General features: G+C 35.3%; 4 protein-coding genes and 1 long non-coding RNA gene across 13 annotated transcripts; 2 read left to right on the top strand and 3 right to left on the bottom strand.

The window, feature by feature from the left end:
- Positions 1-20,901: 20,901 nt before the first annotated feature.
- On the bottom strand, positions 20,902-32,674 carry LOC104094475 (uncharacterized). Its single transcript, XM_070181939.1, has 10 exons — positions 31,959-32,674; positions 28,680-28,757; positions 27,557-27,598; positions 27,364-27,469; positions 24,542-24,606; positions 23,058-23,096; positions 22,874-22,978; positions 22,677-22,764; positions 22,314-22,360; positions 20,902-21,369 (listed from the first exon to the last, which is right to left on the bottom strand). The coding sequence occupies exons 1-10, from the start codon at positions 32,538-32,540 to the stop codon at positions 21,289-21,291; spliced, it is 1,233 nt and encodes a 410-aa protein (XP_070038040.1). The 5' UTR covers positions 32,541-32,674; the 3' UTR covers positions 20,902-21,288.
- Positions 32,675-35,424: 2,750 nt separating this feature from the next.
- On the bottom strand, positions 35,425-44,018 carry LOC104097981 (sec1 family domain-containing protein MIP3). 2 transcript variants are annotated; one of them, XM_009604615.4, is made up of 7 exons: positions 43,773-44,018; positions 41,563-41,706; positions 40,632-40,781; positions 38,783-39,292; positions 36,445-37,986; positions 36,306-36,374; positions 35,425-35,796 (listed from the first exon to the last, which is right to left on the bottom strand). In XM_009604615.4, exons 1-7 carry the CDS (start codon positions 43,818-43,820, stop codon positions 35,668-35,670), a joined length of 2,592 nt encoding a protein of 863 aa, XP_009602910.1. In that variant the 5' UTR covers positions 43,821-44,018; the 3' UTR covers positions 35,425-35,667. The 2 variants fall into 2 exon arrangements, with proteins under 2 accessions (XP_009602910.1, XP_009602911.1); XM_009604616.4 differs by having other exon boundaries at positions 41,563-41,663.
- A 5,573-nt stretch (positions 44,019-49,591) lies between these two features.
- On the top strand, positions 49,592-57,965 carry LOC104097982 (plant cysteine oxidase 4). Of its 2 annotated transcripts, none has more exons than XM_009604618.4 (6): positions 49,592-49,767; positions 50,854-51,180; positions 56,041-56,186; positions 56,310-56,457; positions 57,351-57,557; positions 57,643-57,965. In XM_009604618.4, exons 2-6 carry the CDS (start codon positions 51,081-51,083, stop codon positions 57,759-57,761), a joined length of 720 nt encoding a protein of 239 aa, XP_009602913.1. In that variant the 5' UTR covers positions 49,592-49,767; positions 50,854-51,080; the 3' UTR covers positions 57,762-57,965. The 2 variants fall into 2 exon arrangements, with proteins under 2 accessions (XP_009602913.1, XP_009602912.1); XM_009604617.4 differs by having other exon boundaries at positions 50,851-51,180.
- On the top strand, positions 51,187-55,269 carry LOC138896750 (uncharacterized). Its single transcript, XR_011410156.1, has 2 exons — positions 51,187-51,341; positions 51,467-55,269. It is a non-coding gene; the product is annotated as an uncharacterized lncRNA (long non-coding RNA).
- A 785-nt stretch (positions 57,966-58,750) lies between the features above and the next one.
- LOC104097983 (uncharacterized) lies at positions 58,751-63,665 on the bottom strand. Of its 7 annotated transcripts, none has more exons than XM_033656568.2 (4): positions 63,501-63,664; positions 63,313-63,395; positions 63,080-63,230; positions 58,751-61,088 (listed from the first exon to the last, which is right to left on the bottom strand). In XM_033656568.2, exon 4 carries the CDS (start codon positions 61,062-61,064, stop codon positions 59,250-59,252), a length of 1,815 nt encoding a protein of 604 aa, XP_033512459.1. In that variant the 5' UTR covers positions 61,065-61,088; positions 63,080-63,230; positions 63,313-63,395; positions 63,501-63,664; the 3' UTR covers positions 58,751-59,249. The 7 variants fall into 7 exon arrangements, with proteins under 7 accessions (XP_033512459.1, XP_033512460.1, XP_009602915.1 ...); XM_033656569.2 differs by having other exon boundaries at positions 63,313-63,357; XM_009604620.4 differs by lacking the exon at positions 63,080-63,230 and having other exon boundaries at positions 63,501-63,665.
- Between the last annotated feature and the right edge of the window lie 8,424 nt (positions 63,666-72,089).

Raw genomic sequence — 72,089 nt, 5'->3', positions numbered from 1 at the left:
GTTCAGCCTGTCCGTCAGTCTGCGAATGGAATGCAGTGCTGAGATTTACTTGTGTGCCTAAACCCTTCTGAAAAGACCTCCAAAAGTTAGCCGTAAATTGAGCTCCTCGGTCTGATATAATAGATACCGGCACACCATGAAGCCTAACAATCTCCTTGATATAAAACTTCGCATAATCTTCAGCAGTGTAAGTTGTCTTAACTGGCAGAAAATGGGCAGATTTTGTAAGTCGATCAACTATCACCCAGATGGAGTCAAACTTATGATAAGAGCGAGGTAATCCAATAATGAAGTCCATATTAATCACCTCCCATTTCCAGGTCGGAATCTCTATATTCTGAATCAATCCACTAGGTTTCTGATGCTCGATCTTTACTTGTTGACAATTAGGACACTGGGCTACAAATTCTGCAATAGACTTCTTCATGTTATCCCACCAATACTGCTCCTTAATGTCATGATACATCTTTGTCGAGCCAGGATGGATAGAATATCGGGACTGGTGAATCTCAATCATAATCTTCTCTTGCAACCCTGCCACACTAGGTACACATAATCGACCCTGGTATCTCAGTGTCCCATCTCCTCCGATCTTGAAAGCTGTAATCTTACACTGCTGAATTCCCTCTCTCAATCTTACTAAGGTAGGATCTTCATATTGCCGTGCTTTTACCTCGGCTACCAAAGATGATTCTGCTGTATTCTGTACAGTAACACCTCTGTCATCAGAGTCCAACAATCTGATTCTCATATTGGCCAGCTGGTGAAGCTCTTTGGTCAACCCTTGTCTACCTGCCTCAATATGTATTAAGCTTCCCATTGACTTACGGCTGAGAGCGTCTGCCACAACATTAGCTTTACCGGGATGGTACAATATCTCGACATCGTAGTCTTTCAGTAATTCAAGCCACCTACGCTGCCTCAAATTCAACTCCTTCTGCTTGAAGATGTATTGTAAACTCTTGTGATCTGTGTAGATGTCAACATGGACGCCGTATAAGTAGTGCCGCCATATCTTCAAAGCATATATTACTGCAGCCAATTCCAAATCATGAGTCAGGTAATTCTTTTCATGCTTCTTCAATTGTCTTGATGCATAAGCAATCACCTTCCCATGTTGCATCAATACGCACCCCAAACCTATACCTGAGGCATCACAATATACCACATAACCTTCTGTTCCTTCTGGGAGAGTGAGCACTGGCGCGGATGTCAATCGATTCTTTAGCTCCTGAAAACTATGTTCACAAGCATCAGACCACTGGAACTTGGTAGCTTTCTGTGTTAACTTAGTCAATGGTGCTGATATAGAGGAAAACCCTTCTACAAACCGCCTATAATATCCTGCTAGCCCCAGGAAGCTGCGGACTTCTGACGGTGTTGTAGGTCTCGGCCAATTCTTCACTGCATCGATCTTCTGAGTGTCGACACTAATACCCTCATCAGATATCACATGGCCAAGGAATGATACTAAGTTCAGCCAGAATTCACATTTAGAGAGCTTAGCATATAACTTATGATCCTGAAGGGTCTGTAATACTATCCGCAAGTGGCCCGCATGTTCTGCCTCCGAACGAGAATACACCAGAATGTCATCAATGAATACGATCACGAACACATCAAGATAGGGCCTGAATACACTATTCATGAGATCCATAAAAGCTGCTGGGGCATTTGTTAGCCCGAACGACATCACCAAGAACTCAAAATGCCCATATCTTGTCCGGAAGGCCGTCTTTGGAATATCCTTCTCCTTAACCCTCACCTGATGATACCCTGAACGCAAGTCAATCTTGGAGAAATACTTGGCACCCTGGAGTTGGTCAAACAGGTCATCAATTCTTGGAAGTGGATACTTGTTCTTTATTGTAAACTTATTCAACTGTCGATAATCGATACACATCCTTAACGACCCATCTTTCTTCCGCACGAACAAGACTGGCGCACCCCAAGGTGAAGTGCTAGGCCTAATGAAACCCTTATCCAGCAAGTCCTTCAACTGTGCCTTCAACTCTCGCAACTCTGCCGGGGCCATCCTGTATGGAGGGATAGAGATCGGTTGAGTGTCAGGCAATGCATCAATGCTAAACTCAATCTCCCTTTCAGGAGGAAGGCCTGGGAGTTCATCTGGGAAAACATCTGGAAATTCATTGACCACGGGGATTAATTGTAGAGTAGGCGGCTTCGCCTCCGCATCCCTAACGCGAACAAGATGATAAATGTAACCTTTTGAGATCATCTTCCTTGCCTTAAGATAGGAAATAAACCTACCTTTCGGCGTAGCAATGTTCCCCTTCCATTCAATGGCGGGTTCACAAGGAAACTGAAACCTAACCATCTTCGTACGACAGTCAACATTTGCATAGCATGAGGCCAACCAGTCCATTCCCATTATCACATCGAAATCAACCATTTCTAACTCAAATAAATTTGCCGAGGTTTGACGACTACAAATCATCACAGTGCAACCTTTATATACCCTTCTAGCAATCACAGAATCTCCTATCGGAGTGGATACCGCAAGTAGTTTACTTATCAATTCAGGTTCAATGCCAAACTTATTAGCCACAAAGGGTGTAACATATGATAAGGTAGATCCTGGATCAATTAGTGCATATACATCATAAGAAAACACAGACAATATACCTGTAACAACATCCGGAGATGACTCGAGATCTTGTCGACCTACTAGAGCATAGGTTCGATTTTGAGCACCACTCAAACTCGGCACTGAACCTCTACCTCTACCACGACCTGTCGACTGTTGAAAACCTTGTGCTGGAGGTCGAACTGATAAGGAAGAACCAGACACAGATCCAGTCGGTTGAGCCATACCACCGCCTCCTCTGTTAGGACAATCCTGCATCATATGGCCACACTGTCCGCAAGAATAGCACGCATCGGAACCTCGACGGCACAGTCCAAAGTGGGCCTTGCCGCACTGATCACAACGAGGTGTTGGGGGTCTCGTCTGACTAGTATCTCTATGAAATTGTGAGCCTGATGCCCTCAAACTCTGACCTGAACCAAAATAGGTAAATCGATCATACCGAGGCCTCTGAAACTTTGGAGGAGCACTAGCTACAGGTGGCGCCGAACTCCTCGAAGATTGGGGCCTGATACTGCCTCTGAACTCATCAGAATACCCTGCAAATCTCGCCCTCTTATGCTGGCCCCTATCCTGCTCCCTATCTGCCCTTTGCTGGTGCTTACGATCCTCTAGGGTCTGGGCATAAGCATGAATACGGGAAATATCCATGCCCTCTACCAAGGAGGCTGTTGTGCACTCATTTATCAGATGTGGTCCCAACCCGTTCATGAACAGATGCACCCTATCACTCATCTCGGCCACCATATGGGGAGCATACCTTGCTAAAGAATCAAACTGTATACTATACTCTCGTACACTCATATTACCCTGTCGAAGGTTCAAGAACTTATCAGCTCTAGCTAGTCGTATCTCAACTGGCAAGTAGTGATGAAGAAAGGCCTCTAAAAATTCCTTCCACATGGCTGGAGGAGCGTTCGGACCCCTAGATCTCTCCCAAATATCATACCAGAAAACCGCTAAATCCTGTAACCGATAAGAATCCAACTCTACTGCCTCCGTATCACTAGCATGCATAACCCGCAATGTACGATGAATCTGATCAATAAATGTTTGTGGGTCCTCCTTGGGGTCTGATCCGGTAAACACTGGAGGGTCTAGATTAATAAAATCACGAACTCTCGCACTAACTGGTTTATCAGCAGCACCGGTATTCTGCCTCTGAGCCTGAGCAGCTACCAAGCTAGTCAACAATTGCACCGCACTGCGCATATCGTGGTCTGTAGTGCTAGACGGAGGAACTGGATGTACTGGGTGCCTCCTAATATCCTCTGGAGGAGACGGAGAGGTATGAGACGGCATCTCACTCTGAGCCTCACTTTGGCCTGCTCTGGCTGGAGGCACCTGAATGTTACCCTCTCCCACAGCTGTATCAAGCCGTTTACTAATTGCTTGCTTCCTAGTCGAAGGCATCGCTGAAAGAAAACAAGGTGAATATTAGATATGAACACTTACTACTCAACTCTACGCACGATCTAGATTCAGGAAGAAGGTAACAACCCTAGATGTCACGTAGCCTCCTGATTATAAATGTGGCGCGCTACACATCCATAATCAAAACTCTACTAGACACGGCTCATAGACATCCCCTAGGACAGACTTGCTCTGATACCAAGTTTGTCACGACCCAACTGGAGGGTCATGACTAGCACCCGGGCCATACTTGCCGAGCACCAACGTACATTTTATCTAACCTTCCTTATTATCTTTAAGGGCCGACAAGATCAATATAAATAGTAGACATGGATCATGAACATCCAACAATGAAAGATAATGTCATGAACATACATAACATGGGACGACAAGACTGTCAAGAAACTATATATAAGGTACGAGCTACCATGATGCCATGAAAGACTATACAACAAAAATCAGCCGACAAGGCATTCTAAACCATACATAAGTCGACACCTGTCTATGAGCCTCTAAAGGAACATAAGTGCTACAACATTGCCGGAACAGGGCCCCGACATACCCATAATGTCTATAACAAAAATGCATACCAAGACCATGGCAAGTCCGGAGAAGGGATCTCGCCAATAACCGCTGAACTGGACAGCCTACTGTGGTGGGGGAGCTACGTCTACCTGTCTATCAGGACCTACAGCACGACATGCAGCGTCCACAAATAAAAAGGACATCAGTACGAATAAAGTACTGAGTATGTGAGGCAAGAAAGCATAAGTAAGAACAGTAATGTAAACAGGGATAGAGAATATACAACCTGTGACATCTGGGTACCTCTGAGGGCTACTAACATGAAATACATGATACATACATATATATACATAAACTTTTAAAACATACGCCTTTGTGGGCATCACCATCATCATATCATACCCGGCCATAATAGGCTCGGTAAAACGTACCCGGCCATCATAGGGCTCGGTAGAATCGTACCCGACCACGTGGAGCTCGGTAAAACCCAACTGATCAGTGGTTGCATAATAGGTGCCATACCCGGCCGACTATAGCGCGGCTCGGTAGAGTAAAATAGATACATATATATGATGCATGCTGGACTCATTGGAATCACATTTTGAACCTTTCGGAGTGACGTAAGGTCGGTATCCTTCGTACATGTTATTAGGATTAACTCTTCATCAAGAATCTTATAAGAATAAGGAACTACCAACAACATTGATAATATAAGAATAAGAGAAGTAACATCAATATCAATCGTTTCATAAGAAGGGCAGCAATGTAAGTACTGCTAGCTTCTAAGAGTAGAGTATCTTTGGGAGCTCGTTCATTACATTATGTACAATCGGAGTCGTGCAAAAGAATGAAGGGGATAGCCTCACATACCTTGTATATACTGACCAACCTCAAGCTATGCAAATGTCACGACTCCTTAGTCTACAATAAGACAAATGGCACTATCATTATCGTTTAAGCGTCGTAACTATTATGTATCGACCACAACCTATTTTACGATGAAACGGACAGAACCTCCCCTATTTATATGACTTCCCACAAGTCAATACAATCACCAAACAGCCCAAACAACATCATTAATAATCATATTGAGCCTCCAAAATAGTCCACCAACCAACAACATTACTACCAAGCCTTTCGATATATATTTCACAAGTTCTAGCTTCAACGACTTAGCTGCAACTTGGATAATCTTAAATATATATAGAGTAAGAGGTTCCTTACCTTTAAACAGAAAGAACAACTCCAATTTGACCTTAATTTTCCACGAAATATCCCTTCAATTCTGCCACAAGAACAAAGAAGCGAAACTAGCAATTAATTCGGGTTTTTCAGCACTAGAATTACTTTAGAAGACTTGAAATCACCTAGGGTTGATATTAAAAACTTGAAGGTGTATTTACAGGACATAAAACACTTAAAACAACCTCCCACACGAGCTGGAACAACACAAAAATCAGCAACACCAAGAAGAACAAGAAACTTACTAGCGCCACGGGATTCCCGACATTTGATTTGTGTTGTTTGCCCTTTGTTTGGGTCTTGGATCATGAGAGAACCTTGAAAGACTATTTTTAGGGTTATAAGGTCTGAATATACTGAAAAATAATGACTTAAAACGGGGTTGAGGTATCATATATATGTCCATATGTCTTAAACCGCCTTTGTGGGCCCCATAGAGAGCAGCTTGGCGCACTCTCGCAAAAACGCGAATATCTCTCTATTCCGAGATCGTATCGACGAACGGTTTAATGCGTTGGAAACTAGACTCATAGATCTTCAATTTTATAGGTAGATCACCCCATAATTCCAAGCACATTGGGATAAAAATGCAGTAACATTTGACCTAAAGTTTAAGTAAAATTATAAACCTAAGTTGCGACAACTTTTATCGACTTTTGTTTCATAACTCGCTTGACTTCAAGACTTATGATGCGGATATTATATGATTCAAATACATTAAAACAAGACCTCTTGGGACAATTAATCACCTCTAGTGTTACCCGAAAATACGGGTTACAACATCCTTGATTCGTTTAACTTCAAATACTTGTTAACCACTCTTATACACCCTTGTATCGTTTAAGACCAATAGGATTAACTTCTTATCATCTCAAAGATAATCTCTTCTTGGATTTACGTCGACTAACTTACGGCATGATCTATGGTATGCGAATTTGGGTTGTAACAGATACTTACTGAGTACACGTTGTTTACGTACTCATACTACACTTGCTGCACTTTTTGTGCAGGATCTGAGATGGGTGCTAGTGGAGGACCTATCATCACATAACCACGCCATCCCGAGGCATAGTGGTGAGCTGCCTTTCTGAGTCGTTCTGCAGCTACCAGTGTCTCTTCTTATATTTACATTCTATCTATTTCATTTCAGATAGTATTTGGAGTTTTGTATAATCTACTAGATGCTCATGCACTTGTGACACCGGGTCTTGGCACACACATTGATAGAATTTGGTATTTTATGATTTTCTTGGATTAAAAGTTTAATCAATATATGTTTGATTTATCAGTTGGCTTGCCTAGCTGTAGTGTTGGGCGCCATCACGACCTATAGGTGAAATTGGGTCGTGATAGTGGGGCTCTCCCACTTAGCTTTAAGCTACAATTACAAAATTCTAGAATCCATCGAGATTCCTTCTTCATTGTTGACATGATCCTGCACACGCAACTCGCCAAATTTTCTCGAAATCCTTCTATTAACCTTTAATAAACACTCCGAACCACTAGCCACATTTACATATTAAATCTCTTACCGGGTAGCCAGTAAAATTCTTCGCAGAAGCTTCGTCAACACCACGCGACCGCTAACCTGCTCACAGGAGATAACCCACCTGTGAAAATTACATGCCGACATATTCCAACGTTGTTGCACTGGGTGCAATTACTACGAAATCAGTAGATCATCTTGAGTTCAAGCTCATTCACCAGCTGCACCAGTCTGTTCACTCCTCATGGACGTCAACTAAAGGTGCGACAATACATTCCAATCCAAAATCATGTTGTATCCTTCTTCATATCAAGCAACTCCCTCCTGTTGTATCCTTCTTCATATCAAGCAACTCCCTCATTTTGTATCCAATCTCCCTCGATATAGCAGCTATTATTACAACTTAAGTCTGTAGACCTAGTCACTATCCATTCTACATCCCAAATCACTCCAAACTTTCCTCAAGACGTGTAATCATCCTACCACGTAACCCATATGCTATCTTGCCACTCTCCCACTTTGGTCAACCATCTCCTTTAAGCAACTACTCAACTTATGTTTTCTTACACTTGGCCTTCTCGAAACCTAACCACCACAAGAGACCTTCCACATGTCCTTCCTCATCCTTCGCTGCCCAGTTGTTGCCTTAACTAAAACTCATTCTCTATAGCACTCGAACTAATGGGTCGTTACCAGCTTTAAACCTTTCCGAGGATCATCCTTCTCGAGCCATCAATACTAGGAACATTGCTTCGACCCTGAACCATTGTACACCGTGATCTCTAACAACTGTTTCCCCTATACCAATTCCTAACACCCCACCGTGAAGGCGAGTTGAAGAAAACTATAACACCGGCAAACCTTAACGCAATTAACAAGGCGATGTCACCGTATCAAAATTGAGAACTCTACCACGCTCGAAAATATCAGGCTTCATTACTCCATCAACCTCAAACCTGAACATTCATAGTCCGATTGCCTTTTCTCTGCTTGAAATAAAACATGGAACCATTGAATCATGTACTAGGAAAAATGTACTTTCAAGTCGTTTACTGCCCTGACACATAGATAGGAATTCTACCATTACATAAACACTGTGCGATAACAACACATAAATCGTCATAACAATCAATGTCAAATGTCAAATCTCAAAAACTTAGGTAGTATTGATACTGAATTGAAACGATAGATCGGCCTTCCGTAAGGCGACGACAATAGCCCAATTAATTACTCAGGGAGAAACATCTTGCATTACACATGTAGTACCATTAAAAATTTCCTCGATCCCCAATTTATAATAAGCGCTTCACGTCGCATGAGATTGAATAGGAAGGAAATGTAGGCATAAGCACCAAAGAAAATCGAATCGCACGATGAGGAATCAAAAAGGAAAGTATTCCTAACAACCCTGTAGCCTCTCGAAGATAAGCACAGACGTCTCTGTACCGATCCTCAAGACTATACTAGACTTGCTCATGACTCATGAGACCTAAGTGAACGTAGTGCTCTCATGCCATGTTATCACAACCCAATTTCACCTATAGGTCGTGATGGGACCGGACACCGCTGTCAGGCAAGCCAACAATACATGCTTAGCTTAATTACCCATTTTAGTATTTTTGAAATTAAAATTTCGCCAATGAAATAATAAAGATAAAACTCATTGAGTAAATGATAAATACTTTTAGCAACTAAATTTCTAAACAATTCACAACCATTCCCTAAACCCAGTGTCACAAGTGCATGAGCATCTAGTAGATTATACAAAATCTCAAATACTATCTGAAATAAAAATAGACAGAATAATAAAAAAATATATAAGGAGAGACACTGGTAGCTGCAGAACAGCTCAGAAAGACAGCTCGCCATTATGCCCCTAAATAACGTGAGTATAAGACGATAGGTTCTCCACTAGTACTTGCCTCAGGTCCTGCACAAAAAAGTGCAGCAAGTGTAGCATGAGTACGTAAACAACGTGTACCCAGTAAGTATCAAGCCTAATCTCGAAGTGGTAGAGACGAGATGGCCGACTTTGACACTCACTAAGGGACAACAATAATAAATGGAATAAGTTATGATTATTCAAATCAGCATGATTCACAGAGTTAACAATAATTTATTCAATTAGCAGAAATAATAAAAATCCTTCAAATGCAACAATTTCCAATCTATTAATTAAATCCTTCAATTTCAATAAAACTTTCAATTTATCAAATAGCTTTACAAGTTGCAATTCAATTTCAATAAATTTTCAATTTATCAAATAGTTTTACAAGCTGCAATAAACTGTCCAAGTATCGTGTAATTATTATTATTATCAAGCACGATTTCTGTCGAGGTCGTCCGGCCCGATCCTGAGTGTCGTGTACATTGCCGAGGGACGTGCGGCACGATCCATAGATGCATCTATCTTGTCGAGGCGTTCGGCCCGCTCCACAAGAAAGAAGGATATTTTCTTATATACCTCCGAAAAGAGAGTATATTCATTATAAGATAAATTCGGGAGAATGAACAATTCTTTTTAACAATTAATTAATTTAAACAGAAAATTCAAGAATATGAGATTTCCATTCTTTAATATTTTTATCTAACAATTCACAACATATATATAAATATATCAAATAATTTAATTAAGTAAAGACTACCATTTACACAAGTAATTCATGTTTTTGAGTCCTAAACTACCCGGACTTTAGCATTAATAGTAGCTACGCACGGACTCTCGTCACCTCGTGCGTACGTAGCCCCCACAATTAGCAATAATTATTTAATTTAATCACCTATGGGGTAATTTCTCCCTCACAAGATTAGACAAGAGACTTACCTCGTCTTGCTCCAATTTAATCCACTAGTAGGCCTTTTCCTCGATTTTCAACTTCTACATTCGATGTCGAAACCTATCAAATCAAGTTCGATTGATCTCAAATTTTGCACACAAGTCATAAATGACATAACGGAGCTATAAAAATTTTTGAAACTGGATTCCGACTCCGATAACAAAAAGTCAACTCCCCGGTCAAACTTCCAAACTTAAATTCCTATTTTAGCCATTTCAAGCCTAATTTAACTACAGACTTCCAAAAAATAATTCTGAGCACGTTCCTAAGTCCAAAATCACCATACAGAGCTATTGGAATCGTTAAAATTTATTCCGGGGTCATTTTCTCACGATGTTGACCGAAGTCAAATTTGGCCTTTTAAAGCCAACTTAAGGAACCAAGTGTTCTGATTTCAACCCAAACACTTCCAAATCCCGAACCAACCATCCCCGCAAGTCATAAATCATTAAAAGTACATACAAAAAATTTTATTTTAGGGAACGGGGTTCTAAAAGTCAAAATGACCGGTTGAGTCATTACATAAGTCCCACTTTTGATCCGTTAACCATCCGTAACTCACCTGAGGCCTTCGGGACCTCAACCCAATACACCAACAAGTCCTAAAATATCATACGAACTTATTTGAAATCTCAAATCACATCAAACAATGCTAAAATCACAATTCACACCCTAATTCAAGCTTAATGAAACTTAAGCATTTCCAACTTCTACATTCAATGTCGAAACCTATCAAAACAAGTCCAATTGACCTCAAATTTTGCACACAATTCATAAATGACATAACAGAGCTGTAAAAATTTTCAGAACTAGATTCTGACCCCGATATCAAAAAGTCAACTCCCAGTCAAACTTCCAAACTTAAATTCCTATTTTAGCCATTTCAAGCCTAATTTCACTACGGACTTCCAAATAAAATTTTGATCACGCTCCTAAGTCCAAAATCACCATACAGAGTTGTTGGAATCATCAAAATTCTATTCCGCGGTCGTTTGCACACAATTCGACATCCGGTCACTATTTGAACTTAAACTTTTAATGTTTCAACAAAATTCCATATCTCGGGCTAAGGAACTCGGAATTTAATTTCGGGCATACGCCCAAGTCCCAAATCACGATACGGACCTACCGGAACTGTCAAAATACTGATCCGAGTCTGTTTGCTCAAAATGTTGACCAAAGTCAACTCATTTGAGTTTTAAAGCTCTAATTCACATTTTAATCTATTTTTCACATAAAAACTTTCCGGAAAATTTTACGGATTGTGCATGCAAGTCGAGGAATAATAAATAGTGATTTTCGAAGTCTTAGAACACATAATTAATTATTAAATTTAAAGATGACATTTTGGGTCATCACAATATTATTATTCTGGACTTTATCTTTAATTTGTTAAAGATTTCCTTAACAATATGCTCTGTGCAACACTCTTTGGTTCGACAAATTTCACTTCAATTGTAATATGAAATATGATTAGCTGCATGCAGTACTCAAACTAAATTTAGTAATACCTTCACTCATTAGACGAATCTACTAATTTGGTACATGTCACACGAAATTTCACAAGGATACAATCCATTCCGAATAAATATATCAAATAACCTAATCTCAATTATTGAAATAAATCAGCTAAATTGAATAACAAACGACACTAAAAAAACACACGCTACTAACTATAAACATGTCATCAAACTAAACAATAATCTTTTGTTTTCATAATATGCAAGATATATAGAAAATAAAAGAGTTTAATTTTGAAATATAAATAGCTAGACGTACCTTAAAATCTTTATAAGGACTTCAATTTTAAATCAATATAATACTATTATCAGTCTTAAAATATGCTTTGCATGAGCAAATTAAAGGCTTTAGCAAACTCGCAATAACATTAATTTCCTAACTTATCAACACCTATTTTGCTTCCTTTGGAGATGCTCTTAATCAAGAATCCGTCAAAAAGTATAAATTAGCTAGGACTTTCGTGGGGAAAAACCCTAGGGGAAAAGACAAAAACAACAAACCTAGTTTAAATAAGGAATTGTTTATAAGAGCTAAAATTTAATTTGATTTTAGAGTCTTAAATGTTAGAATATTTTACATAGAGTGACTTAATAACCATAATTGTAGTTTATTTATAACTCCTAAATATTAGAAAAATTATAAATTAAAATTTTATCCAATGTAAAATTTATTTTTGAAGGTTAAAAAGGCGGACGATATTTCGCTAAGAGTCTTCGTACTTTTAATATAGTATAGATAACTTTACTTATATGATCAATTTTGAAAATGATTGAATTGGATTCTTTCATTAATTAATTAATTTAAATACTTAATTATTTGACCTCAATTTAAGGGACTATTTATTTTTCGTTGACTCAAATTTAATATTTAGGTATCCCATGTTTGAATATTAGCAGTAGCATGGAAAGAATTAAAATTATGTTTATTTTCAATTAAGAAAGTAATTCATATAAAGTAATTACACTTTTAGTTTATTTTAAAGTACTAACTATTAAAACTTCCCAAAATAGAAAGAATTTAATAAATAATTTAGTGGACTGTAAAGTCCTAAACATTAAAAAATTAATATAAAAGTTATTGTATTTATGATAAATACTCTAACTCATGTTCTTTATTAGGAAACCATAAAAATATTTAAAAGTCACTCTCTAACATTGTCTCAACGCACTGAAGCTGGAGACACAATTCTTAACCTCAAATAATTTGGGACTCACAATATTCGATAATAAAAATTGAAAGTTCTATCATTTAAGAGTCTATGCAATTAAAATAAGGGAAGAATATAAATAAGTAAATTTTTATTTAATTTTGAATTCCTAAATATTAGAAGATTTTACATCATTCAAATAAAGAAAGACTTAATAACAAAAGTTTTAATTAATTTTAAAATCTTAAATACTTGCGAATAATTAAATGACTATTTTTAACTTTTAGGAAAATAATAAAAGTTTTATTCCTAAATATTAGGCAAAACACTCAAATGACTATTTTGTCCAATGTGAATACTATTTTAAAAGGGTAAAAAAGACGAACGACATTTCGCTAAGGACGTTCATGTTTTTAATATAATATAGATTAAGGTGGAGGGTTCGGGGGTGTGTGTGTTTCTATGTATTTTTTCGAAAAGCATGTTTTATTATAATGCTTGGATACACCTAATAAATTACGGGTGCTTATCAGGCGGATCCAACGAATAATTACGTTCAAACGGTTCGGCTTATCGGTTATCGGTTTACAAATATAGTAATCTGCTAGCCATCTAATAAAACAATGAGCGAATTGGTATCGGACTAACAATTATCGTGCGGTTATCAAGCGATTTACCGGCTTATTTAATAAAAGAGAAGTAGAGAACCAGAGAATTTGCAGAGAACTCGACTCCCTCGTTAACATATAAGTTCAATCCCCTTTTTTGTTTATCATGCTTCTTAATATCTGTTGCTACATGATTGAATTTGTTAACGCTTTGTATTGTACTTATTATAAGTATTTCTTTTGGTTTCATAGCTCTCCTATTTCATGTCAAAAAGGGGAAAGGCTACTAAATACTTCACTTTCTACTCAATGTAACAACCTTTTTGTGACTCGTATATCAGTTCTATGCCAAAGAAGCAAGTAAGAATTGGTCGACTGCTTGGCTGCGGACTGCGGTGCTGATTGAATTGAGAATTAGAAATTAGGGATTTAGCCATTTAGGGTTTCAATAGTATTTTATATATATACGGGTAAAAGTGTAAATATAAAAAATTTTAATGGGTTAACGATTTATCCGATAAGAAAATTGAGTAATCCACCCCCAAACCGTTAAGTTGTTAATTATAAAATCTCAATTCGTTCACCAATCATTACCCCGATAACCCGATATGTCACGACCCAAAATCCATAAGGGTCGTGATGGCGCCGGACACCACTGTCAGGCAAGCCAACAATATTCTCATTTTATTATTTTTGAAAATATATTTTTCTTCAATTTAAATAGTAAAGAATGGGGATTTACAGAGTAAATAATAATACTTTTAACAAATTCAATACAGAACAACCCATAATCATCCCAAAACCCGGTATCACAAGTGCATGAGTATTAACTAGGAATATAAAATAAAGTACAACAACTGTCCAGAATACAAATTGGACAGGAAAAATGTAAATACTCTGAAGGAGACTCTGCTGGCTGCGGGTCGACAAATGAAATGCAGCTCATCTAGGTCCCCGCATGTATATACGCCTCTGCTCTCACATGGCCTCTAGACATATATGTACCTGCACAAAAATATGCAGCAAGTGTAATATGAGTACGTAAGTAACGTGTACCCAGTAAGTATCTAGCCTAACCCTAGAGAAGTAGTAACGAAGGTTCGACATCGACACTCACTAGTGGTCCAACAACATAAGGTACAGTAACGAGGTAGCAAATATGAGGCAGAGTAAGTAAGTGAAATAAACAAATATAAGTCACGTGGTACAAATCCCTTCTCTTTACGAGGGACTCAAGCTCTTCATTAGAAATTCCTTCCTTAACCGGAGCATATATATAGGTATAGTGAAACTCATCAAGTGGCTACCATAATTCAAATCCAAATTTACAAATACACTGGCTTCTTGTCAAGTTTTACGCACGATGTCATGGGAATGTGATATAGGAAATACCGAGACGTACGGCCCGATCCAACATATTAATAAAACAGTGCACTGCCGAGGGTCGAATGGCCCGAACCATATGATAAATCAATTAACCTGCCGAGGCGAATGGCCCGATCCCATAAGAAGTGAAATACAAATTCCTGCCGAGGCGAACGGCTCGATCCCATAAGAAAGGAAATACATAATCCTGCCGAGGCGAACGGCCCGATCCCATAAGAATAAGAAGTTTTGATGAGTCCTTGACCCCACCCACGAATAAACGTGTGAGTTGTAATTTATTTAATGAAAATCTTTCGACGAAACATATATATATATATATATATATATATATATATATATATATACCGGAGCCATGCCGTAAGAGCAGGAATATTATCTGATGGCTAATCGTGAACCCGTGAAGTCTCTACAATAGCAAGTCTAGTCTTAAATAAAATGTAAAGCAGGGGAATTAATAAGCGAGAGACTACTCAAATAGTACAGCTATAGCATGATGTGAACCTAAGTCTACCCGGACAATAACATGAATGTAGTTACGTATGGGCTCTCGTCACCTTGCGCGTACGCAGTCCCCACAACAAGTAGCACACATCAAACATATCACCTAGGGGTAATTTTCCCCTCACAGAGTTATACAGGAGACTTACCTCGCTCCAAAATTTTATAGCCGGCTCCAAAGCCTCTCTAACACTTCAAACCGATGCTCATCGCTCCAAAACTATTCAATAAATGTGCAAATCTATAAATATATACTCTAATAGTCATTATAATTCAATTTACAATATTTTTCAACTCCGCTCGAAAAATGGATAAAAATCACCCTACATTTTCCAACTCCACGTGTCCGGATTCCAAAAATTTTCGAAGATAAATACTACCCATAGCATTACGAGCTCAAACATATAATTTATTCTCAGTTTCATGTCCAATTTCGTGATCAAATTTTAAAAATACCAATTTCTAGATTTTTCTTAAAAATCCCAAATTTTTACAAATTTTCATGTCTAAATCCATATATAATCCAAGTATTTAACTTGCAATAGGTGGGAATCACTTACCTTGACATAGATGATGAAGATAGAGCTCCAAAATCGCTCCAAGATCGGCTCTCATGGAGGAAATAAAGTGAAAATGGTCAAAATCCCGTTTTAAAATAACTCACTGCCCAAAAATCTCTCTTCGCGTTTGCGACCCTTTGATCGCGCTCGAGAAGGCCAGCTGACCCGTCCCTTCGTGTCCGCGTAGGCCAAATGACCTTAGGGCCAGCTCCCTCCTTTCCTCTTCGTGTTCGCGTCGCTTTGGCCGCGTTCGTGAAGGCTTGCCCAGCTCTTGCCTCGCGTTCGCATCCACTGGCTCGCGTTCGCGAAGGCCAAACCCAGCATCCCCATAAATTCCTCTTCGCGAATGCGGGACTTCCTTCGCGTTCGCGAAGAAGGAAACCAGACACCAGTAATAGCAGTCCAAAAAGGCTCCAATTTGGTCCGAAACCACCCTGAAACACACCCGAAGCTCCCGGGACCCTGTCCAATCACACAAACCAGTCCCATAACATAACACGGACCTACTCGAGGCCTCAAATCACATCAAACAACATCGAAATCATGAATCGCACCCCAATTTAAGCTTAATGAACTTTAGAAATTCAAACTTCTACATTTGATGCTGAAACCTATCAAATCACGTCCGATTGACCTCAAATTTTGCACACAAGTCATTATTGACATTACGGGCCTACTCCAACTTCTGGAATCGAAATTCGACCCCGATATCAAAAAGTCCACTCCCGGTCAAACTTCCCAAAAACCTTTGAATCCCAACTTTCGCCAAATGACCTCAAAATGACCCACGGACTTTCAAATCCATATCCGGACGCGCTCCTAATACCATAATCACCATACGGAGCTACTCACAGACTCGAAATCCCAAACGGGCATCAATAACATTGAAATGCACTTCAACCCAAATTTAGAAAATTCTTCCAAGATGCCAACTTCCACAATAGGCGCTGAAACGTTCCCGAATCATCCAAAAACCTGATCCGGAAATACGCCCAAGTAAAAATCATCATACGAACTTGTTGGAACCTTCAAATCCCGATTCCGAGGTCGTTTACTCAAAATCACACTTTAGTCAATTCTTCCAACTTAAAGCTTCCGAATTTAGAATTTTCTTCCCAAACTAACTCCGAACTTCCCGAAATTCAATTCCGACCATACGCACAAGTCATAATACCTGCAATGAAGCTGCTCAGGGTCTCAAACTGCTGAATGACGCGCTAGAGCTCAAAACGATCGGTCGGGTCGTTACATGATACCAATAAGTCAATCTTGCAGTTCGGTTAATGGTTACTGTTCGATTTTGAACAACCCTATAATAGATGATTCTTTGGCCACAACTTTGCAATAATTGTTTTTTTTATTTTCAACCATAACCAACACAATGCAATAAATAAGTTTAATTAATATAAGGCGAAATGGCCTCGTGGTCACTTAAACTTGTACAAGATTTTAAAGCCGATATATAAACTTTGAATTTTTTCATTTTAGTACCTCAACTTAATCAATTGAGTATAAATAAACCCCTTTCTTCGGAGCGTGTAACTCAATTACTTGACAAGAAGAACACGTCAAATACTAAGACCATTTATTATTTTACATGTGTCTTTGTGGGTCCTTTTTAAAACTAATTTATTAATTTTTTTTATTTTACTTCTTTCACTATTTCTTCTACATATTTTAGCGCCGACATAGGGAAAAATCCCAGCATGCCTCAATCAGCCATGATAAAATCCATTCCATCTTTCACTTCTAACAAAATTCATGAAATTCATACCCCAAGTCAAAGAATCGATGGGCCACCTGCTAAAATTCTGTCAAGGCAAAATAGAGCCGGCTAAGCTATATATGTCAAAAAAAGACACGAATGGTTTAATCCAATAGAGAGAAGAAATCGAACTGCGTAAGTAGAATTTTCCTCCAAAATTCGTCAATTATTAGATGGCTTTTCTCTTTTCTCAATCTGCCTTCGGGTTAACTTCATGGATGATCATCTAACTTATCATTTATTTCACAAAAGTCATTTATCTATTTTTCATCACTTAAAAGTCATTCAACTTTACCTTTATAACTTAAAATTCATTCTAGTTAAAAACCTATAAAATATCCTATAAAAATATGACATGACATTAAATTTAATTAAAAAATCTAATTATAGTGCCACATAAGTTTAGATGTACCATACCCAATTTAGACCCCATTTCATCCACAATTTGATTTGACCCATAACCTAAATGGGTTTTAATATTTTGAACATTAGAAGGAAAAGAAGAAAATAATTATTTTGTGCTAAAAATATCTTACTTTATTTGTTACGTAATAACCTTAATGCCAACGCCTATAATTTCATTAAAAATATGAACAGAACTAGCACAAATCCAGTTTTTGCATCCTTCGTATCATTTTATAATTTTTCATGAAGTTAAAATACTACCATATCAATCTCACATAACATATAAATATACAACTAACATACAAGAACAACAAGCTAATTAGTAAGAACATATTTTCACAAATTACTATTCCATTAAAGTCAAAAATATTACTTATCAAGCAATACTGACAGACAAAAATACTGCTTAGTAAGAAACACCAACAATGAAATTGCATAGTAGAAGTTGTCAATACACACCGCAATCGTAGACAACCTATAGCGATAGTTTGGACAAAAGAAAGAGACAACGTATTGTGTCATTGACCGTAAATGTACAACCAAAACTTAAAGATAAATTCAAAAGACCTAATTTTTCTTAAATTTCTTAGACTTCTTTTTCTACAAATTAACCACAAAATCAAAGTTCTAGTCCAGTTAATTGTTCAAATATTAATAACCCATTTTGGATAGGTCAAATCGGGCCGAGAAAGAAATGTGTCAACTTAGTTATGGTCTATTTAAGCTTATGCGGCATTATTGTTAGATTTTTTAATTAAATACAATGCCATGTCATATTTTTTATTGAATATTTTATAGGTTTTGAACTAGAATAACTTTTAAGTTACAAAGGTAAAGTTAAGTGACTTTTAAGTGATAAAAAATAGATAAATAACTTTTGTAAAATAAATAATAAGTTGAATGACCTTCGGTGAAATTAACTCCATCTGTATTCAAGTTTGAGATGGATACAAAAAGGAGAGAGAATTAATGTGAGAGAAGACTGACAGAAAATTTTTGACAAAATTTATTGCTTTTCTTTGTTTTTACTACTGTTGCCTGGGTTTGGAACAAAAAGAGGAAGAAGCGGGGGAAAGATTGGAGCGGGCGAGAAAGAAAGGGAGGGTGGGGGTGGGGCTGACAACGATAGAGAAAAGGGAAAAGAAACAGAAAGGGGTGAGAGGGTATTAATGATTTTGGAGAGGGGCTTATTTTCTTTCTTTTTCTTTGTAATTTTTTTTTATTTTAGTAGTAGTATCTCTTGACACCTTGTACTGTTCAAGAGGTGATGAATCAAGGGAACATAAAAAATAGCCAAAATAAAGATGTATTTCACTATTTTACAACAACCTAAAATAAATTACGCAAAGACAAAAGAAATACAAATTACACGAGTGAGAAGATATTAATCACGTTCAGACTCAAGAACAAAGTCTATTATTAGAAGATTAAGCATACAAGAGAAATCTAAATCATATGAGAGGAAAGATATCCAATACCTTGTGGCTTTCTTCTACTCAAGATCGCTAAAATATATACTTGAAGATTTAACCCAAATAGCCGCTCATCCAAACACTTAAACTAAAAATAGCCGGTGGAGATATAATATATGCATAATTTATATATTATATGTGTATAATTATGTATAATCTATGTATATGGCTAGAAAAAGTAAACAATTATTATGGCCGACTATTTGTATAAAGATCCCAAAATACTTTGTGGCTTGCTACTCAAGATGTTGAAACTAATTAATTTAATAAGAGTAGCAAAATATATTTTGAGAGTTGGACATGAGTGTTAATTACCTATTGGTTTGTAGCTGTTTTCATAATGACAAGGCCTAAGGGAAAAAAATTATTGCATTAAACTTAATATATATTAAATCTTTTTTGATATGACTCTGTATTTTTTTTTTTTAATTCTTAAAAAATTAAATCTATCCTAAGTATTCAGTACGATTAAATATTTATACTAGAAACCTATAATTTTATTAAAAGAAATCTAATAATCAATCAATTCGGTTCAATAAGATAGATATAGAGCCCGTTTGGCCATGTAATTTTTTGTTTTTAAAAAAAAATCACTTTTTTCGAAATCATTGTTTGGGTATAAAATTTTCAATTTTCACTTGAAAATGAATTTTGGAATTTTGTGAAAATTTAAAAAACTCCAAAAAGTTCTTTTTTAAAATTCATTCAGATCACTCACAAAAATTTAAAAATAATCCAAAATTATATTCATGTCCAAACACAACTCTAATTTTCAAATATCATTTTCACTTTCTTTCGGAATTTTACATTTCTTATGTTCAAACGCCCACTTATTCTATTTTTAGAAATCCATTGACACCCTTAAAAACAGACACTCCATGGATCTTGCAAAGTTAGTTTTCCCAGTTCAGTAATCCAAACTTTCTTCGATAAGGTCCTTAAACTTCCACATAAAAGTTCTTCTCTTGTTTAATTGTGCAACTCTTTTTTCTAAATGGTCGAAAGGGATTACAAAGAAACATAGAAACCACTTAACGAGTATGACACTTTTTTTTTTTTTTTTTTTGGAAAAAACACCTGCAACATCACCTCTTACAAAATAAAACACCTTTTAAAAATAATGTTAAATTCCAAGATTTTAAATACGTCCAAGTACTGGTTCAATGAGTCTCAATAGTAAATGGTACATGTATCTTTCACAGAACTACGCCTAACATGTTCACTATATTAATCCTTATTGACTTACTGGTACTTTGAAATAGTACAAATTAGAATCTGTAAAACCAAGCCACTGCATCTGATTCCATAAATTGCTGAACGTGTTAGGATTTTAACAAGAAAATATATAATAATAATCGAATTATCATTCTCTACTGATTGTTTCTTGGTGTGGTCACAATCACTAGAACTCCCTAGAAAAGAAAGGTCTTGTAATCATAAAACAGAAGACATGCTTATTTCTTTTAACTGAAAAATAAAAATGTGAGGCAACAGTGTGGTTTGAAGGGAGAGGTAAAGATCATTACATTAAGGGGCAGAAACAAAATAACTTAGGAAAAATCCCTTTAGAAAAAAGGGCAGCCCAGTGCGCTATGCACGGGGTATGGGGAAGGGCCGAACCACAAGGGTCTGTTGTACACAACATTACCCTGCATTTCTACAAGAGGCTGTTTGCACAGCTCGAACCCGTGACTTCCTTGGAAAAATCCCTTTATGTGGGGAAAATCAAGAAATCTAAACAAATTACAGTAAGGTACCAAGTTAGAATTGGATCCACTAAGACAGTGTCAAGTTAAAAATGGATCTATTCAGATACTATAATTGAAGATACTTCCTTGCATGGCGGTCCGCTGCAATCGATAACGACTGTATTGACACGGGGAAAGATGGACCCATCTGCAGATTTCAACCATCATTATGCAATTAGAATCTTGATCAATGAATTATGCATGAAATTCTAAACATGAAACAATCAGCAGGTACTGAAAGGATAGACATATTCAAGCATATCAACGCTGCAATGCCCCCCCAGATATGAAAATGGTAAACGGGTACCAAAGTATAGAACTAGAGATTTTTAAGATTCAAAGTTCTCGCAACGAAAATTTTCAGTGCTGTGCTACTTAGTCTCACGAAAGAATAGCATTGAATGTACAGTTAAGGACGAGAGTTTTGAGGTCCAATGCACCCAAAATGACGATTTTAGTGCCCCTCCTGGTCAAGTCAGTAATAAGTATCAGTCCACTGAAAGATCCACATTGCCTAGTAGTAGTCGGTTGTCAAGGACATGTCTGCATTACTGTGCTAGTCTCACCCAAACATGGGATGTAGTATATTTCAGAAACAGCAAATTACTGTGTCATAGTCTTTTGTTTGAGGTAAAATCAGAGAAATGCATGCAAAGAACAAGAGGATCCTACATGTCTCCTTTATGATTCCGTGACGCTAAACTGCAAATTGGCCAATTTGACCATGACAGGGGTGCACCCATAAAGACGGCACATAATATGTGGATGAAACTATGAAGCAGATCATACTACCAAAAATTATGCAGTGAGCATTCCTTCATCTTAAAACGAAGCTGCAGTACTACATGCTCATAGACTTTAGGTATTTAGTGAGGGGCCTTTGTAAGCCATACTTTACTCAAGTAAATTCATGATTAAGGAGCCAAAGCAGGAACTCCCTCAAACGGAAAAGCAACAAAGGGTCTATCAAGAGGCAATATCTGAAAGGTTCTTGTCTGCTATCTCACATATCTATTTTTGAGTTTATATATGTACTTAGAAAGATTTATGCGAGGCATCAGATTTACGAAGAATGTAAGTCAAGGAGCTTACCGTGCTGCATATATGGACTGTATTCACATAACCAGCATATTTTGAGCCTGCATCAAAGATTTAAAAAAAAAGGTTGTTACCTACGGATGTAGACGACATAAAAGTTGTGACCAACGAAGTTAGATGCCACCCATATGTGTATAATAAGTTGTATACTTCCAGAAAGGGGAAAAAAATTGGGCGACCAGAAAGTCAATTTCCTTTTCTTTACTTTCATTCCTTAAATCTTAGGGAATACATTTTTTGAATACTTATCTGACAACTAAATGAATCCTAAATGGGAGGAGAAGAGGGCGTTAAGCAGGATTTTTCACCGGACCTTAACCAAGCAAATCAATAAGGATATAATCAAGAGTTGCTTACTCTTTTTTAAGCCAGCAGGCTTCTGACGCAAAAGTTCGTGTACAAATGCACCAACGTTTTCACATAGTGCCTCATCTTGAAAACTTACCTGCAAACAATGTTTCACGGAGGAAGCGTCAGGACGTGCATTCCAGCAGTCTATGTATCTAATGAAGCTTAAGAATCTGTGATGAAGAAGAGAGAGAGGCAAAGTGTACCTTCCCAATTCCTACATGCACAATTGCAGTTTTGTCTTTTTTGAAAGGTACACCTTGTTTTGCTTCTTTCACTGCTTTTGTGATATCTTTGGTAACAGTACCTTTCTGCATGCATTATGACAAAATAAGCACTAACGCGTTAAGAACAACTTGAATTAAGAGCAGAAAGATGCATATTACTTACTTTAGTATCTGGCATCAATTGTCTCAAGTACTTGGCAATCTGCAAAAGCGTGTGACGTTACTCACTGTGAAGCACTAACAGCACATTTATATTTTCCCCCTCCTCTTTATCCGTTCAACATTGACGGGTCGTTTGATAGGTCATTATAGCATCAAACTATACAGGCACTAACATTGAAATTAAAGGACTGCATAGCCTCACTTGTTACTATTAGGGGGTTGGTTGAAAATTGAACCTTGTTTCATGCATCATGGACCTTACTATCTATATATACCATCTATGAGATAAATGCATATTAGGCTATGTTTTACTAATTCAACCCTCCATCTGTTCCGTCCAGCTCCAATCCATTCCCAACCCACCTTTACCTCCATCTTTAACTAAAAAGATTAACTCATGTATAATTTTCTTTACAGTAATTCTTCCGCACAACTTCTTCAATAACACTTCATAACTAAAATTATTTTAGAATAAAGAGAATTCAATCACTAGGCAAAAACTATTCTTGATGCAAACGTTAATCATACTGCCAATCCTTCCTCCAATTTCTTGACCAAATACAAGATATAGAAAGCCTACAATACAATCAAACATCCTAATTATCCTTGTCCGTCAACATATCAATCATAACGAATAAATTGCCCCAAGTATCCTTTTATTTTTAATTTAGAAATCTTTCCCATCTAACTAGTTTTTCTGGTATTCAAACATCAAATCTCCATTTCATTACCCTCGATTTCACATGTCTGTTTAAAAACTTTTGACGATAAAAAGTAGTCACTCTTTTTTTATAAGGAGAAAAACTAGTCACTCTTTTTTCCTTTTCATTTTCACTTTCCTCACTTGTCTTCTTCTGCTTCCACTTCGCAGCCACCATGGAACCACCTCACCACGAGACACTCTTCCTTAGTTATTCTGTTTCTCTCCTCTTCATTTCGTCTTTTCCTCCTTTCTTCTTATTCTTTCCTTCTTTTCACCGCCACCTGCTACTGAACAGGTGCCCCAACCCTCCGAAACTTTTGATACATTCCATGAAAATGACTACTATGTTCCTAAAATAGAAAATGAAACCATCTTTCTTAATTTTCTTTTTGATAAATTAAGATCATCTCTTTTTGTTATGGAAGTATCAAAATTCACATGTTTCACTCCTGCTATTTTTGAATGGACTTTAATAGAATAAATGCTTTGATATTCTTTGTAGAATTGAAGGGTAGAAATGAAGCTCTAAAAAAAAAATTGAAGGGTAGAAATGCCTCATAACTTTATGAGCCAAATGCCAGGAGTATAGCACTTTAAGGAGCTATAGTGCACTTATTGCCCGGTAATCTCTTCAAGTTTATAATATTTCTCTTTTGATAAGTTCAAGTTTATAATCTTTCTAATCCACCTTTATGCTAATGGCAAACTAAATGACCCCTGAATACAATGTAATCAAGGAAGAGATTTATCAATGACAAGTATGGACAGTCAATTTAAAAAACCTGTCTCAAGTTCGGCATCATTGCATGAGTGGAAAAACATTTGTCAAAATCAATCTTCACATTTCCTGCATGTATAATCACACTGAATGTTAAAGGGCAATAAAATAAATGGCAGTGGAAAATCAAGCTGAAGGAATACCACTGAAATAACATATCCTCCTCATGGGTTAGAATACATAGATGCCCAAAAGAAAAGAATGGTTTCATCATCATATTCCCAAATGTGTGGGTGAAATTGCAGATTTTTTTGTTTAGGAATAAAGTCCCCTAAAACCAGATTTAATCAGCATTTACCCAAAACCAGTCCCACTTTTAGGACCATGATTTTGGAAGGGAAAAAAAGGTCAAAATTCTTCTAATGCTGTCACGCCAAGACAGTGTTAACTTTACGAATAGTACATAACGTGCTCGACTGTTCATTCAACCTCACAAAAACCTAACCTACTATCTCTTCTTTTTTGGACAAGTAAATCTAACCTGCTAATCCACAAAGAGGGATATTCTTTCAAACCAAAAATATATATGAAACAAAGAGCATTTGACTCGACAATGGATTTTCAATTCTTCAGATATTTACTATACCTTTCTCTACAAATCATCAAAGTATACTAAGGCGGACTTTCTTTCATATTCCTCTCATCCTGGCATCCATCTCTAGCTTCATTTTGTTCTCCTATAAAAATATTTATTAATTAAGGGTAGTGTGTCCAGCTGGGAGTTGAATTCCAGCTTGTAAAAAAGGGGTCCAGAAAAGTGTGGCTGAGTTCTTTTACCATGTCAGCTCGAACACCAACTCACCAGCATTTCTGCCACCATTTTAGGAGAAGCTCATACATTAAATAGGAAGTATACGACAAATCATAGTTCCAAACTTCCGATGCAAAACTACAATGTCATTTGTTTCTAATTTTGGTTGGTTCACATGTGTGCTTCTCAACTTACAAGACCCAACCTACTGCAATTCATTTTCTCCTTAAATTATCTGCCGACAGGACACCCCATGCTACATAACATGAGCAGGTCACTTCCTTATGTACCTTGGACTTCCATATCAGCATCCACATGAACCTTCTTTTGATAGGTAATAAAATCGACATCCACATGAGCCTTGAATCCACTCCATGTAAGTAATTATATATCCTTTGTAAGAAATTCCCCACCTCCTCCCATAAAACTTAAGTTGCTCGGACTCTTCACTTTCAGTGTTGCACTCGTGTCGACACGACGTGGGTGTGGGATCCATATTGGATGTGGTCAACAAATTTTGGGAACTTTGACCAAAATTGACAGAGAAATTCGGACAGATACAATGATTTCAGAAATAAAAAACAAAAGCTAAGGTGAAATTGAAGAAAATGGAGTTTCTTGTCTATAGAATTTTCTATGTTGATCAATATTTTCTCCTTCTCAAAGACCTTGTAAGTTTTCCACATAATTGTCTCATAATTTGGACATATTTTTATAACTCTATTTTAGACATTTGACTTATTTTAAGCTGAATTCCTACACCCGTATATGTACCCAAATCTGTGCCTCCGAATCTTAAAATTTAGATCATGAAGGATCCGACCTATAGATCTGCACCCGTATCGGTCACCCGCACCGGAGTCCGAGCAACTTAGCATAAAATTTCATCCGTTATCTCCTTGTATTTTGTGAGTTTAATAAAAAGCTTTGATTGTTCTTTTGGTTACCCCCCCCCCCCCCCACTACCACCACCACCACACACACTCTTGCACAGAGTTTCCTCTGCACGCCCTAAATATATGGGCAACCTTATACATACCTTATATACAAACATCCGTAGCCAATACCCCACTAGACGGCCTACGACTACTTTATCTTGGGTATATGACACGCACCATTCACAGAGTGACACGTGCCAAAAGTGTGTGTGTTATGTATATATATATATATATATTGTAAATCTCAGTTGTTATTTTGCACTTAATACATACCCCCCCACCCCCACCCCCACCCCCACCCCCCCACACACACACACACATGCACAGTTTTCCGTTGTGGCCTCTTAGATAACCATGACAAGAAACAATTCAAGTGTTTCAGTGTTTATGCATTCATATTGCAGACGAAGCACTAACGCTATAAGTCGTGCTTCTGCACAGTACATCAATCAAAATTTTATCGCATTGCTTTCCCGACCTTGAATCCTGGATATTTACACACCAAGCTTGCCATGTGTTTATACCTTGAAATTACTTCAGATTCAATCTGTGACATACCTGAATTGCTAAATATACTTATAATGCTATCCAACTTACAGAATACAGTTGAACAATCAAGTTTTACACCCAAAACAGAATATGTAACATTTAACCCTCTTACAAAAAGAGTTTGTCTTACCATACTTCTAGATAAAGTCTAATTTTTGTTGACCAAATTTATTTTCACAGTTTTCTACCCTTTCCATCCCAGCTCCTGCCAGTCCTACAGCCCCCGTGACTCCACTATTTCTTCTGTGAACCTTTCTCGGGCTCAAGTTAACCACGCCCAAGAAAGAAACTCAACTTTTTGTAATTCAAAGAATTAAGTTAAAAGTGAAGATTGTCTTTTGCATAAGGATAGTCAGCTTGGATGAATACTTATCAGTTTCACTTTACTCCATATATTGGAGAGGGTTATGAACGAAAACCTCCAGAGAGGTCATGAACATAAACCTCAAGAGAGTTTATGAAGTGGAAGGAGTAACTTGACCTGACCTCATAACTTGTACCATTTACCTCAGCATGCGAGTGGACATAGGGTGTACCGCTAAAGTTCTAAACAGTTGCAATTCTTAAGAAGATGAATTTAGTGAATACCACTCTTGATATTCTCTATGAGCTCCAAACCACCAACAACATCAGCTCCTGCTTCTTGGGCTTCATCAGCAGCAGCTCCTTCAGCAAAAACAGCAATACGATATACCTGAGGAGGAAAATATTTAGTCAGAAAGCAAATCTAAAACAGCATATGATTATCTAACCTTAAATTTTTGTGAAGAATGCATTATACCTTGCCAAACCCATGAGGAACAGCTACTGTACCTTCAAGCTTCTGCAGATCAAAAGAAAGAACTATGAGTTAGCACTAGCAAACTAATGGGATTGCTTAACACTCGGATCAAATTAGCTAAACTAGCAGGGATCTTTGGCAAATACCCAAGCAGGGGAAACTATTTACCCGCCCCTGCCCATGGTGGTTTGCCCTCTACCCATTTTTTTTAATACCTAGTCAAAGCCAACCAAATGAAGTCAAACTAAGCTACTAAACCAAGCCAAGCAAAGCCAATTCCAGCAAAGCAAACCAAGCCAAGCCAAGCCAAATCAAGCTAAGCTAAATGGGTAATGGGTGGGTAGATAGGGGTAATTAGTTTTAATTGGGTAAGTATATATTGTAAATAATTTTCAAATGGGTTTTAGGAAATGGTAATTATTTTAAGCTTAATGGGTAATTTGCATATCAAACCAAAGCGGAAAGAATATTGGAAATGTGGAACGACCATAAATTGCACTCTGCTTATGCCACCCGTGCAAGAGAACTTATATTTCTACAGGCTTGCACTGACAATATTTCAGCTAAGGCAAGGAAAATTCACTCTTAATTAGGTGGCAGTAGGAGCATGATTCTATCAACAAAATCTGCTCCACACTCACCAACAACAAAAGGATGTGAAGTCAGCAAATTCCTGACCAACCGTGGTAAGGATAGAGAATGATGGAGCTCGCTTTATAATGTTAAGGAATATTTGGTCAATTGCTAAATCCATGATGAGTGCGTGCAAAGCAAATTCTGGAGAGATGTCCCCAAATGTTCAGGAATTGACATTTAGGTTGAAAGGTTTAAGGCCCTCTTTACTCTCATGATTTATGAGTTTCTTCTTAGTCCAAAAAGTTTTTCATTCAGCCGCAAAAACAGTAGCACCCCATTGGTCCTGGGAGTTCTGTTAATAAATTCTGCTTATGAAACCCCCAAGTAAACTAAAATATACAATATCCATTCGCCATGTGATGAATAAATTTAGACATATAAACCAATAACAATAGAAGTGGTAACAAGAAGTCTATCTCTCTGTTCATTTATCAATTTTTACGACAAGCTTCGATAGCAAACTTAATGCGAGAATGAAAGCACACACCAGATCACTTCGGCGCATATCAGAAGTCAAAACAACATGAGCTTCCAAAGTTTCATCAAACTTCTTCTTGGCATTAGCCTGCATAATCACTAGAAACAAAATGAATCATGGCTCAGTCTGTAACCTCTAAAGAAACCACAACTAGAGAAAAAGACAAAGCACCAAGGAAAAGCAGACAAGCAAACCAACTCATGGCAAGCTACAGCTAAGAGTCACTTTGATTACATACTATAGACAGAAAGACAAAGCACCAAGCAAAAGCAGACAAGCAAACCATCTCAGGGCAAGCTATGATAAAGAGTAACTTCAATTACATAATATGGACTTTGATCCATAGTCACTATTTTCAACATGAACAGATGAATAAAAAATATAATGAGAATCTGAGGAAAAATGACAGTTGGATTTTTGAGCCATGCATATGACTACACCTCTTTGATGGAAAATTTGAACCTGTCTCTATCCTGCAATGTAATATTATTATTATCTACAAACACTTGTCCTCAAGGAAGGGACCGAGCGGTTGAAGAGACGAAGTTACAACTTTGGTAACCAAGAGATGACACCACGTGAAACTTTTCACTTGCCTAAGCCTTCGTGGATAGAGTTATACGATACTAATGCAAAGTAATAGATAACCGGTGAATTAGCAGGTTCAGAAGCAGATACCACTATCCTAAAATAACAAGACAAAAAAACTAATATGAAATACGACCCTGGAGTGTGGTCTAGTAGTCAATGGAAGACAATGGTTTGAATCTAGCATAGACCAAAAAAAACTAGATGATCTCTTTCTATTTGCTAAAATCATGATAAAATACCTTGACGAGCAGAGTTACCTAGTACTTGTATTGGTGAAAGGATGCAGGTACATGGTGGAATAGTTGAGATGCACAAAGACTGACTCAGACACCATCGTTGTCGGAAGAATTATCTAGAATGCCTAGACCACTAAGTTATCTAGAATCACTTAGAAGCTTCCAAAATACCCTAACATGTGCATTGCTTAAGCGTGTGATAGCAGCTTCTTATGGTGGAGGTTATGCAAGTATTGCTCATTATTAACCTAGAGAATATATTGGACCATTCCTATAGTCCATGTTGACTAATAAATATTCCTACACACCATGGTGAAGCAAGGTGGAAATGTTACAATAGGATCATATAATGTAAAAGTGTTTTAAAAGGCGTGGGCGTAAGGCGAGGCATTTTACATATGCCTCAGCAGGGCGTAAGCCCCGAGGCGTGGGGCGTAAGCCCCATAGGTATTTTTTTTAAAATATTTTATAAAATAATATAATGACAGTAAATATTTATAAACAGGTAAAATTGCATAAAATATTGAAGAAAACTATATATATGTGTGCTCCATCCCCATAAAAAACTAATCAAAACAATCTATTATACGTTACTTACAAGCACAAGTAATTTGAGTCAAAGAATAAAGTTTTCTATATGGAGGAACAAAAAGGATGATTAACCTGCAATTTGAACTTTGAATTTGTTGCTATGAAGAAGAATGTAGTTCTCTTTGTATTTGTAAAAACAATTAAATATTCGTTGATTTTGGGAGATATTAGCAGACTAGCGGACAAGATAAAAAATTGTGAAAATCATGAATTAGGGCTTACATCAATAAAAAGGTCTTTACTTTTAAATTTAATACTTTTGAGTTCCTTTTAAAACCTTTTGAGTAATTACCAAACTGACTTTTGAGAATTTGGGTATTATATGAAGGACTAATTCAACAAATTATGTTTTAATTTGAAAAAGTCTCTGAGGCTTACTCCTTACTAAAAAAACGCGCCCCGAACGCCCGGGCGTACACCCCAAATTGCGGGGCGTACGCCTCTTGAGACTTTCGCCCCACACCATCGCCCCGGGGCGTTTTTGGTACGCCTCGCCCCGGGGCTTGCCCCAGAAACGCCTTTTGAAACAGAGAATTGTAAAGTAGTAAATCACTGATATCCAAGTGAAGCTGTGGGGCATACCAACAAGGTGCTCCGAAGACTTTAACAACGCAAGCACATTTTCTTATGATGTTAATTTTCCATCAGTATGATGAGAAAAACCGCATGTACAGCCTCTAGACCAAAAGATAGAGATTCTTACATTAAAACACTATCCACTATAGCAAGCGCCCAATCACCTACATTGACTAGGATATCATATCTACTCCAAACCAGTAATGTACATGAATATCACAAGAAGGTTATTTCAGTTTGATTGTGAGCTTAATGCACACATTTGTAGCTTATGGGAAGATTATCCACATGAAACCTAAGTAAACTACAAGAACTAATTGCTTTTGGTTCAGTTCTTTCTTTTATTTTTTCCTCATCTCCCTAAATCACGACTATCTTGAAATTTCCTTGTCCAGTTGAAAAGAAGTAACCAGACACAGCAAGTATGACGATGAAATTATACTATTCTAGATATTCTTTTCTCCATTTTAGAAATCCAGCAAAAATGCAACTGTGGTAGCTATCAGGGCCAGAAAAACCTCCATTAGTTTTATGGATTTGAGCAAATGGATGTTGCTTTTAGGACTTCGCCAACACCTTATGAGAAATCAAGGTTTTATGGATTTTCACCATCATGAAGAAAAAGATGTTCTTCTTGAAATTTAATTTTTCCTTTTCTCCTTGGTAATTGTCTTGAAACTACAACAACAACAACAACAACATACCCAGTATAGTCCCACAAGTGCGGTCTGGGGAAGGTGTAAGCAGACCTTACCCCTGCCTTTAGAAGGCAGAAAAGTTATTTCCGGAAGACACTCGGCTCAATAATTGTCTTGAAACTAAACCCTAAATAATGAATTGAAAGAGGGAAAAAACAATCTTTCTACTAACCGGAGAGAGTGAAATACTCCACAAGAAATTGCAATCCTACTTTTCGTTCAAACTATTAAGGAGCATCCTATAACTGTTTTCTTCTTCTTCTTTCAATTCATATTAACCGGTTAATCCCTACCCTCTTTCTTTTTTAGGATGCCCCACAAAAATCACAACTTTTTATATTTAGAAACAATTTACTTTAAACTACTCATTTTACTCTTAATGAAATGATTTATAGCCACAAATAGAATGTTTTAGACCGCAAGTTTCAAGTGCTTTAGTTCTTTCTTGAACTCCATGTACAGTCAAAGTCAAACACCATCACATAAATTGGGACAAAGGGAGTATATTTTATAACTTCACAAGGAGTCAAAAATTTATCAAATGCTAAAAAGAATTCATATAACCACCCTAACTAATTCCACAAAAAAGATCTGACCTTTACGAGGCGAATGGCCTCTTTAAGATCATAAACAGCTTTTTTCTTCTTTTCATCATCACTCTTCGCGTTAACCAATGTAGGAAACGGAACCATTTCCTCTTCAACATTCAAAACTCTCCTCATTGCCGCCCTTTTTTGTGCCTCAATTCTTCTTCTCTCTCTCTCCAGCTCCTCATCACCCTTAGCTTCCACTCCCCCATCCTCTTCAACCCGATCCTCAGGTAACGGAGCCACTCGGGTCGGGTAAGAAACCGGAGTTATTTTTGGTGCATCCTTCAAGTACCGGAGATCCTCCCGTGTCCACGTCTTACCATCGGCGTTAACAGGGTCTTTGGTATTCGACTCGGGACGGGTAGAAGCTTGAGACGTGGTTTCTGTAGATGGGGTTTCCGGAGGATCCTTGGGTTTGTAGGAAACGGGTTGGACTGGAATCGGGTTTTCTGTGGATTCGGGTTGTGATTGGGATGATGAAGAGGAGAGAAATCGGTGGAAATGAGAGCGGAGAAGAGGAGAAAAGTGAGATGGGGTTTTGTAGGAGCAGTGGCGGCGAGCTTGATGGAGCAGTTCGAAGGCCGCCATTGGAGTTTTTGGGTGCTTTTTCACAGTGAAGCTGAACTGATTGTGCTAATGTCTGCAAGATGGAAGGGGTTTTAGTTTTAGGGAAGACGAGGGTTTTAGCATTTTTCAGCCTCCTCCTTTTTCTTTTTCCCTTTTTCTTTTTCTTACCATGGTTGTTACATATAAATTGCGAAATAAGCTTACAAAATTTAAAAGCGTAAACCACAAAATGAAAAAAATAAGATTAACGATGCAATCACACGATCATTATATTAAAAAAAAATCATTATAATATTATAAAAAATTAATAATATAATATAATAAAATTTAAGTAATAATTAAAATAAATATTATATTTAAAGTAATAATATAATAAAATATAATAGGAAAAATAATAAAAATAAAAATTGAAAAATGAAAATATGTAGAGAGGATAAAGTGGGGTTGGGGGGGAAGCAAATATACTCTTAATAAGAATGATAACAACAAAATAATTTTTCCTTATTCCTAAATAAATTGATCGATTATATGAATACTCATTTGACCATAATAGAGGCACGTGGAGAATTTCGCTACCATAATTTTTTTCATTCGCGGATATAGAACTTGAGACCACTAGTGATAGTCGTTGGAGTATTCACTTTGAATAAATTTATTGCTTTCCCCAATAAATTGGATACTAATAAGTACATCTTATTTTAAATTTATATTATATTAAAAGTATGAAAGCATTTAACAAAATATTATTTTTTTTTATCCTTTTAAAAATAGATTTTACACTAGACAAAATAATTATTTAATTATTTTTTTTATATTTAAAAATAATTATTTAATTATTTTTCTAATATTTAGGATTTCAAAATCAACTAAATTTACATATTGAATCCTTCCTTATTAATTATATAATATAACATATTTGCAAAGACAAAATAATAAAAACCAAAAAGTTTCTTATTAAATCGTTTTGTGTAGGAAGACTTAATATTTAAAACATCAACTAAGACTTTTCCTAATATTGTCAGCTATCTTTTTGCTTAATTTGGGCAACTTAATGTCTATCTGAAAAGCCACAAGGTAATTAAAATTAATATAATTGCTAGGATAGTAATTACGTAGCATTGTAACTTATGTGGTTGTCATAATATAATTACAATATAACTATAAGTATACCGTTTGGTTGCACAAGTGTAATTACACAATTAAATTAACTTTTAAATATAAAGTTAATTATCAAAAATTAAAATTTATGATTTAACATTTATGCCTTTATAAATAATATTAAATTCAACATTTAATATGGATATTGTTTCTTGAAAAAATATTAATTACTAATCATTTATTTGTAACTAATATTGTAAAAATAATCGATATATTTTATAAAAAATAATAATATTTTATTTTAATCAGTTATAAAAACTTAAAGTACATATTTTGTAAGAATATCATGGACTACATGCTTGATAAATTGATTAATATTTATAAATATAATAACGTAACATGACTTAAATATTTTTAAAAAAATAATCTGTCAATTCTAACTGAAAATTGAATGACATGCAATCTAAATTAATAAGTGAATACTACTAAAGCAAATAAAATGTTAGCGAAAATATAATATAAATTCAAAATCCAAAAAATAACATATTACATTTATGTAAAATTACAACATAGCATAAATTAAGTTTCAACATAATTTAAGTAAATATAATTCAAAAGAAAAGAAAAAAATAAGTCTATAACCTCATTCAACAATGATTCTACTTTAATGACATCACTCATTATATGCTAAGTTTATTAATGATTCATTATTTCTAATATGAGGAGGAGTAGTTTCAAAACTAGAATAATATATAGCACAATTATGCTAAATGAAGAAAATAATAATTAAAAAAAAAGAGCGACTACATGAAATCACAAAAAATAAAGGTTGAAAAATGAAAATTATTTAAATATTAAAAAGCAATCTATTATTTTAACATAGTTAAGTTTGCATATAACCCCATCCAATAATAAAGTTCAACTTTAATGACATTGCTAATTATAAGTCAAGTTTATGGATGACTTATTCTTTTTAAAATTACGAGGTATAATTTTTTAGAATAATAACGTAGCTAAGTGTAATAAGCAAATAAAGAAAAATAATTAAGAAAGAAACAAAATATGAGAAATTATGTAGACGGAATTTTCTAAGATTATATACTCATTGATATAGGATCGCAAAGTGCGTACCATAAGACTAGTATACCTAATATGAATGGCTACCATATTATAAATATCATTTATTTTGAAAACTTAGTGGTTTTGGTTGTTATAGTTATATATAGTAGTACTACTTTCCAAGAATCCTTTTATTTATTTTTATAAGCTTTTTATATCACTCTTGCAAATGTGATTGAAAATCTCTTTTTAGAGAATTTTATTTTATTTTTAATAAATATTGTTGTGCTTGCATAGGTCAGAGTAGAACTCAATGATCATGACTTATGAGAAAATTTGCGTAACCAACCTAACTAGTTTGATATTAGACAGTAGTTAATCGAGTAATTGACTCGAAATAGTTAAGTCGCAACCCCTTGGTGTATGTTTAAGCAAGCTGCAAACACTAATCTTTAGGATCAGATGCCTAATTGATTTTTCTACTCCTCGACACACTCCTACTTTTAGCTTACTAATGATATCTTTTCCTTTTAAGTTTTACACTAAATTTTCTTAACAAATAATATCACATTTGTGATGTTTACCAACTAGCGCATATTATTTTCTTTATTAAGGTTGACGAGCCAATTGGAAAAGAATAATAAATTATAAAAAAATTCATACATTCAATGTTTACACCAAACCACGCAAACTTACTTCAAGAGCGATTGATTGAGATAAAATGTGTATTTGACCATGGTTAAGCGACTAAAAACAAAACACATGCGATGTTATTGTAGATTTGATATAAATACTTACAAAATCCTAATTTCTTTAAAGCTTCCCCCAAGCAAAGAAGGAAAATGTAGGATGTTTTGCCAGAGGAAGAGGGGGCTTGCAATTATGTGGTTTACATGAAGGAAAAAGAAGTTTGTATTCTCAAAGTATCTGACTTTTAGACAGAACTTTTCACCTTAAATTTACAGATCAAAACAAATAAAGTTATATAGCCTTAAACGCAAGAACAATCGCCCAGCAGTAATTCAAACATATCGTTAGGTGTAAGAAGAGTCGTTCCGCCAATAATCAATTCAACCTCAGGCCTACTGCTCTCAGATAATGCCTCCTGAGCTTCTCGAACCTATTAGTACAACAAGGAGGGACTGTTATTTTGCGTAGGCGAGCATGGACTGTCCATTGCACTTCAAGTGAAAGAGAAAGGATAGCAGTGTTTAATAGTTTTTCCCCCATACTAACATCTTTAACATTTGTTGCATATGCACATTGCAAATTCATTAAACCAGCAGGAAAGCAAGAAGGAAGATCCAGGGAAAACAAAAGTACTACTCCCTCCATTTCAAAAAGATTGGCACTAATTCTTGATTAGTCCGTTTCAAAAAGATTGGCACAATCTCAATATTTCCCTAATAGGAAGAAGCATTTATAGCCACACAAATGCTATAGCAGGTTTAAGACGACAACTTTCAAAAAATTTACATCCACACTAATGCTTTGGCTTATTTAAGACCACATATCTCAAAGTCTTCCATTCTTTATTAAAACTTCTGCCAAGTCAAACTAGGACAATCTTTTTGAAACGAACGGAGTATAAAAAAGAGGCACTGAAGAAAGAGTCCAGGGAAAACAAACCTCAACACCATTTATGCCCCCGACAACAAAAACGAGAATGACATCTTGATCTGCCAGACTTGGTTTTGCCTGCAAAGTCCAAAATCAGTTCAGCAAATTACACTAGCAAAGGAAATATTTACATCTACATGAAGCATACCTGCCCAAGGCCAAATCTCCCAAACCCACTTTTGAATAGCCGGCCAACAGTAGATGAATGATACTCTAAACCAGGTACTTCATGCTTAGCCAGCACCCTTGAAAGCACTTTATAAAGCAGTCCTTTGTTTGAGTAAGGATCATCATTGAACTTACTCTCCAGAGCCTGTGACCATTCTCTGAATGAAATATTCTTCTTTAAGCTGGACAATTTGTGAAAGAATTTGAAAAGATTATCCGCCCTATCACGCAACTCTAACTTTAGCTGCATGTCACCATACACTTGCTCTTTGTTTTTATCTTTTCCAGCATCTTCATCACCCCAACTACCCCAATCGTCATCATCAAAATCAACACTTTCAGTATTAGAAAGACCTTCCTTCTTTTCTTCTGATTGTCTGTTAAAGTTGGCTTCAAGATCCTGAGTTAAACCTTGCAGAAACTTTAATTTTGCAACTGTTGGGTTCTCAACAATCGCATCAACAATAGCTTCTTTCATAAAATGTTCCTCTTGCCAAGAGAAAGGACCAACAGTCCCAGAAGATGGGAAATTCTCACCTGCCAATATATATCCAACAACTGTGAGAAGCAGAGCATCTTGTAGAGTAAGAATCCCCCGTTGAGCATCCAACTTATTATTTCCCTGGGAACTAACAAAAGCACTTTTATTTATGAGATCACAAATTTGAGCAGCAAGACTCTGGCTTGTGTCTCCAGCATTTACATTCAGTATCTTCTCAGCACTGTTAAATGCATCCCATTTAGCACTATGTGATTCATCTAAAGCATATAATGCTGCTGCAGCTAACTGGATGATTCCTTTGTTTTTCGTCAAAGATGACTGGCTTTTGGCCAATGCCTTAATCATAGGCTGCAAATCTGATTTTGAAACATAACCAGGACGTACTTTTACGTTCAATGACATATTTTCCCGACGTAAACTTTCCTGCAGCCATTTCTTGATCAGAACAGCCCCATCTTTTGTCCTTCGCTCTAGTATGGCTTCCAGGTATGGTGTTCCATGAAAATTCTCCGTGGAGACAAAAGAACCACAAAGAAGGTCACTCTGAAAATCTTGCAAGGACATTTCATCACTAAGTTTAGCGCTAAGATTCACCAACTCAACCATTTGAGAAGTTGAGTCTCTAGAACTCCAACCACGGAGAAATGCTTCAATGTTTGCCACCAGCTGAAAGTTGTCAAAACTAGAAGTCTCCTCTCTTAAACTATTATTCAGTGGTATCTGAACAGTAAGAGGAGAACGTTGCAAGTAAGCGGGGCCAAGTTTAAGCTGGCTTTGCGAGCTTTTAGCTTGACTGAAGGGCGACATCCATTCCCTGCGAGGCAATGATGAAAACATTCGATCCACAAGTGAGTCACCATGACAGCATGGAGTAAGAAGGTCAAGTGTGCGATCTATGAGTAATAGCCCTGCAGATCTCTTACGCCGACCGACGTCATAAAGACTTGACATGTCCGTCAGAAGCTTTCCAACAGTTTTTGAAATATCACCCAGGGAAAATATTTCAAGTTTCAGGTCCATCTACAAATTAATATAGTATCTTTAAAAATACAGGTTGAATGAGACCAACAAAAAAAAAAAAAAAAAAAAAGACAGAAAATCATAACTATTATAAGTAAAAAAAGGTACTCCTTGACATGGAGTTGTTATTTAGGCATAAAATAATATCACTGACCAATGTATCAGCGTTCCAAAGCCATATTAAATTATTCTGATACATTTCACCCTTTACTATCTAAATAACAGTCTCCCACTATTTACCATTTATTTCCTCAGAATGCCCTAACGTTGTTTTTATCCTTTTTCTTTTAAATAAAGAACAATATTCTTATCTTTGATCTTTTATTATTACTAATAATAAAATTAAATTGATTGAGTAGAAAACGGGTTTATTCCAGCATTTTATGCTTGAACAAGCATACCTATGGATATCTACTTTTGTTTTCAAGAATTTCACCAATTTTCAACTTTATAGCTAACTAACAGTTTCTTCGATCCAATAACTGTTGTAGTACTAGAAGTTTCATCTGTATGTATGTTTTAAAATAAAATAAAAACTAACTATATAGTGTTCTTATATTGTCCATAATATTTTATGCATATTAATGGCCCATGCATCACAGAGGTTTTTTCCAAGATAAAGATAATGGCATGCTAAACACATGTTACTGAGAAGGTCTAGTCATGTTTCACTGCCATGATGGATAACAATGCTGCCAATTGGAAGATATCATTTTTATTTTCAAGACATGAATCATGATAGAAGAGAACATTAAAATCCATCAAGAAAATTTCAAATAAGTGAAAGCATGATTACCTTTGCCGCCAGATGATAAAGAAATTGAGCGGTAAGAATTGCCCCAGGAGGGACATCCTCACCATCGGCAGGTGTCCCAGTACTTATTGGAGGCAACCCAAAGCTTATAGAGTTATCATGTTCAGTGGACAGGTATGCTTCAGCAACTGATCCTTCTGAAGGCAAGACAAAGAATCTGGGTGAAAAGGGACACAAGACCAAAGGGAAATGATGCACAGAAACTTTCAACTTTTTCCCTACATCTTCTGTCAGGTCAATTACACTGTCTCCATAAAGTTTTTGTGGACTTGCAACAGAACTGAAATTAGGAGTCGCTTCTTTACTGGTGGTTAATTGTGACCATCCTTCATCTTCAGCGGACACACTTTCCTTTACTGTGCTCTCTCCAGCATGACTAGAGTTCCTCAGAGACTTTCCAGCAAGCTCCTCATAATCTTGGACAAGCAAGGATTCATATTCACGATATGCATCCGGTCCTAAGGGTGACTCAGGGTATGCTGAGTGACCCGTCTGGAATAAGTGAATTTGGATACACACTTAAAATGAGGTAAATATAAGACATTGTAGGTTGATTGTTGAAAAATCTACTAAATGACGACTTCTTATGTCCATTGGGGGAGAAAAAAATGCCAATGACAAATTTAAGCCCTGACATATACTAGAAAATCTCGTTGTCATCGTTGTAGTCAAAAAGTAATAGACTAAATTTCTTAAAAATAGATAAAAGAACTTTCAGTCACGATGCAGCTTTCTTTTATTTCTATTGGTGAACAGAAAGTATTTGAGACGAGGAGTAGCTCCAGTACCGATAAACTTATTTGACACCAACGTGATATATTAGTTTCAACATGGTTTATTAAAGACCTATGTTTGCACCCAATAGGAAAGTAACACAACGATTATGAAGACCAATAATAACATGAAATAAGCCAGAAAAAAAGAAGTCATCCTGTCTATAAGTAATTTTCTGTTTAATCTGGTATATAACTTGAAAACATGGCCTTAGACATAGTCTAACACTGAGTTCAGTAAAAAAGATAAAATTCCGCCATAATTGTGGTGGCTGGGAGATCTTATCCAGAATGGGGGAAGACATTCGTGGGCTAAAGAAAATGTTGTCCATTAAACCTTTCAATCTATCTCGTATTCTCTGTTGACCTCCGCTATGTGATAGTATGCTTAATACATTCACTTAGCAGTGCCCAGAAGCTTTCATTTTGTCCTACTAAGACCAAGAAGACAAGCTAAGTTTGGCTGATAGCATATTTTAAGGACAGTATGAACTATCCTTTCATTCACAACCAAGAGTATGTAAAGACAAATATATCTTCAGATAACATCTGGTAATCTCACCTTCAATTGATCTATTCTTTTGTTTCACCTTTTATTTTAAGGGGACAGTATTATCTTCCATCGAAATTCTGGATGAGATATATATATAAAAGTGAGAAACTCTTACAGTAAGCTATTCTATCCTCGTATAGACATATATACTGAGTATCGCGCAAGAAAGATCTGCTTGTCTCCCATTTTTTCAAAAGCTTACCAAATTGACTCACATGTAATGGGTGGATATATGTATATTTCTGTTCTTATATAAAGTATAATGGGTGGATGTAGTTAGAGGAATAGAAAATATCAGGTAATAAACTCATCATATATCAGGTAATCATTCCAAAATCTAATGTGTAGACAATCTTATCTTGAGAGATAAGAGTCCAACATGTTTTGACAAATACAACCGGATACTCTCATTTCATTCAAGAAACAATTAGTATGACCAAATGTTCAGAGACAAAAAATTAAACACATAGAATGAAGAACATTAATTTTACAAGCACAAAGGTACCTCTGAGATGCATGTAAATATAGCACAGCTGCAGACAGTCTGAAGTGCACTCAGGCAACGTAAAATATATCTATGTGCATCACTTAGAAGACGTGACGTGATGACAACAATTTTCTTTGCAGGCCCAGAAGTCGAATTCCAATCAACCACCTACAGGGAAGCATTGAAGACTGGTTCAGACAAAATGTAGATCAAAAACTGAAGAAAAATAAAAACAAGAGGATCTTCTTATATACACAGTAGCTTTGTTTTTAATCATGGTAAGCACTTTATGACCCCTTCGATTATTTATATTTCTCAATCCAAAAATCGACTGAAAATGCTTACATGCTAATCATGTGCATATTTCATAGTAAGTGACAGACTCCTTAAATAATCTTCTCAAGGAGATATTCCTTGCTAATACAAATCGATGTTGAGCTTACAGGTCTTTCAACCCAAATACTACAGCTCATTGTTCTTGTTTTCCTTTTTTTTCCCGTAATCCTACAGCTTATTTGTTCAACTCTTTTTTTACCTTTTCTGAATGGTACTTATTTGTTCAACTCTTAATGAGGAAACTTTTTTATTTTTATTTTCTTTTTGAGATGGAAATAAAAAGGAAAAACAAAAAAGTCCTCATTAAGACTTTATTTAATTTTTTTCACGAGTAATTCTTAAGGAGAGTTAAGAATTATTAGTGAGAATTTCAAACTAAATAGTTACAACCACGTTACCTTTAAAACACATGACATGCCTTTTCAAGTACAAATTACTTTTCGTGAAGTGGAAGCATCTACCTTTTTCTTTCTCAATGTGAAAATCATGTGGAATTTAAGCTACTATTTATAATACGCATCAATGATGAAGCAACCTGCACTATAGCATGATGTCAACTAAAAGAGAATTCAAGCAACAAATTCCAAAGCAACTAAAGTATAACTATTGTTACCTTATCGAGAGGAGACATTTTCTCCAAACTGCAAATGGCATGTGCACCCAGCTCCAAAAACAAAGAGAATGCTCCAAGAAATTCAAAGCTTTCAGTACACCCTGCATCCAGATAAATTATGGCATCTCTAATTTCATCTGATATCTGAAAAAATAAAGATACAAAATTTTAATTGGATTACTGTTCCCCAATGTTCAGGAGAAATATCAAGTTAAAATCATTCACCATGCTGTTATCAAAAAAAAAAAATCAGCGACAAAACAAGTACATAAGTGCTTTTTTGCTTCTTAGATAGATAAGTGAACAGGTGTGGAAAATCAGAGGAAATAGAACATATAAAATAATACTCCGCTACTTGGCCTCCTGCAGAAGTAGAGGTGAAAAATAGTTCTCTGATTCGCTGGATATTTTATTAGCAGAGAAGGTAAAGAGAATTAAAATTAAACCTTTCATCAGAGGCCTAGTTCTTTCTAGATTCTATCATAATAACAACGATATACTATGTCTCAATCCCAAGCAAGTTGGGATCGGCTATATGCATCGTTACATTCCATGTTGCTCCATAGAAGTTCATCTTAGTCCAATATTATATAAAATAAGATTAAAAATGAAAACACGAAGCACTAAAAGTTCTTTATATTTTCTATATCTCTAACATGACTAAGAGACTACTGGAAAATACTGGACCTAAACATATAACATGACTATAATTTAATACCAACTAATTGGTATCGCCCATAGACTTTTTCCTTTTTTGTACCCTATTTTTTGCTAGATCTGCAGCCTGTAGGGATTCCAAGAGATCGTAAGTCTTTTCTGGCAACTTCCTTCCATGTGATTTTAGGTCTGCCTCGTCCTCTTTTAACACCTCATTCACCATAATTTCTCACATACGGACCAGTGCATCTGGAGGTAGACCTAAGACATGACCAAACAATCTCAATAACCTTTTCCCATTTTATCTTCTATATGTGTTCCAACCTTCCGCCAAATGTGATCATTTTTAAACGTGTTTAATATTGTATGACTGGACATCAACCATAGAAATTGCATCTAGGCGATACTCATCCAGTGGATATGTTTCTTTTCTGATAGAATAACATGAATCTTTTTTCCACTTTAAGTATATTTGAGCTAGAGTTGCCCAAATATTAGAAAGGAAAAGATAGGGAAATAAAACGGGCATCAATGTTGTCCCTTCTTAAACATAAGAAAACGATTAAACAGCAAAATGGTAAAACTGAAGAAGGGATTTTCGAGTTTAGATATTTGTAGAATTATACTCTACCGTCACACAATAACAAGACAGTATCTTTCTTCCTTTTTCCTCCTCTCCATTTTCTTTATCACATGATCAACCGACCCAATAGAAAACCTCACAAGCAGAACCTAAAGTAGAAATGTAAAATCCAAGAGCCATATCTTCGAAGTTCTCCCTCGATCTATTCTAAAATGTTAAAATTTACAGGCATTATAGCATCTATTGGTATGGACCAGTGGTTGATGAAACTAGAATGAAGATCACAAGAAACCATGATTTGAATCCCAACAGAAACAAATATTTAGGTGATTTTTCCATACAAGTTACCCGGTTTGTGCAACAGTGGGGGGTGCAGGTACCCTATTGGATAGTCGAGTTGCACGAGAGCTGGTCATAAAGTCAATCAAAAACCAAATATAAAAATAAAAAAGATTTTCGGGCATTAACTATCTAACCGAATTTTATGGTTGGATAGTCTAAAAATATCAAACTATGATGAATCAATGAATCCTTGGGCCTGAATTATGTACATAACTAACGGGTTCAACTGAACCCGACATATTTTACTTGAAGTATAAATGTATATGTAAGATTACTAAATTTCAATAAAAGTTTAAATTTTAAACTCATAATTTCAAAACTGCAAAGGATTCATTGGTAAGAACCTAAAGGTTGAACCCATTGAAGTTAAATACTTGCATCCGCCTTTGATCATGTTGCCTACCCAAATTAGTTTGCGATTGAGGCATAGTTGCTATAACTAAAGTCCACATGAAACAAAGAAATTTGTGATCTTTTTAGCTCAAGCTACAGAGACGGTAAATTTGAGAATGCACAATTTTAACAATAATAGAACTGAGTAAAACAATTAAAAAATCTAAAACAATTTTATAACATGGAGCGAAGTATGATTATAGGAAAATTAATCAGAAATTGAGAGAAGACTCACTTGTCTAATGGAATCGATACAACACTTGATCACATCAACCGTAGCCATAATTCCTTTCGGCGCCGTAACCGGTGCCGGAGCAAGATAAACTATCGGCGACTGAGTTCCGGCGATTTTTACTTCAATTACAGTACGATTGTCCGGATCTGGATGGTGAATTCAGCATAATTACGGACCAGTGGGTTCTCGAGTTGGCTGGGCCGCAAGTAAAACTCGGAAAAGGGGCAAGTGCAGAAATAGCCGGTTGGAGGACTGTGTTTAAAATAATAGTCCAAATTTACAATAGCCCGTTTGGACATAAAGAAAAAATTTCACTTTTTTCCCGAAATTAGTGTTTGGCCATAAATTTTCAAAATTTCACTTGAAGATGAATTTTAAAATTTTTTAAAAATTTTAAAAACTACAAAAAACTATTTTTCAAAATTTTCACTCAGATTACTCACAAAACTTCAAAAACAACCCAAAATTATATTCATATCCAAACACAACTCTAGTTTTCAAATACCATTTTCACTTGAAAACAACATTCACTTTTTTCCGAAATTTTACAATTATTATGTCCAAACTCCCGCAAAGTATTTTAAAGCTTAATCGTCGAGGGAGACGTGGGATCGAGAAAAATGTCACACGCCATATTTGTGTGGGTAGATTAAACAGAGGTTAGCATATGGGGAGTCATGGGTGACAAGAATGTACCAACAAAATTTAAAGGTAAGTTCTATAGAGTTGTGGTTACATGGGCCATGTTGTATGGGGCTGAGTATTGATCAGTCAAGAGTGTACATATCCAAAATATGAAATTAGCCGAAATGAGGATGTTGAGGTGGATGTGCGGGCACATGAGACTGGATAAGATTATGAATGAATATATTAGGGAGAGGGTGGGCGTTTGCACTCATGGACGACAAAATGCGATAAGCGAGACTTAGATGGTTCGGGCACGCGAGGAGGAGAAGCCTAGATGCCCCGGTTAGGAGGTGTGAGCGGTTGGCTATGGCAGGTACATAGAGAGGTAGATGGCGATCTAAGAAGTATTGGGGCGAGGTGATCATGCGAGGCATGGCGCGACTTCAGATTTTCGAGAACATGGCTCTTGATATGAAGGTTTGGAGGTCGAGCACTAGGGTTGTATGATAGGTGGTATAGGACTACTAGCGAACTATGTGCACACTATTTTTCTCGTTTTGCATGGTATTAGGTTACTACCTTTCCACTTATTTGTTGTCTCTTTCGATACTGACTATTATTTTTCTGGTTTCTTTTGTTGTCGGATATTTATTCTTTTGTTATTTTCTGATATTATTATCTCGTCTTTTGAGCCGAGGGTCTCCTGAAAACAGTCTCTCTACCCCGAAGTAGGGGTAAGGTCTGCGTACACTCTATCCTCCTAGACCCCACTATTGAGATTCTATTGGGTTGTTGTTGTTTTGTTTAAAGCTGATTCGCTTCATAACTAATTTTTTTGTCTTCTTGAGCCGAGGGTCTATGGAAAATAGCCTATCTACTCCCTCGGGGTAGGGATAAGGCCTTTGTATACATTACTCTCCCTAGACCTCGCTAGTGAAATTTCATTGGGTCGTTATTATTGTTGTTGTTGTTATCATTTCATAATTAAATTTAGAATAATGGACTGAAATTGAAATCACAAATCTCATCTTTGGAAATTGGTAATTTTATAATTTTGATTTGGATTTGAATTTTAAATTTTCAAATTTAAATTTCAGACCTTCGGGTCTAAAGTTGAATTTTAAAGATTAAAATTCAAATTTCAAACCTTTGGGTCTGAAATTCAAATTTCGTCATTGTCTTCTTGTTTGATTTGATTAAATTTTGGAAAAATGACACTTAATAATCGTTCTCAGAATAATAATAATAAAATATATATTTTTTACAAATTGTATACACTTTTTTACTATCAAATATAAATAATTTATCTCAGTGGACTAAAATTGAAAAAAACTCTTAAATTTTTACTTACTATATTATGGTAATTATGCGCCAATTTGCCTCAACCCCTATCTCACGAATCGAGAGAAGGGAACATAATGAAAAGGACACCGTAAAGGAATTCGGAGATGGTAGGTTTGGCCATTGTGTACTCTATGGTTATGAAAGGATAGTAAATGTTCAAAATTATTGAAGTACAATGCAAATTCAAAACCCATGAATTATTCATGAATCTGAACTTGTAAAGGCTCAAGAACCACGAAACATTCTTGAATTCTGTACCAGTAAAGATTCAAAAATCAAGAATCGGTCCTGGAGTTTGTGGCAGTAAAATTTTAAAAATCATAAATCGTTTTGAAAATTCAATAAATTTGTAAACTCCGATATAGTTTACTTGAGTTTCACTTGTCAAACATTCGAATTCAACCATCAATTGCTGGAGTTGTGTTTCGTATTTTAGTTGGGGGCAAAAACATTAACTTAGTTGGGCTACTAGCTACTTTGCCGGTGCATATATAAAGATGGCTAAACTCTAACAGCCGGTCCAAAAGTGGCTAAACTAACTATTTTTTTCGAGAATGCTCTTATGGTTCTGCTATTTGTTCATTCACTTTTTTTTAGGGGCATTTTCACAAATGACCTTTCGAGGATTGAGAGTTAAATTATATCACGTGTTAGTTTAGTGGGCTAAGGCTTAATATGTTTGGATTTAATGAAGCTTTAAATCTTAATTGTTCCTATTTTAGCCATTACATGGGTTTATTTTTTAGGTTTGAATCTTATTATTCATATCTCATTTGTTAAGTGTATTTATATCATTCTTTCACAAATCATTTAATGGGTTCTAACATATTTGAATGATTATGACATATAACAAAGTCTTATGAAGATGCTATCCAACAACAACAATAACAACAACAAATACCTAGTATATTCTCACGTATGGGGTATGTGAATGATAGTGTGTACACATGCCTTACCCTTACATGATGAAGGCTGAAAATGCTATCCATTCACAAATTTATGTAAATGCGACATTTTACCACAACATTATCCATTTTTACTACTATTCACTATTATCGTTGCTGCCACCCCTAGTCACCGCCATCTATGACGCATGACCATTATCTTTAACCACAATCATCACCACCGTCAAACACCATAGTCCACTCGTAGAATTACAAAGAGTATGTTATTTACTATATGTATAAGGTTATATTAAGACTAGTCTTAGGGTACACGCGCAAAATTATTATTGTTTTTTTACATAACTATTATTATTAAATATTTAAGTTTAAAAATAAATATTAAAAAGTGCAGTTTTTAATAATAAATATTGACCATATTTAGCTAGATTAATAAAGAAAAATATTGTAATTAAATAAGTAGTATCACTTTGATATTGTGATGAAGCTCTATCACCATGCCACCCTTTCTTGTGAAAGTTTATTTCATGATTATTTGTTCTATATTATTATTTTATTTATTTATTAATATGCGGGAGTACAATATTTAAATGAAATCTTAATAATCTATTGCACATTTATTAGAAAATCTAATAAGGCTAAGATTCTTTTTAAAAGGAGGGCTAAAATAAAAATTTAAAGGTCCGCCACTTTATTCTATCAATTTAGTTGTTTGTATGATTTGTACAAACTATGTTTAAAATGAAGTAAGTTATATTGTAGATTGGCTTTAATAATACGTAATAGTACTAAAATAAATACCTTGACCAAAACAATGAAAAGGAGTAGACCTTCACAACCGACAAAGAGACGGCAGAAAAGAAAACAAAAGCAAAGTTCGATAAAAGCTCAAGAAAAAATATGTAAAATCTTATTTGATTTTAAATTATTAAATATTAGGAGTTTAACTCTTTGGAGTTGTCCTGTTGGTTTGAAGTGCGTTTATCCATACGAACCTGGGATTGATTCTCTCTCAATGCCTTTTGGCTTGAGCATGTCGCATAAGACTTGCCTAGTTCGGTTTACATCCCATGTGGTTTGCAGACTATTACACATGTGAGGTTTACATAGTGCGCACAAAGTGTTCACCACAGAGTGCTCACCCGAAGAGCGGAGGCTATGACAGAGGTTGTAACGGCTACGGGTTTCCCCTCTCACCATTTTTTTTTAGGAGTTTTTACATATTTCAAATAAGAAAAGCTTCAATAGCTAAGACTTTAGTTAATTTTAAAATTAAACATATAATTAAACGGTAATGGTATTTAATGTGAAATTTATTTATTTTATTAAAAAGAATAAACCAATTGTGTATAGCCTTCATAATTATCATAAAAATATTTGTTTTCACTTATAAATAAGAATAACCTTATATACAGTAAAAGTGTTGTAGTGCACATCGTAATTTATATCGTTGCATTATTTGTTACGTAACCCAAGATGTAGTGCATGTTAATCGTTGAATTAAAAGTATATTTAAATAACACATAAAGTCTCAATTCACATTACAAAAGCCTTTGTACAAACATATATGCGCACACATAACAAAATACAATCGATTTAAAATAAAATGAATATATGATAATATTAAACGATAAGACCTAATACCATTAAACTAAAATAAGTCGGTTGAAATCCGTCTTATATAAGAGTGAACAACAAAATTATTATCATAATTACTATTTTAGAGTGATTCGAATGCAACTGTTCATCTAACATATAATATGAAAAAGCTGGAACTATCAAAAAAATAATATTTTAGTATAAATATAACAAATTCGTATCTTTATAACTGACAACCTAGTAAATATTATTCAAAATAAAAAAGATACCATCACTGCTCATTCAGATACAAAATGCATTAGAAAAAGAGGAGGAACATAGAGAGTAGATTAAAGAAAAAAGAGAATCTTGATTACCATCACAGATAGTTACCTTTAGGCAAAAATTAATTATTGTATAATACACAATAGAAAAACATATATTATAATTTACAACTGAAGATAATTTTAGACTAATAATCATACATGATATATTGTAAATAAAAATTAAAAGTGACAATCACAAATAAGTTTTTTTTATAGATATCCATACTATCATGAGTTTATGGTAAAGAATGTGGCATATTGACTTTTTTTTGTAAAAGTGTTCACTTCATCCTTATTTTAAATGGCTTTGATTTCAATACTTTAATCCTAAGATAATTTTGATAAAAGAATACTAATCCTAAACTAACATTAATTGGTGATATTTTATTCGGTTATGGTAAAAGAATACTAAACCTAAAGTAACATTAATTCTAGAAAATTAAAGATTAGACTTGTATCCTACGATAATTGTGATAGGAGTAATAGAATACTAAACCTAATAATATTAACTTATTTTTATTTGCTTTTGGTTTTAAAATTTTGGGAAACCAAAAAAAAATCTCCTAAACCTAACAGGAGACATTTAATACTCCTAAAGGTAAATGGAGTTGACAGTGAACGAATTGTCCCGGTGTGAATTGGAATTGAAAAATCAAAAATTTATATAGTAGGAAAATTATTAAATTACTATCCCTAAATAGTAGGAAATTAATTAAATAATTATTCTTAAATAGTAGAAAAACAATTAAATTATTGTTTTATCGGATGTGAACTTTATTTTAAAAGGTTAAAAAAAACGAACGATATTTTGTTAAGACCGTTCGTGTTTTTAATATAGTATATTATAGATTAATGAGAGTTAGTCAATACAGTAACTCTTGCTAACCTAAAAAAGATGTTTACACTATTATACACCCACAAATCAATCTATTCTATAGTAATTGCAAATGCTAATCCATTCAATTTTCCAAGATAATAATATTATACTACTACTAACAAATAGAAAGAGAAATAAAAAGACAAAAATGATATTCATGTGACTTACAAGCAAAATTTAGGGCAATAATTCCAGGTGGTCAATCAGAGCAAGCGCCATAGCCCATAACTCCAACAAAATCCAAATCTCCAAAACCTTCAAAGGGCTCAGAGAAAACGCAATCGTTCTCTCTCCCTTTCTCCTCTTACCTCCGCGCGATCTCTCTGTATTTCATCTTCAAGGTATGATTTTCTCCGCTTTTGATTCCCTGTTTCCACTAACAATCGTTACTGCAATTTCATTTTCTTCACGCGATAATTATTACAAGCTCCGCATAAATAGATTTTTTCAAAGCATAAGGTAAATAAGTAAAATAGACGGCTATAGTGAAAACAGTCCTAGATCAATCTTCTGAAAATGAGGCGTAATTGATTGTATGCAGAGTTTAAGTTATATACATCGTCATTCAGGTCACTTTTACATGTTGTAGTAGGTAATCTGTCTTATTTTTCAGGATTACAAATCCCACTTTTTATGGAGACTTAACTGTAAATATCCTTTAGGTGACATGATAAGGTTATATTTATGTGTTTCGTTCTTTTTTACAACTATATAATAATATCCTCGTTTCGTTTCCGGTTCATTAATTGCTGAATGAGTATTTTTTTTTCTTCCATTGAGTTCTTCAATTGACACATCACTTCTGTTTGGGAATTTCTTCCTAGTTCCTATAGTACTCAATTTCAGAGCTACTTCAATTTCTTTTTATTCTTTTCTAGTTTTCAGTTGTTTGATAATTTGCTAATAAAAGTATATTACTAAATAATCCCATCATAATTTAATCCCCGTATTATATAATCCCCACATTATAATCACAGTGACCTGCTCACAAACCAAACGGCCCCTTGGGGCTTTTGGCGGTTTTAAAAGTCAGGTTACTTAAAAGCTAATTAGTGCTAAGCGTCTATAGTAATTATTATTGGTAACTAGAAAAACAAGGTAAGTAACCTCTTACCAGATAAACTACATTGATACTGCATATACTTTAACATTGTTAGGCTATATAATTTTAATCCATTTACAAGTATGGATTTTTAACTAGTGAAGTTAGCATGGAATATCAGCTTTACATGAACTTGTTTTTTTATTGGAAATGGAATGTTGGGTTTGTCAAAAATATTTTGCTATTAATAGGGCTTCAAGCTCTATTTTTGGTAATTTAGTTTGGTATTTAATTAGTTTCTTCTCAAGTTCAAAATACAATGTTGAAATTTTTGTGGTTTTCTGCAGCGCTGAGTTTAACGGTCTTTTTGTTGTCTGTTTAGTAGGTGGCAATGATAATAGATAGCTGGATCTGTTAAGCACCACGTGGATACATGATCATCGGCTTTGTTTGCATTCGAAGTCCAGCCTGTGCCTGATTGTTTGCGTGAAGGGTCTTCTGAGAAATAGAGGACCCTTCAGACAGTATTTTTTGGGTTAGCTTCAAGTTGTTAGCTATAAGATAAGTTCGGTTGCATAGGCGGTCAGGGTAAAGGTGGTCACTTCGATAAACATGCCAGCTGTACAAAAGCTTTATAATGCCTGTATAGCATCACTTTCTCCTGATGGACCCATATCAGAAGATGCTCTTGAGAAAGTTCGTTCTCTCTTAGGCAGGTGTTCTGAATTTTAGTCTCTTTTTTTAATTTTGCTTGAATGTTGGCCACATGTATAGATTTCAATCAGCCACGCGGTTTAGTTGATTCATTTGTGTTTTCTTCTGTTTACTCTATTTATTTCTACATGTTGGTGAAGGTTGTTTGGGGGTTCTGTAGTATAACTTTTGATATGGAAATGTTTATTTATTTATTTATTTTTTGCGACGAAATGTATTGCATTGACATCTGGAGAATGCATAATAGTACAAAAATTGATCCTTTTTTTTAATTTTTTTTTTAGGTCCTTATCTTTTGTTTAGGATTTGGAGTACAATTATGTATCATTTCTATATTTGAGTAGAATCTCTTACTTTTGCACTAAATAGATGTAGCACGTTTCTCTTTGAAAACATTTGTAAATGATTATTCTTATGCCATTTTGAGGTTGGGCATGGACACTAATTTTCTGTCGGTCTTCCTCAAATTGATAAATCCGGTGTTTGTTGGTAGTAATACATTAGAAAATATGGGGTTTTAGCTACTGTCTGCAGCCTGGGCAAATGGGGAAATATAGTATCAGGCAAAGGACAAAAAATTATTGTCTTGTTGCGCTTAGGGTGTAAATATGCTTGTATAAACTAGTCCCCTCTAAACAAAACTTGTTGGAGAACAAATTCAAAGAAAATGAAATATTATGCTAGTTGTACTATGCCTACAGAAGATGAGTGCAGCATTGCCGAGCAAATGATATGTTTAGCCCTCTTTCATTAATAATGGGTTTATCTATCTTTTTTTTCTTTTCAAGCAAACTAACATGACCTGTTGAATCCTATGAGTATTCAAAACATTTTTCATGCTCGAGCTCTCTGCTGCCGCCACATAGTATTGTGAAGGAAATATCTTTATCCCGAGACTAATAACTTTGATATTATCATTTTCATATTTAAGATCTCCACTTCCCTTTTACAACGTAGGAGGGTGAGGGGCCTTCTTCCTAAAAAGCCTTTCCAACTGCCTCTGCGCCTTTTGAGCTAAGGAGTTGTATGATGTTCACTTTAGCACTGTTTGAGCTTGAAGGTTCTTGTCTGTCGAAAATAATGTTTGCTCCTTGCCTCTTGAAAAGTTTCTTGCTCTCCCACCCCCTTTTATTGGATATGAGAATAATTTTATTGAAGTTGTGGGGAGAAACCACTATCCTTCCGTTGTTCATAGCATCGGGGCTTATTTTCTGGTTTTGTCATTGCATTTTAACTATTTTCTAGTTCTTATGGTGCTATTATTATTTCTTTGGCTTCTGTTTGATGGTACTAATATATTGTCCCTTCCCTTCTCTTCTCGTCTTTTCCGTCTTCTTGAGCCGAGGGTCTTTCAGAAACAGCCTCTTCACTCCTTCGGGGTAGGGGTAAGGTTTGCGTACACACTACCCTCCCCAGACCCCTGGGTCGTTGTTGTTGTTGTGGGGAGAAACCTCGTATACAAGAAGTATACGAAAAATCTCCCACCCCCTTCAAAATCTTTCCCAATCTCTTCCAGTTTCTGTGATCGTACTACGTATATTTCATGGTCAATTATGCCTTTCAATTTTATACCTTAAGTGTCTGCATTTAGTTTAGCGCATGATATTTCAATGTCATTCCAACTTCCTTATTGTTGATTAGTTAAACACGGAGATTTAAATGGAAGTCTGATTCTTTTACGACTTGATTAGGAAACTGTGGAGATTAAATGAAATTCTGATTCTTATACGAATTTGCACGGGCATCTTTGAGGCTCTACTTTTTGGAGATTTGTGTCTTAAAATGGGAAATTAATTGAGTTTAAAGGATTTTTGTGTGGACTGGGCTGGTTGATGATTTAGAGAAAAGAAAGAAACATAGGGCTATTTGGGCACTGAAATATGATGACTATGAGCAGGTCCTTCTAAAATTTATACTCTCTTTTTTCTTTCATATTCGAGAAATCCCCGAGTTCCAATGGCTCACGGTTTGAAACTCGGTGGATAATTGAGTCGCCCCTCTACCCTTCTTTACTCAAGTACAAGGCTTTTGTTTGTGGCAAGGTTCGAACCTATGAAATGCGCCCAATCCACACATCCCATGCTCTAACTACTAGACCAAAGCCCTGGTGGCCTTTTAAAATTTATTCTCCAAGTTTATTGTTATTCTAGAATGGAGGTGCTTACAAATAATTATAAAGCCAAGTTACTCTCGTTAAACACTAAAATTAAGGTCGCAAAACTTTTTGAATGATAGTTTAAATAATTAAAACAGTGGAAAATTTCTCCCACTGAACTCATTATGCATCAGATTTAGGGATAAGGTTGCATTTCTACAAATGCTTACAAGTCTCTGCAGATTTTCTTCAAATCGCTTTTTTGTTCAAGAAAATGTCACCAATGTTTCTAGATTTTATAGCACTAGCTAAAGAAGAAATTGGGTGTTGCTGATTGAGGTTTGAAAAGAAAAAGAAATCAAATTTGGGTTTATGATGTAGAGATGTGGAAGTGTGTATGTGGGATCCGCAATGAGATTTGGACTATTGAGAGCTTGAGAGGAGGATGTTCTATGATTATACTAAAGATCATTGAAACAAAAGCCTGAGGATCCTTTAGGTTTTATGTGAGAAACTACTAGGGGAGTGATCTTGACTGCTGAAAATCTCCGAAAGAGGGGAATTACACTTGTTAGTTGGTGCTACATGTGTAAAAGCTCAGGAGTAGAAGTTGATCACCTTATGTTGCATTGCCCTGTGTCCTCAGCTTTGTGGAGGACAATCCTGAATCTCTTTGGTGTCCAATGGGTGATGCCAAGCACTGTAAAGGAAATGTTATATAGCTGGGGCGGTTTTCGTAGAAGAAGAAAGCAAAAGGCGTGGAAATTCGCTCCGTTAGCTCTCATGTGGGTAGTATGGGGGGAGAGAAATAGGAGAGCTTTTGAGGACATTGAGTCTCCTTTTTCACATCTTAAGAATAGTCTTTTATCTTTGATCGCTTTTTGGTGCACTCACTTAGCCCCTACTTGTATAGAAGATTGGGCGTCTTTTGTAGATAATCATGTTACTGATGTAAATTCTCTACGTCTTTGGTATACTTTGTGTACACGGGAGTTCTCTCTCTTTTGATTAATACAATTTACCTTATCAAAAAAAAAAAATGTGAGAAACTACTAGCTAGTTGCTATCAGAATGACAATGACTAGTATGACGCTTGCTTGTCAAATATTTTCTAACAGATTTTCTTTCATAAGAGGCAAGAAAGTATTTTGGTAACAATAGGCATACATGATTGCTGTAGGATTTCATATGGATTGCTTGTGCATCTCCAAGTCACCTTACAATTTGTGGGCTCTTAGTTGGTTAGAGAACAAACTACATATAGTTCTATGGTTGGAATTATAAGATTTGTGAGTACAGGGAGGACTTCTAATTATTGTTAGTGCAATGTGGAAGAAAGGCAAAAAGTAACTCGAGTACGACAATGTTATTAAAGAAATTGAATTTAGTTCACCAAAATTACATGAGGTATGTCGGGTGGGTGGGAAATGGAGCTGAGATTCTTAAGGAAACTTAATGAGGTGGATGCATTATGATATGATCGAATGATCATAGGGACTCCAAAATGTTGTTGGAGAGGATTGGTCTGTTCCTGTATCAGAGTGATGGAGTTGGCTAAAATGATACACAATTAGATCAGACCTATGTGGAATCATGCATGTTTACCAAGTGTGATATGTGTGTGATATCTAGTTTTAGCAAGTTTTTAAAACTCTGTTCCAACTCATTTAACACTGGTACAATGAGGCCAATGAAGGGTCTGGTTGATTAGGATAATCTGAAGAAACTTCCGAAGATGAATGTCCAGCTCCTACAATTGAATCATATAGTTTGTTTTATGGATAAGTATTGATCAGATTGTTTATTAGATATCCTGCTTAGCAACAATGTCAGGTGGATAACATCCCTTTAAGCTCTCTTCGATGTCAACAGTCTCTTACTGCAAAGAACTCATGGATGTTATAGCGCACATGAGATAGAAAAATCAACACATACATTTTTAGCAACTGAAGCACAAATGAAGAACCAAATACTTGCGGCCGACACCAAAAAGTCCAGTAGCCCTATTTCATTTCTCCTTTGTGTGAAAGAAGGAAAAGTAACAATTTTAAAACTTAAATTAGTCTATAAATGTATTCCATCTCTTATTTATCATGAAGTTACTAATTTTGTAAGCTGTCATTGATGTCATGCAACTCCTGGGAGGTTGTATAGGAGCTCTTTTTTCTTTTCTGTGATGGTGTTGGTTGGGTGTTAGATTGGTGCTGAGAAGGTAGAGATGAAAAGGTCTCAGCTCTCCGTATGAAGCTGCTATGCTAGTTGGAAGGTGATTGAAGGAACAAAGCTGTTTTTCTGGATCTATTAGTTAAGTTATATAGAGAAAATAAGGAAGTTGGGATTGGGGAGTAGTGTTAAGAAATGAAGGGATTAAGGTCCATGATGCTGTATAAAACTTTTCCTTTTCTATAAGGATGCTAAATTTAGGAAGTAAATGTCCTCCTCCTCCAATCTGCAACCTGAGCCAAGTCAATTTGGTTTGATGCGGGTTTCATGAAGAATCTGTTCATTCCTGAAGCATTTTAATGTATTATCATTCTTTTGTCAGATATTGCATAGAATTGCAAAATTCGCAGTTTTAAGTAATTTTTTTGGAGACTTAATTCCTTAGTTTCTATATTCTCATGTGTATGACTACTATCCGTTGAGACTATGAGGTGCAGTGTCAGATATTTGTTGAATCCTTTGCCTGATACCCCAGATTTATATTGCTCTATTCTTGAAATTCTCATGTAATTGGTATGTCGGCTGCTCATTTTGTTTCAGACAAAATCAAGCCTTCTGATGTAGGTCTTGAGCAGGAGGCACAACTTGTCAGGAGTTGGAAAGGTACCATGCGCGAGCATAATGGGGGTCTACGATCGATCCTGCCAATCAAATACCTGCACATACATGAATGTGAGAGCTTCACTGTAAGTGTTGCCGTACTTTTAGATTTTTTTTATTTATTCCATTAGATTGATGATGTTGTGCTATAAGGAGAGATATGAAAACTGCATAATTGAGATCCACTAGCCTGTTGAATGTTCTTACAGATGGGAATATTCTGCATGCCACCTTCTTCAATCATTCCTCTACATAACCACCCGGGGATGACCGTTTTAAGTAAGCTTATATATGGTTCCTTACATGTGAAAGCCTATGATTGGATCGATAGTCCGGGGCCTTCAGTTCTACCCGAAGGTATGTGCTATTTGAAGTGGATGTTTTGCACGAAAGATTTTTAGGACTTTCTTGATGGAGATGATATGCTCTTTTTTGAAATATCATTTCATTGCAGAAGGTGGAGTTGTCTTATGTGATGTTCTGATGTTCGGTTAATTTGAAGTTACATCAGTGCTTGGATTTATTCTCTGGAATTTGATTAGTTGGCAGGCATTCTTTTCTCTATTTCGCTTGGACTTGGCGTTCTTTGACTGACCTTTCTTTCTTACTACTCCAATTGGCAATAGATTGTGTTTCAGTGTGTTTAAGATACTTAAAAAACATTTTGTTTTTGGTGGTTTCGTTTTGGCCCGGTGATGCTCTATATCATGAATTCGATAACAAAAGGTCCTTGTAAAAAGACTAGGGTAGTAATGGTTCTTTAATAAGAGTTATTGGTTCTTTTTATAGTAAATGTCGTATTCGAGGGTTTAATTCACATCCTGTGCGGAATTTGTATTTCATTGCACAAATGATCACAGTTAAGTTCAGTAGACTAGCACGGCCAAGGGTTCTCTTCGCGTATCTTGCAGAATTTTGTATCTCAATAGTTTTGCACAAAGGTGAACTGTGTGGTTGCACTGCATGTAACTAAATTGCTTATGGAATATTAATTCCTGGACAAATGGTGACTGTTAATATCTGTCTCACAGAAAGGAAAAACGAACAAGTTGAATTTCCTTTAGACTCAGTACTCAAGTCTAGAGTCTTGGAACTATAATTTATTACCGGAGAGAGCTGGCCATGTCATTTGGCTGGAAGGAGTTTCTTCTCTGGAACTGTTTTGATTGGGGTCAATTGTCATGCAAAATCTTGATCTTAGGTTATGCTGGCATTTACTATGTTCGGTACCTGTTTTAAATGGTTTTCAGGTACAAGATCAGCTAAGCTTTTTAAAGATTGTGAGATGACTGCTCCATGCGGGACAACTACTCTGTATCCAACGAATGGAGGCAATATTCATTGTTTCAAAGCTATAACCCCTTGTGCTATTTTTGATATCCTTTCTCCACCTTACTCTTCCGATGATGGACGTCATTGCACTTATTTCCGAAGGTCTCCTCGAGGAGATCTATCAGGTAATAACTCTGGTGCCAACTTTTTTATGAATATGAACATGCAACTGTATTACAAATCTTACTTTAAATGCTTTACATCGTTAAGGTGAACTCGAGGTGGATGGGAAGATATTCTCAGAGGTGACTTGGTTGGAAGAGTTTCAACCTCCTGATGACTTTGTTATTCGTCGAGGGCAATACAAGGGTCGTGTTATCAAACCTTAGGATGGTTCATTTTTGGTTTTATCAATCATTTTTTTAATGCAGTGAGTAGTTAATTTGGGATGAGGTGAATTTATAGTATGTCTCAACAATGTGAAAATAATAACCGGTGTTCTCTATAGAATAGGGCATTTCTGATGTACATATCAATATACCGTAACATTATTTTACTGATCTCGCATTAAATTATTGCTTTTAAACTGATAATCAGACAATTGGGAAACCTCACTTTTCAGCACAGCAAAGTTTGGTTTAGTTTTAATTCTGGTGAAAGAGTTGTTGTGTTGTTCTTGTATTAGTGATGTCGAGCAAATACTCTGAAATTTAGTTCGTAGGTATGAAGTCGTTTTGTTGCTCTCTCACAGCATTTGGCGCATGGATATTAGTAATACATGGATTTATACAATTAAATTGACAAAATTAACACTTTACAATGTGAACACATCAAAACCAAACATTTTTGACCATTTTTTTGCGTTATTAAGTAAGTTTTGCATTACTTGTCTGTACATCAAAGGAACACATTTTAAATACTAAAATACATCAAAACCAATAGAGCAGATTTGACCTGTGTTTTGGTTCCTAAAGCTAGGTAATGCTTTCTCTTCCTTTTTTTCTTGCATTAAGAAATCCCCTGAAATTATCAACTAACTGACTATAAAGTCGAAGGCTAATGGTACTTGCTTATATCTCATTTCAAGAATCACTAGATTACAAAGCTAGCTCTTCAGGGTTAAAGCAAACAAATATCTAGAGCTAGTTGGCACACGGTTCGAAACTCAGTGAATAATGAGTCTGATTATCTACTCCTCCACTTAAATGATAGGTTTTTGTCCAATATTGATACATTTACCTCTCATTCGGAAACAAGAAATTTCCTTCAATTATGCAATTGTGAGGTAGACTACTTCATCATCGCTCCATCACATAAACAAGAAACTATAATTATAGGTTATGACTTCTCTACAAAATCTCTCAACCCATGCAAGGGATTAAGTTGAACTTACCTGTACAACAGAACTCTTATTCCATCATGTAATTACAGGATATGAGTTGGCAGTTACAAGCCCTTTATAACTTAAGAAAGGAAGTGCAAAATCTACAGAGCAAACTATACATTATTGTTCACCTTCACACCCATTGTACTATTTGATTTGCACAAGAAAGCATGGGAAACAATCAGAGGACTACAGAAGCGTTAACATCTTCCACTGAGCTTCTTGTATATGTATCAAAGGCCCTGAGTTCCTGATAGATTGGTGAAATTCCAAGAACAGAAATTAAGAAAAAGAGAACACGCTTAGATAATCAGCGTCTCTACCTGCACAAGGTAGGGGTGAGGTTGCGTACACACAACCCTCCCCAGACTCCTATTTGTGGGATTACACTGGGTTCGTTGTTGTTTTAGAACACGCTTAGATAATATATCAGATGAAGAGAAGAATACATAAACTTATACATTGGAAGAAATAGAGAATTTACCTCAGAATTTCACAAGTGCTGTTGCTTCTTTGTCATTTTAACAATTGTTTCCCACTTGGGATCACTAGATAGTGGCTTACAAGACTGGTTATTAGTATTTATTCCTGTCCCGATATAGGACCGTGAAGGTGCATTCTTTGTGGATAACGAAGGCAAAGTGCGGCAAAGCCATGAATCTGATGGAGATTTTGGTAAAGGTGGTGGAACAAGAAACTCCGGGTGCACTTTGCATGAATTTTCCACCTTCTCTCTTCTTAAAATTGGCTTTCTGTTTTTTTCTCTAACGTCAATCTCAGGCTTTGTTAAGGTCATTGCCTCTTGGCAACAGTCTTGAGCTTGACCGGTTGCTGTCAATGCTTTCGTCTCCCTTCCATTGCTCAAATTTTCCGCTGAATGTGGTGGACTGAAGTCAACTCTCCTTTGAAGATATGACTTTAATGAGGACTTCTCGGACGAATCAAGTGAAGAATCTACAAATGGTTTTTGTTTTATTATCCTTTCAAGTATCTCAACGTCCTCGTGTTGTAAGTTAGATGGTTTTCTATCCGGAGAACATGATATCTTAGCTACAGATTCCATTTTATGCACAATATCTATGTACAGAGTTTTCTCTACAACAGGAGTTGACAGATCTACTTCCCTGCTATTGTTCTGATCAGACAATAATTCTTGAAAACTTTGGCAGGTATTTTTCTGCAAGCCCAAGCACTCGACCTCGCGATTATTTGCTTCTGTAGTACTTCCAAGGATTGCTTTATTCTCACAAGGATCATTAGCATAAGTTGAATTGACCTCATTCTCTGTTCCGCTACAAGAAGCAGTAGACGAGGATGCAGTTCGCGTTCTACTGACAGGAGACACGGGTACTCGAGTTCTAACACTCATTCCAGGTACAGGATTCAGAAGACTAAATGAACTTTTCAAGCAAAAACGAGGCAACAGTCCACAAACTTTATTAGCTAAATTTCCATTATCATAACAGTCATCATCACTTTCTTCTTCTTTATTATCATGAGCTTGGGCATGATAAAGTGTAAAACTAGGTCCGTAGCGCAATTGAGGCCGTCTATCCCCATTTAATACCTTCTTTATCTGTCTTGATTGATCCCGAACAGGTGGTTGCTTCTTGCGAACATAGTAAGGTGTTTCCGAAGTCTTGTCTGAAGCCATGGCCTTAGCTGCTGGTAGAAACCGGCCCATCATCAAATCCTTAGCCCGTAGATCCGTTAAAGACGTTCTAAATGGTTTTGCATTCGGCTCATCATATCCACTTAAGCCACTTACATTACAATTTAGGAAGGATGATTCAGTTCTTGAAAGTGTATCCCGGGCATCCAAATATGTTTCATCACCATCCTCTGATTCAATATTTTCCTTATCCTCCGTCATTTCTTTTGAGCTGTCAAAACTCTCAATCTTCTTTATATTTTCATCCAGATAGTCGCAACTCGGCTTTGCATTTAGAATATTTCCTGTTTGAATCTTTGTACTTTCGAGAGCTTTTTCAAAATCCTGGTCATCTCTTAACTTCCACCCAGGGGGAAGCTTTGGGATAGTAGGAGGATTTTCGGTGAAACAAGTTTGTGGTCCGCGCTCATCCTTAGGTCTTCCGGGGCTATCTTCCCAGAGGAAAGGTACCGTTCCCGGCTTCCCCACTAGGCCCGACTTCAGTTCTGATTTGAAATGAGGAGGATGTGTCATAGCACGAAAAGAATTGTCAATTGTCTTTTTCTCATCTCTCTGGGAAATCATTGCCGGAGAGATTCGTCTAACTGAGAGAAGAGGTTGATTAAACTTCAATTGCTTGTCCTCCATGTGATTCATTATCAACTTAAGACCGCCTTATTTCTGCATGTTCAACCATCAAACTGTAACAATTTTTCTATGCATGACAACAAAAACAACAACGGCAAAGTAATAATGTAACAGGCACCAACTACTCGCTTTCAAATTGATGTTAGTCCTCAGAATTGTACATAATGAAAGAGTAGAACTGATTTTCTAACACTTCCATTTCTTCTCAAGAACTGACAATTAGTTAAATTGGTTACATGTCTTGAAAGCAATCGTTGTAAATGCATACAGGATCACATAAATGGTTCAAACTAAAACACACTGTAGATCCATAGAGGTATATTCAGAGCAATTCCATTGGCCATTGACAGATACATTTGGAAGGGGAGCCTTGGTGTAACTGGTAAAGTTGCTTCCATGTGACCAGGAGGTCACGAGTTCGAGCCGTGGAAACAGCCTCTTGCATAAATGCAGGGTAAGGCGGCGTACAATAGATTCTTGTGGTCCGGCCCTTACCCGGATCCCGCACATAGCGGGAGCTTAGTACACCCGACTGCCCTTACTGACAGATACATTTTACAAAGCCTAACTATACAATATTGAGGACCTAATTCCTTCAATCAATAAACTAATGCCTCGATCTAAAAAACTATTAATTTGTAAACACCTTCCCTCGAAACCCCCTACCAAGAGTGTTGCAGTGGCCTTTACCTAAATTGCTTCCTTTCTGACTCAAAAAACTCTTTCAATCTGTTGGTTGGAAGGGTGCTATACTTGACTTGTCGCCTAAATTCCAAATTATTTAGGATCAACTATATGAATCCATTGTATTCTTTTCACTCTAATCATGTCCATTTCATTCTAATACTACATAATTTTTCTCTTATTTCATGTTAGCATATAACTACACTAGCATACAGACCTTTAACCAGAATAAACCAACAACAACAACAACAAAAAACTCAGTGTATTCCCACAAGTGGGGTATGGAGAGGGTAAGGTGTACGCAAATCTTACCCCTTACCCTGGGAGGCAGAGAGGTTGTTTCCACTAGACCCTCGGCTAAAGAAAAGATGAAAAGAAGCAGTGGCAACAAGCGATAACAACAACTATATAAACAACTATATATTAAGAAGACCGAAGCGAAAGATAGCAATCATACAGTAGGTAGTGACAACGATCTAAAAGATACCATATTAACACTAAAATCACCGGTACGGGAAAGAAAACCAACTCCATACTTCGTGTTCATTGAATCAAGATACTTAATAATTCAAATAGCCCTTTGGAATCTACATTTTTAACAACCAATATATTTTCATTTAATGGCTAACCGACCTCTCCAAACTCCAATCAATTTCTAAGCACATCATAACTCAAAAAAGAACATAAACGAATGAAACATGGCCATTTGTTTGTGTTTTGTTTTAGCATAATGTGATTTTGCAAACTCGGTTTTGAGTTTTTCCAAAATATGTTTGTTTGAATTGCAACAACAACTATTATGCCTCAATCCCAAGTAGGTCGGAGTTGGATTTGTTTAAACCTTTTTTTGAAAAAAAAGTTACCTTTCGACAAAGGTTCTCAAACTCAATTTGTCAAATCTTTCAAAAACTCAAGAATTGAGTTTGCACATTTTCAATTTTTTTTTGGTTTTTCACCAGGTATCCGCTACCCATATTGGAGCCCGACTAAATTCGAATTTGCGCCGGGAAGTCCCACATTGGGGTATAAAGCGCTCCCTAACAAAGTTGATTTCATACCTAGGACTCGAACCCGAGAACTCTGGTCAAGGATGAAAGAGTACTTACCACTCCACCACATGGTCAAATAAAGTTACTCCTAACTTTTTCCGCAAAAACAACTCAAAAAAACAGAGTTGCAGCAAAAACTGAAAAAAAAAATTGCAAACTTCATTTTTGGAACTTTTCAAACAAACAGAGGTGCTCAAATTTTTAAAAATAAAATTTAAAAGCCCCCCCCCCCCCCCCCCCCCCAAAAAAAAAAAAAAAAAAAAAACCATGATTGTTGGAAAAGATTGAAACCTGAAGAATTCTTGAAATTCAGTTACTTAAGCCCAGGAAAAAAATGAAAATTTTGGCATCTACTAGGAGCAGTGATAGGCATATCAATCCAGCAGGAAATCCTCTTACAAAACTGAACCCCAAGATATCAAAACAAGGAAAAGACTGATAGCTGCACATAAAAAACAACACATGCAAGGGCCAAAATTAAAAAAAAAATCAAAAATTGAGAACTGGTTAAAAATATAGAATACCTCTAACAATTGGATGATGATTTTTTTTCTTGAAAATGCTTCTTCCTGCCGAATAATTGCACAAAAGTGTCATGTATACATATCTATTAGAGGGGAAAAAACAAGAAGAAAGAATATCAAAACGTGAAAATTGAGCTAAGAGAGAGACAGAAGCAGAGAAAGACAAGAGAGGTGAGCTAAGAATATACCAGTAAAACACCCTCTTACATAAAGTTTTTAGATTCTCCAATAGAACAAGTTAAAGAGCTTTGTATCAATGGAAATATCCAATTTGTTTTGTTAAAATCTTGCAGTTAAGTAACGAAGAATCAGTGCGGTTTTTGACATGCATTTACTTCAGTTATATACATTTGACTTTGTCTTCTGATCACATGTTATATATCATGTGATAGCATTTATTTAGAGGTCGTTTGGTTCATGAAATAAAGAAAAATATTCCGGGTTGGAATGTGGGATTATTTAAGGGGTATTATTACTTTTAGCCCGCGTAAGAAATTATTTATATTTGGTAGTCGAAATTTTTTATAAAATTTATATAATTTTTGTATATAAGATATAGAATGTGTGTGTGTGTGTGTGTATATATATATATATATATATATATATATACAAAAAAATATACAAATTATATATATATTTTTTGACTATTATTTTTACAGTAGCTATACAATGTCATTTTTCCATTATTTTATTTAATCTCGTGTTTGTTCGAATTTCAATTTTTGGTATAAACAATTTCAGGATGAATTATATCAAAATTTTGAAATTATTTTTATACCACATTCAATGTGAGTAAATAATCTCAGAATTAGCTATCCCAGAATAAATAATCAAATGACATAAATATACTTCTCCATAACTCTTTTTGCATAGTCCTTTTAAGAAAATCAACATTAAAATTTATAACACTAATAGTTATTCTACTTTATCTATTGTGAAATTGAACCCATATTTTATATTATATACTGTATATCTCATTTTAATCTATTGAACCAAATTTCTATTTAAAAATATATATCTACTAACTAATCATATTTTATTTAACTCACCTATTATAATTCACATATTATAATTCTAGTATAACTTGCTTCTTAACCAAATGATCCCTTAAGGGAAAAGATTTAAATTTACTTTGCATATTATATGGAATTACTCAACTCTATTTATTCTTGTTATTAACTGAGTTTCAACGTAAAATGGGTAAATTAAAAGGGTGTAATTTCAACCCTTAACTTCTACTTTTGTTTGAAAAAACCCTCAAGCTGGAGCTCCATTCAGGGTCAAGAGTGAAAAAAAGAATATTACACAATGATGAGGTAATACTATTTAATTAAGAATAAAATTGATCAATTTTTTAGACCCACGTGTTGGATTGCACTGAATTTATTATTGTAATTAAATTTATCAATTTTAAATAGTATAAGGGCAATTTTTATTATTTTCCTTTTTAAAAAGAGGATGGGGTGGGGGAAGAAGGCCCTCCCAAATGTCATCATAGTCATTATTAGTCAATAAGTCATAGACATGCATCATTTTTGGGAAGATATTTTATTTTCTAATTCATCAATTTGCCCATTGAATCATTGATGTCTAATTATAAATGTGTTATTCTTGGTTTTTGGACACTACCCTTTTTGCAACAAAAAAAAGGCCATCTTTTGGCCTCTATAAAGGGTAAAAGAATTGAATGATTAGCTTATCTCACGTTAATTTCAACATCTCTTTAGTTTTTTTTGAATTGGAATGATTGAAGCAATTTATAAGATTTGGCACAATGATACCTTAATACGTTTTATTAATTATGGTGGGGACTGTCGGCGATTAAAGCATATATTAGCCACAATAATTAAAATCTGTCCAATCTTTGAATAATTTTATTGTTTAACTTATTTTCGTTTACACAACGGATAGTGAAAGTTTCTTGAATTTTGTGGTCATTTCATTTATAAGGTTAAGTTATTAGAGATGATAAATTTTTATTTACTCAATTATATGTTAACATTGTCTTCTTATTGAGTGAGTTTCATTTTTAATTTTTATATAGGCTGAGCATGTCATTTGCCAAAAAAGAAAAAGGAAAAACCCCAAAATAACTTATGTTTTGAATAATTATGCAAATCATTGTTGGTTTTTTGAAATAAATACTCTATCTGCTCCAGTTTATATGAACCTATTTCATTTTTAGTATGTTCCAAAAAGAATGACCCATTTATAAATTTAAAAATAATTTAGTTTAAACTTTAAATTCTACGATTAATGAGAAGCTTTACTAACTATACAAATACTATGGCATGTTTACCACTACAAGTTTCAACAGAATTATAGTCATACAAATATTCTGACTTGTTTAGGACCACAAATTCCAAAATTCTTTGTTTTTTTCTTAAATTCCGTGCCCAGTCAAACATATTTACATAAATTGGAACGGAGGGAGTACTCACTTAAAATATATTATTTGCAAGAATTTCATGTTCTGAATGTCAATTTCATGGGAAGGAATAATAATTTCCTGGTAACGAAGAGTTGGAAAATTGAAGAAATAAAAACAGATGTGGGCTCCAAAAAAAGGAAGCTTTAGTTTGGTACTTATCAATTGGTCAGTTTCTTTTAATTGACAGCTCGAAAATTCGTCCTTCCTTTCCCCCCTTCATATTTGGCCCCTCCTCGATTTTAAATGGAAAATATCTTCCACCTGCCAAAGACGACGACGGCAACAATAACGATAATCCAATAAAATTTTACTAGTGGGGTTTGAAAAAAGTAGTGTGTACACAAACTTTATCCCTACTCAAGGGAGTAGGGAAGTTATTTTCGTTAGACCCTCGACCTTTCACCTGCCAAAGGAAAAATCAAAATCATAGCTACGGACAAACTTTTAAAATATAACTTAAAAAGAAATGAATAGGTTTTAATAAAAAATAATTATTTTCATCGTAAGTGTGATTTATTCGGGTAAAAAAATATGAAAAAAATGAGTACATGTACATCTTTTATACTGAATATATAGACAATGAAGTAAAAATAAACTGCTTATTTGCTGTTAAGTTTATCAAAGAGGAGGGTAACAACATGAAGAAGGTTTAATAACTTATAAAGATGTGCATAAGGAAATAAAGTCTTTTTTCGTGGTTGATTTAAGTTGTGTACCTTACGAAATATTATAAGAAATTTATTTAGTCTTTCTAATATACTAAATAATATTTATGGAGAAATTCTTCTTGAAATACTGACGAATTTTGTTTCCAATAAGGTTTCGCTAATATAGCATAATATGTTTTTCTGATTAATTTAAAATGAAAGAATCAAAGGCAAAAACATCATTGACACAAAAACACTATATATCTTAAGGAACTAATTAAGTTCTTCGTATTGATGGAATAAAATATTTATAAGTAATTCCAATGATAAATACTAATAATCTAATAAAATAATAATTAATATGCTATTACATATTAATTTGAACGGTAAGTGCAAACAATATTTATACTATTAATATTGCATATAACTTAAACTTATCTGAGGATGAAAGGCTAAGTTTCATTGACATGCCAAATCCTATCTTATATGATTGTGATATTGTCCAAACTTTATGTGACTTCTAACTAATAATCTTTTATGTGTATGGCATAACACCAAACAAGCATTAAATGTAGTATAAGACTATTTTTAATCGTAATTATAATGTATTAATAATTATTTGGTCAATAATTTATATTATAATTAGAAACAACAACAACAACAAACCTAATATAATTTCACGAGTGAGATCTGGAGAGAGTAGTGTGTACGCAAACCTTACCTCTACCTTGAAATTATAATTAGAAAACTAACTTAAAATGATTAAACTAGGAAAGCGAAAATAAATTACTTATAGGCATGTTCAATCTCAAAATAACCACTTATTTCTTTAAACCATATTTTTATTTTATTTAAATCAGTTTTAAATTTCTTGATTATCAAGTGTATGTTTCCAGACAATTGATGCTTTAAAATATTTTCAGATATTTAACTTCTTCTTTTTTAAAAACCAAATCTTCTAGAACAAAATTCTAATACTCATTGTTTTCAAAAACAAAAAATCAAATCAAACTAATTTTAAAACAAAACATGTATAAATTTCTAATGACACCTAACTTTGTAGGTTGTGGGTTGGTCTCTGAAGAAAGAAAATGGGTTGAGCCTTGTTTGGTTAAGATTGAGTTAACAAACTTTTTAGTGAAATTGTACTCTGATAATTTCTATTCGTCGACTCTACATGCATGTTCTTTAAATTAGATTCAATACAAAAAACGATTAAAAGAACTGATTAATGTGCTTGGTACGATGAAAAATATTTTTTAACAAAAAACTTTATCTTACAATGCAAAACTATTTTAAATGGAATATCAGAGAAAAACATAAGCGAAGATAATTTGTCTTCCCACTCTTTATGTTCGGTTGCAAAAAAGTGATTTAGATTTATCTTTATATCAAATACACCCTAAATTCATAAACTTAAATAAATATTGTATGAGATGAAACTGAAAAGAGAAGCGTGAGGTGTGGAGGTTGGTGAACCACTTCTTGTGTACCTCAAAACAGATCCATTATTTTAAGTTTATTGTTCATATAAATAATCTTAAGTTAATATACAATAATAATCACACTAACACATAGTTTTCAAACTAAATATTCTTATATAGTTAACGTAATTACAAGATCTAAGTAAAAATTACTGAATTCACGTGTACCCGTAACAATTGCACAAAACTCGCCCCTGCGCGGCCCCTAATAAACTTATAATAAGTTAGGTTCGAATTTCATTGCCTTTTTTTCTATTTCCCTATGTGATGTAAAAAAAATTAAAGAAAAAGAAAACCTTTTGCTAGTTGTTTGTTGGAGGTAGAGTCACGTTATTTGCACTCCTCTTCCTTCTCAAATGATAACATATCTCCGTCCTAACCTCACTTATTTCATTTTTAGTTAAAAATTAATTTTAAAAGAGAACACATTAAACATTTTTGACTAGTTAAATAGAAATTGAATAATATATACTTAGGAACATTGTAAAATTAATACAATTAAAAGATTGATATCAAATTTTTTGAGACGTCCCATAATAGAAAATATTGACGCACTTGGAAATACTAATAAATTATGTCTCATTCTATGTTTTTTATTTAAATGATAGCGATATTCAAACAAACTTATTTTATTAATTCATTAAACATCTTTTTACATTACACAAACACAATTAGTGAGTCAACATACACACCAAACTTAGATTAGAAGGACTTGCATTAAATTGTGTAGCTAGAATTCAAATTTGAAACCAAGTTGTTAACCCTACGTCTCAAATCTCAATCAATCAACTATCTCAATATCAAAAATACCAATTCTAAATTAGTTGTAGTCGAATATATAAATCCTATATATTCATTATGTCATACCCTAGTTATTAAAATTAAATCTGTACTAATTCAGTATCATAGACTGCTTGCATTAGGGTATGTTATCTATATCGTACCCCTAGGATGCGGTCATTTTTCAAATTCTGCATAAATATGGGATACTTTGTGCACCGGGTTGTCATCTTTCAGTAATAGTCGCTTTTATCAAAACTTGAGAGAAGTTACACAACTTGTTTGAATGGTTTTTATGTATCATTTCATAATGTATCGTATCGTATTGTATTGTATCGTTTTGATGTATATAATGTTTGGATGAATTGTATTGTTTGTCGTCGTTTCATGTTGTCATTCACCAACAATATGAAGAATAGACTTGGAATATTATTAAAAAAAAGTAAGGTGCGGGGTAAAATTATTATATAAGAAGGTAGGGTAAAAGATAAAATAAGATTATTTAATAATAAGGAAGGACAATATGAGGAAAAAAAAAAGGAAACGGTGCGACCACACCAAATCGGTCGCTCCATAAAGTGACACTTTTTGTCGTTACGTAACGACAAATTTAACAATACGATACAATACAGTTTAAGTAACAATTAAAATATTATATTTAAAATAATAATACGATACAATACAACATGTAACAACCAAATAAGCTGTTAGGTACTTATGTAAGCGGAGTTTTAAAATACAATAATACTAGTGAATATGTATGCGCTTCGCGCAATCATAAAAGAATATCAATCTATGAAATGATAAGCAATCCAATATCTTCAATATTGAAAAAAAAAAAATACTAATAAGCAACATACATTTCGGTTAATTCATGCATAATAAATATTACAAATATTTTGATTGTCATAAAAAAGTCTTCTTGGGCATCTAATGGGATTGATATTTGGATGAACAGTACGATGTGCAACAGTAACAATATAATAGCAAAAGGCTTATTCGGTTCATCACTCTTCTTCATAGTTATTAGCATATGCCTTGGAGTAATTTTGTCCTTGTGATCATTAGCCGCATTCTTAGTTAATTTTAATTTCTATAACCATTTATTACAAATTAAGTTCACTAAACCCATTTTAGAAAACTATATCCATATTAGTAATTCTGAATTTCACCTCTAACACAAGCCAAATGTAACGATCCGACCGGTCATTTTGAGTATTACAATTCCGTTCCCCCATTTACTGCTCAAATTGTGATATACGTTTGTTATTTGACTTGCCGGGGGTAATTGGTTCGGGTCCAGTGAGGTTTTATAATGATGTGGAACACTTAGTTCCAAGGTTTAGAATTTAAGTTGAAAAGGTTGATCGGATGTGGACTTATGTGTAACGACCTCGGGGAATTTTTAAGGTTATGTGGTGCCGAGGTAGATCAATTAGTACAAAGGTTATAGAAAAATCACTCTGCGGACCGCATAATGGCCGCATAGTGAGGCAGGTAAGAGGCCGTTTTGGATGCCATTCTGCGGTCGACTACGCGACCGCATAACTGTTTTGCGGTTCATTATGCGACCGCAGAATAGGTCTGCGAGCCGCATAGTAACCGAAAACCCATGCAGGTTCTTCCCAGTTCTGGAGGTTAATTGTGCGGCCGATATGCGGACCGCATATCCTGTCCGGAGCTTCATTTTTGGATTTTTATAACCCAACCCAACTTCTATTTATAGCCCTTGAAGCTCATTTTTGAGCCAAAATCTGATATTTTTAGAGAGAAAGGAGAGTGTTCTAGAGAGAGGAAGAAGCTCAAGTGCTTTGTTCATCAAGATCTTGTTCAAGTTTTGAAATCCAACAAGGAAATATCACAAGATCTTCACCCAAGAGGTAAGGTTCTAACCCCTAGTCTTCAATTTCGAGTTTGGATAAAGATGAGTAATTAAGAGTATGATTATTGGGTGTTAGAGTATTATTTATACATACACATACCAATAAGGTTTATGGAAACATTATTGAGTTCAAATGGGTAAAGATTGGATTGAAACTAGTATAAATCTTCAAAAACTTTAATTGAAGATTTGATGGTCGAGTTGATGTCAGAATTTGGTGAAATTTATATGGATGGACTCGTGGTTGGATGTGCGTTCATATTTTATAACTTTTGTCGAGTTCTGAGACGTGGGCCCCACGAGCGATTTTTGAGTGAATTTCGAATTTTTATTGGAAAATTTATATTTTCTTATAGAATTAATTACAATTAGTATTGACTGAATCGAATTAATTGTGGCTAGATACGAGGCTTTCGGAGACCAATTCTCGTGGCAAGGGCATAGCGAAATAAAGAATTTCACGGTTTGAGGTAAGCAACAGTTCTAAATTTGGTCCTGAGGGTATGAAACCCCGGATTATGTGTTATGTGATTGTTTTTGAGGTGATGCACATGCTAGGTGACATGCGTGTGGGCGTGCACTGTAGGAATTGTGACTTGGTCAAATTTCATGGAACTGTGTAGTTGAATAATCTGTTGATATCAGTACATTATCTACGTGTTAGAGAAAATTAAGCTGAGAATCATATTAAAAATCATGCTTAGACATATGTTGTTATTATTGGTACACATGCTGGGGTCATTTCTGTGGTTGAATTATATGTTCAAATTGTAATTTCACACTCAGTCATGTTCATTCATTTCATATCATATCTCAGTCTCTGTTGTTATTTATCGATGCATCATATTATCATTTTTGGGCTGGTTTTCATGACATCTTGAGCCCGAGAGACAGGAGAGGTTGATTACCGAGTGAGGCCGAGGACCTAATTGTGATGATATTTATGGGATCGGGCTGCACGCCGTAACATATTTTATTGTTATATGCCTTGATTGGCTTGATATAGCGCTTGGGCTGAAGGAGCCCCTCCGGAGTCTGTACATCCCCTAGTGAGTGCAGGTACCTACTGAATGCGAGTGCCGAGTGACTACGAGGAAAGAGTGACTGTGAGGTTGGAGTGAATGGGAGGACTGAGTGAATGTTGCTATGAGAGGATGCATTTATTTCATTATTGCTACATTTCAACTGTCATATATCACTGATTTGGAAAAATTTGTAAAAGACATTCTCTTCTGTTTCAGTCGAAGTTGATATGAAATTACTGTGGAGTTTTAAATGTTGAACTTGAAAGCATGCCTCCCCTTTTATGTTGAAAAGTACTGTAATTGGACTTAGCTGAGAAGCTCGTCACTACTTTGAGTTCTTTATTTATTATTGTTACTTACTGAGTTGATTGTACTCATACTACACCCTGCACTTCGTGTGCAGATCCAGGTGATCCCGGATATAGTGGGTGTTGATTATTTCACGTAGTCAATTTTCCGAACATTCAGAGGTAGCTGTCATATTTCGCAGACTTTGTCTCTCCTTCTCTATCTTTTTATTTACTTTAT

The sequence above is a fragment of the Nicotiana tomentosiformis genome, chromosome 8 (assembly GCF_000390325.3).
Source record: "Nicotiana tomentosiformis chromosome 8, ASM39032v3, whole genome shotgun sequence".
Lineage (NCBI taxonomy): Eukaryota > Viridiplantae > Streptophyta > Magnoliopsida > Solanales > Solanaceae > Nicotiana > Nicotiana tomentosiformis.
Note: the sequence above shows the minus strand (reverse complement) of the source record. Positions and strands in the feature narration are given on the sequence as shown.

Excerpts from the sequence above, each read along its gene's own strand:
- LOC104097982 (XM_009604618.4), top strand. The coding sequence starts at position 51,081 with ATGCCAGCTGTACAAAAGCTTTATAATGCCTGTATAGCATCACTTTCT. Across the intron at positions 51,181-56,040 it reads GAAAGTTCGTTCTCTCTTAG|ACAAAATCAAGCCTTCTGAT; the intron begins GCAGGTGTTCTG and ends ATTTTGTTTCAG. Across the intron at positions 57,558-57,642 it reads TCCTCGAGGAGATCTATCAG|GTGAACTCGAGGTGGATGGG; the intron begins GTAATAACTCTG and ends TACATCGTTAAG.
- LOC104097983 (XM_009604620.4), bottom strand. The coding sequence starts at position 61,064 with ATGAATCACATGGAGGACAAGCAATTGAAGTTTAATCAACCTCTTCTC.
- LOC104097981 (XM_009604615.4), bottom strand. The coding sequence starts at position 43,820 with ATGGCTACGGTTGATGTGATCAAGTGTTGTATCGATTCCATTAGACAA. Across the intron at positions 40,782-41,562 it reads AAATGTCTCCTCTCGATAAG|GTGGTTGATTGGAATTCGAC; the intron begins GTAACAATAGTT and ends GCTTCCCTGTAG. Across the intron at positions 39,293-40,631 it reads TATTTACATGCATCTCAGAG|ACGGGTCACTCAGCATACCC; the intron begins GTACCTTTGTGC and ends CACTTATTCCAG.
- LOC104094475 (XM_070181939.1), bottom strand. The coding sequence starts at position 32,540 with ATGGCGGCCTTCGAACTGCTCCATCAAGCTCGCCGCCACTGCTCCTAC. Across the intron at positions 22,361-22,676 it reads GCCTGCTGGCTTAAAAAAGA|GCTCAAAATATGCTGGTTAT; the intron begins GTAAGCAACTCT and ends TCTTTGATGCAG. Across the intron at positions 21,370-22,313 it reads CAGTCCATATATGCAGCACG|ATGGGTCCATCTTTCCCCGT; the intron begins GTAAGCTCCTTG and ends TGAAATCTGCAG.